Source organism: Crinia signifera, chromosome 4 (assembly GCF_055691185.1).
Source record: "Crinia signifera chromosome 4, ASM5569118v1, whole genome shotgun sequence".
Taxonomy (NCBI): domain Eukaryota; kingdom Metazoa; phylum Chordata; class Amphibia; order Anura; family Myobatrachidae; genus Crinia; species Crinia signifera.
Window position 1 is genome coordinate 330,389,229 of NC_139220.1, and position 72,089 is coordinate 330,461,317.

Sequence of the window (72,089 nt, forward strand, 5' to 3'; positions counted from 1 at the left end):
GGGCTACAGGCTGGAGTTCGACAGACCGCCTCCCAGAAGGTTCTTCAAGTTGGCCTTCCCCGCAGCAGCGGAGGACCAGATTCTCCTACAAGGGGCAATCCAGGGACTGCTCCAGTCCAGGGTAGTCCTGCCGACTCAAGAGCAGGGGCAGGGTTACTACTCTAACCTCTTCCTGGTGCCCAAGCCAGATGGGTCAGTGAGGCCCATTCTGAACCTGAAGAATTTGAACCCGTACCTGTGGGTGTTCAAATTCAGAATGGAGTCCCTCCATTCGGTCATCGCCAGTCTCGAGCCAGGGGAGTTCCTGGCTTCCATAGACGTCAAGGACGCCTATCTACACGTCCCCATTTGGCCCCCACACCAAATGTTTCTGAGGTTTGCGCTGGAAAGGGAACATTATCAGTTCCAGACATTGCCCTTCGGCCTGTCCACGGCTCTGCGCATCTTCTCGAAGATCATGGTGGAGATGATGTCCCTTCTACGGCAGCATCGGGTGAATTTCATCCCGTACCTCGACGACCTGCTGATCAAGGCAGGAGCCTGTTGCAGTGCTATTCAGCTGACCAGGAGGATCCTCTCGGACCACGGCTGGATTTTGAACCTGAAGAAATCATCCCTGGTCCCAAGTCAAAGGATGCTGTTCCTGGGCATGATCCTGGACACAGCAGAACAGAAGGTATTCCTTCCACCGGAGAAGGTGGCTGCAATCCAGCAACTGGTGGTAGAGGTGTTGGCGGGCCCACAGGTGTCGGTTCACCTCTGCTTGAGGCTGATGGGCAAGATGGTGGCCTCCTTCGAGGCCATACAGTATGCCAGACTTCACTCAAGGACATTCCAGCTGGATATCCTGACGAAGTGGTCGGGTTGCCCCAGCCAGATGCGCAGGCTGATAACACTCTCTGCAACCACAAGGCTGTCGCTCCAATGGTGGTTGGAGTCGACAAATCTACTGGCCGGCTGTTCCTTTCAAATCCAGGATTGGCTTCTATTGACCACGGATGCCAGCCTGAGAGGATGGGGGGCCGTGGTTCAGGGTGTCCATATTCAGGACAGATGGTCCCTGTTGGAAGCCAAGCTCCATATCAAAAGGCTGGAATTGAAGGCGGTTTACTACGCCCTGTTGAAGGCTGCTCCAGGGCAGGGCTGTGCAGGTGCAGTCCGACAATGCGACCACGGTTGCCTACATAAACAGGCAAGGTGGAACGAGGAGCATGCCGTGCATGAGATAAGCTGCCAGGATCATCTCTTGGGCGGAGCAAAACATTCTGGCATTGTCCGCCATATTCATACTGGGAGTGGACAACTGGGAGGCGGAGTTTCTCAGCCGCCACGATTTCCATCCCGGGGAATGGGAATTACACCAGGAGGTGTTCACTGCCATTGCGGATCTGTGGGGGACTCCACAAATAGACCTCATGGCCTCGCGAAGAAACCACAAGGTATCAGGTACTGCTCTCGGACAAGGGATCCTTGTGCAGAGGCAGTGGATGCACTAACTTGGCCTTGGGAATACCGGCTGGTATATCTCTTTCCTCCGTTACCACTACTGGCAAAAGTGTTTAAAAAGAATAAGACACCAAGGAGCAGAGGCAATCCTGGTGGCACCAGATTGGCCTCGGCGAGCCTGGATCGGGGATCTTCAGGCCATGCTGGTGGAAGACCCTTGGCGTCTGCCCCTCAGAGAAGACCTTCTTCAAGGGCCGTTCGGTTACCAGGACTTGCCTCGGCTTCGTTTAACGGCCTGGAGGTTGAGCGGCAGATCCTGAGGCGCAAGGGTTTGGATTCCTCGGTCATAACAACCATGGCCCAAGCCAGAAAACCGGTAACAGCCTCCCATTATCACCACATTTGCAGGAGATATGTGGCCTGGTGTGAGGGAAATGCCCTACCACCTGCGGATTTTAAACTGGGTAACTTCTTGCGGTTCCTTCAAGCAGGTTTGAACTTGGGGCTCCGGCTGGGGTCCATAAAGGTCCAGGTATCGGCCCTGTCTGGGTTTTTTTTTCAGAGAAAACTGGCATCCTTACCTGAGGTCCAGGCTTTTCTTCAGGGGGTGTTAAGAATTCAACCCCCTTTTGTGCCGTTCAACCTGCGCCATGGGACTTGGATGTAGTCTTATCTTTTTTGCAGACATCCTGGTTCGATCCATTAGATCAGGCAGATTTGCGGTTTCTGATACAATATGGAAATAATTAAGCGCTTGAAATATGTATTTTAAAGGTGAAAAAAATATATATAGATTAAGGATAAAATAATAAAAACATGTGTCATGCCGTTTTCAACCAAATAAAAACATGTTCATTTGACAATCTGTCCCTAACTATTACCTTATCGCAGCGATAAGGTAATAGTTAGGGACAGATAGTAACAACGGACTGCCTCAATATTACCTTACGCAGTAACTTCAGAGAAACGGAAAATCTAATTACCATCATTGCTAACGGCACCTTCCAAAAAACTCCAAAAGGAGTTGTAAACATTAAAACTGTCAAATTTACATGTTTTTATTTGGTTGAAAACGGCATGACACATGTTTTTATTATTTTATCCTTAATCTATATATATTTTTTTCACCTTTAAAATACATATTTCAAGCGCTTAATTATTTCCATATTGTATCAAAAACCATCCAATTGAGCAGCTCTTTAAGCGCAGTATATACTCTTTTTTCCCCATACTAGATTTGCGGTTTCTGACATAGAAGACTGTGGTCCTGCTGGCCTTGGCTTCGGCCAGGAGAGTGTCCGAACTTGGGGCCCTTTCTTGCAAGAGCCCTTACTTGATTTTTCAGTGACAGGGCGGAACTGAGGACTAGGCCGCAATTCTTGCCTAAGGTTGTGTCGGCTTTCCATCTAAACCAACCGATTGTGGTCCCGTCCAGTTTGGCTCATCCAGGGATTCCTGCATCCCTGGATGTTGTTCAGGCCCTGAGGGTCTATGTGAGGCGAACCTGTAGGTTCAGGAAGACGGATGGTCTGTTTGTGCTTTACGATGCACAGAAGAAGGGTGCTCCTGCATCAAAGCAGACTATTGCCCGTTTGATACGTACCACGATCCAACAAGCCTATGGGATGGCTGGATTGACTATTCCATCCTCATTGAAGGCTCATTCGACAAGGTCTGTAGGGACTTCCTGGGCGGCTGCTCGAGGAGTCTCGGCCTTACAGCTTTGCAGAGCTGCTACTTGGTCGGGGCAGCATACGTTTGTAACGTTCTACAAATTTGATGCCCTGGCCAGGGAGGATTCCCAGTTCAGGCAAGCGGTGTTACAGCAGTCTCCGCACGTTCCCGCCCGTTCTGATGGCTTTGGGACCTCCCCATAGTATTGAACCCCAGTATTCCATAATGGACGTTAGAGAAAATAGGATTTTAATATACCTACCGGTAAATCCTTTTCTCATAGTCCATATGGAATACTGGGCGCCCGCCTCTGCTGCATTTTCTGCTGCAGGTAATACCTTGCTTTCTTGGGCTTGTTGCCTTGTTGAAGGTTAACGTTCTTGTATTGGCTGGTTGCCTTTTTGAATGAGTGACGTTCTAATATTGGCTTGTTGCCATATATGTGTATATATATATACAGATATATATTTATTAAATATTTCAGTTATGGTGTTCACCATAGGTTATTATAGGTTTCTTCACCTATTTTGTTATTTTTATGACGGTGTGCTGGTATGAATCTCACCACATTTACTCGCTTACTCCTCATATACTTTGCTCTCCTTCGGCACAGTTTTTCATTAACTAACTAGTGGAGGGAGGATAGAGGGGAGGAGCCAGTGCACCCACACTGAAAGATCTTATGTGCCAGTCTCTCCTACGGAGGATCTATATCACCATAGTATTGAACCCCAGTATTCCATATGGACTACGAGAAAAGGATTTACCGGTAGGTATATTAAAATCCTATTTTTTTTTTTAAAGATTGTAGTGGGGCTGCCTTTGAGGCCTCCCAAAGCAGCCGGGTCCCATAGCAACTGCATCCTCTATAGTTACACCACTGATTATAGGAACCCTGTATGTGGCTTTGTACCACCCTACAGGTCTCCTCTGGTCTCTCTCCTTTCCCTCATGCCTCTATATTGCTGCCTTACCTCACTCTCTCTGAATACTATGTACTACCTGTATCACATAGTAACCCATCAGTATTACATGGATTTCTAGTTGCTATGGGTTACAGCACATCCTTGCTTCTCACATGTTATTAACCAGGTCTGATGGAGAGCACATTGTGTAATAGGCTGTGTTAAAACAGAAATAACGCATCAATAATTCTATGCTTTTGTTATACTCTGTTTTCTCAAATATTGTTATTTATTGCTGCAGGTGGCGTTAGCTTGTTGCACAAGGTACTAGCCACGGCGTATGAGGCCTACCCTTTGCACTAAGCAGCAGGTGTTTGTCAGAAGCAGAAACCATCTTCTCAGTTATGGCTTGCATAATGTGTTACAAAATGGCGTAAGGAGCCAGAATACTGCTGACAGAAGTAATTTCTTATGAATAAATGTTTTGGTTTTCTGGGTCTAAGAATGCGATATTGATAGAACAGAAGATGAGGGCAGACAGTCAGTCTGCACAGTTTTGTCTACAAGTAATGAGAACTAACCAGGTAATGGGGTATGCATGGGTAGACCCCAAGGCCTCCAGGTCAAAGAGACCTCGACATTTCTCTTCCTAGTTACCAGTTCCCAAATGATGTGACTGATTATAATATCATTAATATAATTAATTTAATACTGACGTGTCCAATCACATTTTAGCCCATATGAATAATGAAGTAACTGAGCTGAATAAAGTATAAATATTGGGCATAAAGAGGGGGTAGCTAAGCGATTGAGGAAGCAGTTCAGGGCACACGTGATTGGAGCTGGGGATGCAGGTAATTATCCCTGAGGTATTGGCGGGTTCTGTCCCCTGTCTTCTGTTCTTGGGTTAAGGTTTTTTATTAAGGAATTAGTTCATTAATATTATATCTTTTAGTGTGTTAAGTTTGCTTTGGCCTTTGCAATACATATAATCAAGTTATCTTTTATTATCTTTCATTATTCTTCAAGTAAAGCATTTTTCTATATTTTGGTGTTGAGTGAATTCATTTCAGCGTTACATTAAAGGGTTAAATGAAAACTGTGTTATCAATCATATCTAAGGGTTATCAGCTGATACTAACATCCTCCATAATAAATAGCAGCACAGTAAAGGCCCCCATACACTAGGGCGACTTGTCCTTAGGACAAGTCGCCCCCGACTTTCCCCTGAGCTTCCCCGGCTGCTCCCCGGGGGAGCTTGATTAGATTGGCACTTGATTTATTTTTTTATTTATTTATCACATGTAAAAAACCTGGGGAGCAGGGGGGGGGAGGGCTACAGAGCAGGGCTGCTGGTGGGAGCGGGGGGGCTGGGGACGCTGTGGGGGACACAGGCGGCATAAAGCCGGGAGCTGTCAGTGATAGAAAAAAAAGCCTATACAATAAATGGGCAGCCTGTGATTGGCTGAGCGCTCTCTCAGCCAAATGCTGACTGGCTGAGAGAGCGCTCAGCTAATCACAGGCCGCCCATTCATTGTATGGGCTTTTTTTTTATTCCGTACTGACAGCTCCCGCCGGCTCCCCCTGCCCGGCTCTATGCCGCCTGTGTCCCCCGCAGCGTCCCCAGACCCCCTGCTCCCTATACCGCCGCGCCGCCCCACTAGGTCCCAAGTCGGGTGGTCGGACGTGCAGCAGGTCCGACCACCCGACGCAGATCCGATGCGCACGGGACCGCGCATCGGATCTGAGGGGACATCAAAACTAGCCGATTTTGGTCCGATTTCGGCCAGATCCGACTGATCTGGCTGAAATCTGACCAAAATCGGCTAGTGTATGGGGGCCTATACAGTATACACGTTACTATGACACAGTATATAGTGATATAATCTGCATGTAGACTGAAGGACGATGATCTAACAATATCTGTAATAACCATGTATATTACTAGTAGCTGTCCCCAGAACAGGGGAATAAAAGCTGATCTGGATAAATGGGATTCTGTTACCGATTGTATAACTATAGACTTTGTTTCTCTATAATACTTTGTACATTCTTCTACAAGTTACAGATAGTTAGGTGGTCCTGTAATGATGACCATCTGGTAACCTATGATAACAACCTAAATAAACTAATGATCCTTCAGTAAATGGATTATTGATGTCTTTATTCCTGGTGCTGACATATAACCACAGCGTCTACCTGCCAATCGGGGATTGCTCAGTACAAGGAGAGATGCATTATATTCCCTGCTTGCTGTGGTCCTTTCTTGTCTGCTGTCCTCCAGATGGAACTCTCAGACTAGATCAGTTGCTGTGACACATAACAGCTTGGCCATCTTATGTCCCTGGGCCTGATTCAGAGATGATCACTAATCTGAGAAAATGGCAGGTGACTGCGAGTAGAAAGCTGCCGCTCAGACAGAAAGCGAAAACACCTTGGGTGACATTTAATGGGATGCGATTTTTAGTAAGGTTCTGAAATCGCACATTATCACATTTTCCAAAATCTGGAATTTTTTGAGAAAATCAACTATTTGAATTAGATGTGAACTTGTGGCAAAAAATGTGATATGGTGCGATTTTTAGTCATGAAAATGTGCGAATTAATGCAAATGTGTGGTTTGTGTAAAATAAATGTATATGTTCCCCCTCCTGAGCAAAACCAGCCCCGTGCTGGTTTCTGAAATTCAGGGGAGTAAAAACATAGGGGATCCCCAGGATTTCTAAAACCAGCACCAGGCTCAAGAGCCGGTCCTGGTTCCCAAAATACGGGGGACAAAATGACTAGGGATCCCCCATATTTTGGCAACCAGCACTGGGCCCAAACAGCCATTAAAGGACCCACTGGGTCTTGTAGTTCTACAACATTACAAATAGTGAAATAAAACACACAAACACATGAACAGTATAGCATTATTACATACTACATGCATTTACACATACATCACCTATGGATTCCCTCATAGGCTTGTCCATGTAGAATCCCCATGGAGAACCTGCGGAGGGAAAATATACTCACCAGATGCCTCCCTGCTCGGTCGCTGTCTTCTCCGGCTGGCAGCACCCCTGTGAGATCAGTCCAAATGTTTGTTTACATTCGTGGCTCCTTCCACATGTCTCTCCTACCAGCGAATAAGGAGCGGCCATTGGCTGGTGGGCGGGACTAACCCCGGCATGTGGGAGAAGCTCCAAATGTAAACAACTATTTAGCAGCCCGATGCCCACCACCCTTCCTTTATTGGGGGATCCCCACTCCTCCAAGGTCCCTGCCACAGGAATCAATGCTTTGGCCAGGCTGTGGTCACCCGTATTTTAAGAACCAGGACCGGCCCTTGAGCCTGGTGCTGGTTTTGGGAATCCCCTATGTTTTTGCTCCCCTGAATGTCTAAAACCAGGACCGGTTCTTTGAGCCCTGTGCTGGTTGTGCTCAGGAGGTGGAACCAACACATTGTTTTACATTACCATGCACAGATCGCACTGGTCTGTGCATGGTTCTGTCAAACTCGACATGTTCCAATAGGTCTATTTGTTGCTATTTTTGGTAATGTTTTCCAATATTCGCACCCCAGTATACTTTACAATGGGAAAACATCTGGATGCGAATTGAAGTGTGACAAAATTTCTACAGGTCAGAATGGGTGATTTTTGCAGCAAAAAGTGCAATTTTCACTGCAATTCGCATCCTATTAAGTTGGAGATTTTGGGAAACCGTACGAATTTCAGCCGTTTTTTTTACATAAATTTTCCAAAGTCCAAATACTTCATCCCAGTAAATGTCACCCCTTGTGTCCATTAGCGAATGTATTGCAACACTATCACAGATCGCTATCCACTCACAAATCCATATGCAATTCCTGATGCATTGAAAGGACTTTGCTGTCTGTGACATTGGCCCTTATTCTGCTTGGTGCGGCCGGAGCCGCATATGCGGCTCCGACCGTGCAGGCGAATCCCCGCCTTCAATACGGATCGCCGCGGACATGTGGCGGTCCGCATGAAAGTGGCGGGGGATACGCCTCCACCATCTTGGAGCAGCCCCCTGCATTCGATGGTCGCCGACCATCGAAGGCAGGGCCGCACGCTCCACCAGCTCCCGCAACCATAGACCTCACGGACACTTGTCCGTGTGAAAGCATGTATGGGGGCGGGCAGCTGACATCCGGCGATGTCAGATGCCCGCCCCGTACCCACGCGTCACGGCCTCATTACCATGCATACGCCCCGCGTTTGCATGGGAACGCCCATGAAACGCGGGGCGTATGCATAGGGAAATTAGGCTAAGTAGCCCCTCACGCCCCTATCCGGCGGTAAAAAAATTTGTGCGGCGATTTAGCCTGCACATGCGCAGAGTGCCCTCTGCACATGCGCAGAGCGAAAACATCGGCGGAACGGCCGCATGCGGCCGTTACCGCTTAGATCAGAATAAGGGCCAATGAGAGGTAGGTCTGAGGCTTCCACTAATCTGCGACTGAGATGGGCAGAACGATGCCAGCGCAGACATCAAAGATCCTCTATTATAAGGCCTAAGAAATTGTGAGGTTCCCACTCCCACACGCTGGCGTCCTGTCAGACAACCTCTGGCCATTTTGTGTACCTATTGTGACAAGGAAGCACGTACACTGGAACCGATGAAGTTGTGGTCTTTATTTTTGTAACAGGGACACAGCATACCAGGTAATCACAGCAAGAATGGTTACTTATCCTCTGACATCTCCACCATCATCATCAATATCACTAAGGACAGTCCACATTCTCCGCATGCTTTCCAACTCCTCTCTCTAACCTCCTCTCTGCCTTTCCCAGTGGTCTGACTCCTCTACTCATGAGGAAGGCCACTGTCTGGACCGTGTTTTCACCAGGCTGTGCTCAGTCTCTGATTTTACTAACACTCCCTTCACTCTCTCTGATCACAATCTCATCACCATCTCACTGTCCTCCATTACGCCAAGCTCACTGACACACTGAAATTATGCAAGCCTACACCAGGGTTGCCTACCTGACCCTCTACTTCAGGGAGAAAATGCTCTGTTCCTGGACTTCCCTGGTAATGTATGATTGCCAGCACCTGTGGGAAGCTAGGTAATTGATAAGAAAGGTGTCACCACAGGTGATGGCAATCATACATTACCAATAAGGAGCGGCCATTGGCTGGTGAGCAGGACTAACCCCCGGCATGTGGGAGAAGCTGCAAATGTAAACAACCATTTATCAGCCCGATGCCCACCACCCTTCCTTTATTGAGGGGTCCCCACTCCTCCAAGGTCCCTGCCACAGGAATCAATGCTTTGGCCAGGGGAACTTATGTAAAAAGTTTACCCTGGCTGTGGCCACCCGTATTTTAGGAACCAGGACCGGCCCTTGAGCCTGGTGCTGGTTTTGGAAATCCTGGCGCTCCCTTATGTTTTTGCTCCCCTGAATGTCTAAAACCAGGACCGGATCTTTGAGCCCGGGGCTGGTTATGCTCAGGAGGTGGAACCAACACATTGTTTTACATTACCATGCACAGATCGCACTGGTCTGTGCATGGTTCTGTCAAACTCGACATGTTCCAATAGGTCTATTTGTTGCTATTTTTGGTAATGTTTTCCAATATTCGCACCCCAGTATACTTTATAATGGGAAAACATCTGGATGCCAATTGAAGTGTGACAAAATTTCTACAGGTCAGAATGTGTGATTTTTGCAGCAAAAAGTGCAATTTTCACTGCAATTCGCATCCTATTAAGTTGGAGATTTTGGGAAACCGTACGAATTTCAGCCGTTTTTTTTACATAAATTTTCCAAAGTCCAAATACTTCATCCCAGTAAATGTCACCCCTTGTGTCCATTAGCGAATGTATTGCAACACTATCACAGATCGCTATCCACTCACAAATCCATATGCAATTCCTGATGCATTGAAAGGACTTTGCTGTCTGTGACGATGAGAGGTAGGTCTGAGGCTTCCACTAATCTGCGACTGAGATGGGCAGAACGATGCCAGCGCAGACATCAAAGGTCCTCTATTATAAGGCCTAAGAAATTGTCAGGTTCCCACTCCCACACGCTGGCTTCCTGTCAGACAACCTCTGGCCACTTTGTGTACCTATTGTGACAAGGAAGCACGTACACTGGAACCGATGAAGTTGTGGTCTTTATTTTTGTAACAGGTACACAGCATACCAGGTAATCACAGCAAGAATGGTTACTTATCCTCTGACATCTCCACCATCATCATCAATATCACTAAGGACAGTCCACATTCTCCGCATGCTTTCCAACTCCTCTCTCTAACCTCCTCTCTGCCTTTCCCAGTGGTCTGACTCTACTCATGAGGAAGGCCACTGTCTGGACCTTGTTTTCACCAGGCTGTGCTCAGTCTCTGATTTTACAAAAACTCCCTTCACTCTCTCTCATCACAATCTCATCACCATCTCACTGTCCTCCATTACGCCAAGCTCACTGGCACACTGAAATTATGCAAGCCTACACCAGGGTTGCCTACCTGACCCTCTACTTCAGGGAGAAAATGCTCTGCCCCTGGACTTCCCTGGTAATGTATGACTGCCAGCACCTGTGGGGAGCTAGGTAATTGATAAGAAAGGTGTCACCACAGGTGATGGAAATCATACATTACCAATAAGGAGCGGCCATTGGCTGGTGAGCGGGACTAACCCCCGGCATGTGGGAGAAGCTGCAAATGTAAACAACCATTTAGCTGCCCGATGCCCACCACCCTTCCTTTATTGAGGGGTCCCCACTTCTCCAAGGTCCCTGCCACAGGAATCAATGCTTTGGCCAGGGGAACTTATGTAAAAAGTTTACCCTGGCTGTGGCATTACCCTGTTGGCTTTTTAGGAACCAGGACCGGCCGCTCCTTATTACCAGGGAACCCTGGTTGAACAGGATTGGTGTAGCGCTCGAATTATCTCTGAGCGAAGGGGCTGCAGACCTAGAGTGGTTCAGGCTCTGGTTACAGATTGTTTGCAGGTGGGGAGGTACTGCGCTCACCTTCTGGGTGTCTATACAGTGTGAGCTGAAGACTGTACGTGCCCTTAGAATAGTAAACTATGTCACTGGAGGTGACTTGTGGTGTGACAATTGGTTGTAGCTAATGACCCCTATGTTCAATGATGAGAGGAAAAATCAGATGGGTGCAAAATACATTTATTGGTGTGAAAGCAAAGGGAAGTGGGGCTGGGGCTGACCGCCTTGCAACTTCCACTCGGTGAGTGGTGTCCGTTGCAGGCGGATATTGGGGCCACAGGTAGGGCAATCACTGTCCTGTGGTGGGTGGGCAGGTGGATAGATGCAGCAAATAGTCCCGAAAAAAGAGTCCAGAAACAATAAGGTATGTTGATGTCACCCGAGGTTGGCGTCCCAAGACACCCCAGTGGTGCATCCAGACATACCTTGAATCTGCCGCTGTACGGGAAGTGTTGGAGTAGCCGTTGATGCCGATTAAGTTGTTGCCGCTGGCGTCCTGCAGTCCCGGATAGGGGACGCCAGTTGTTGACCACGCTGCTACAACAGTGCGCCGGCGACTGCCGGATGGTGCGGGCCTGCGTCACCAGAAGCGCGACGCACTGGAGTGACGTGCGCTCGACTCACTTTGAAGGAGACTTTGATGAATGTGGGATGCTTGATGCAGTGGGTGGGCGTGTATGTCCCAACGCATTTCAGCCGAGGTCCGGCCTTTTTCAAGGGTGTCAGTGTTGTGTTACAGTCCCGAATATAAGAGGAGGTTGGCTCCACCCCTCTTGTTCTGATTGGTCAACATTAAAATCAGTCTCTATGCAGTTGTGAACGTCTTGGGGTTACTGTGTTAACTATCCTGACTGTGTCGACTGTTGTACATGAGGACGTATGTACAAAGATAATGGGTTGAATAGTGATTGGTATACGGGATACAGTTAATGGAGGTGCATCCGAATATGATGAGAAGGTACTTGTTTCCTAGCACGGCCACAACGATCATGATCGTGGGCATTGTGAGTAAAAATCAGGGGCATCGCAGCCATCGCATGCACTAAAAAATCGGGTGCGATGGTACCGATGCGATGCCCGCGATTTCCCATAGGAAACAATGTTAAATGCCTCAATTTACCCGCGATGCCCCCGATTTCCCATAGGAAACAATGTTAAATGGCTCAAATTACCCAAATCATCATAGGGAACAATGGTAAATGGGCCAGAAACCCCCAAAAACACCCCTGAACAGTCCCCCCAAAAGTAGTTTACGCCACCCCATGATCAACGCGAACCCGAAGCGTGGCGAGCGGCAGCGGTACGCGTCCTCCAACCTTTTCATACCCCCACTATCCACGTTGGCGTGGAGTTGAGAATAGAATAGTGTGGCGAGCCCGAAGCGTGGCGAGCGGACGTGGATACCTGTGAAGCCCGCGAAGGGACGCGTTTACCTGTGAAGGTATCCGCGTCCCCTCGCGGGGCTCGCTGCGCTCGCCACGCTTCGGGCTCGGTGGCTCGCTACGCTCGCCACACTATTCTATTCTCAACTCCACACCATCGTGGATAGTGGGGGTATGAAAAGGTCGGAGGACGCGTACCGCCACCCCTCACGGGCTCGCTTACGCTCGCCACGCTTGCGCTCGCCACGCTTCGGGTTCGCGTTGATTGTGGGGTGGTGTAAACTACTTTTAGGGGGACATTTCACTGTTATGGGGTGTTTTGGGGGGTTTCTGGCCCATTTACCATTGTTCCCTATGATGAATTGGTGAAATTGAGGCATTTAACATTGTTTCCTATGGGAAATCGGGGGCATCGCGGGTAAATTGAGGCATTTAACATTGTTTCCTATGGGAAATCGGGGGCATCGCGTCTGGACCATTTAAGCCTTTTTTAGCCGCATACGACGCGACCAACGCGATTTTTACTTTTTTCAATGCATTTCAATGGGAAAATCGGGGGCATCGCGTCGGTCGCGTCGCAGACCACTAAAAATTACACCCGATGCCCGCGATTGTGGCCGTGCTAGGAAACAAGTACCGATGAGAATAAATTCATTGAAGATATATGTGTAAATAAATGAATATAATTAATAAAATTAAGTGAGATAATATAGTAACCATAAAATAAAATAAATGAAATGAAATATAATATAATAGAATGAAGTAAAATAAAGAATATAAAATAATATAAAATTAAATGGATAGCAATAAATCAAAATGAATGGGTAGTAATAATGCAAGTAGTAGATGGTGGAATCAGGCATATATATTGATGGATTGCCTGAGGATGGTATTATTATGGGCGCCTATTGCGTGTCCGTGGATGGGTGTGTACGTCATCTGAGGTGTTACGGGTGCTCATAGTGCTACCTTGATTAATAAGGGCGCGGAGTCATGGGTATTCCTAATGTAATGGGTGACCCCATATTTGCATGCAATGATACGTCATATTGAGACAGTTACAGATGTCCATTATGGAAGTCAATGTTTAAGCCCCCAGGGTGTAGAGTTTTCAGATTGAAAATCCAAAAGAGCTCTCTTTTGTTCAGTAACTCGATGTAGTCACCCCCTCTCCAATTTCTTGAGGGTGATTCAATGGCTGTGAACATGAGTCCCGCAGGATTGGAACCATGTGCCTGTTTAAAGTGCATGGATACGCTATGTTTTTGTAACCTATTTTTATGTTGCGTATGTGTTCATACATTCTAACTTTTAATGCTCTAATAGTCCTCCCTACGTACTCCAATCCGCAGGGGCACTTTAACAAGTAAATCACCCCTTTGGATTCGCAGGAGAGGTGTTGTCTGTATTGGAAGGTGCTGTTGGTGGTCACTGATGTCCAGGTGTGGTGACTTTTGGTTGTCTTAGTGGTGAGGTTATTGCAGCCTGTGCATCTACCACATTGGAAGAAGCCTTTTGTGTCTGTGAGTCTTGTTTGTGTAGTTTGTTTGGGTTTTATGTGGTTTTCACTAGTCGCTGTCTCAAGTCTGGCGCTTTTCTGAATACAAGTGTTGGTTTCTCTGATAAGTGATGCTGTAGATCTTGGTCCTGTCTTAGTATGTGCCAATGTTTTTGGAGTATCCGTCGGAGTTGTTGAGAAGACTGGTTGAATTGTGATAAATGAGACATCTTGTGGGCCCTGTTTATTGCGGGTATTGGTCTTAATTAATGTTTTGTCCCTGTCTAGTGTGGCTATCTCGTGGTAAGTGTCATTCACCAATTCCTCATCATAATGTTTGACTAGGAATTGGTCCCTCATGTCACTTGCTTTTTTCTCAAAATCTTGTGTCTTGGAGCAGTTTCGTTTCAGACGACAGAACTGCCCTTTGGGTATCCCAGCCAAGGATCCGATACGTAATCCCGGCGGTCGGAATCCTGACACTGGAATCCCGACCGCCGAAATCCCGACATGGGGGGGGGACGTGGATCGCCCCCCCCCCCTTGCGGGCTCGCTGCGCTCGCCACGCAGCGGGCCCGGTGCCTCGCTACGCTCGGCACGCTATTTTATTCTCCCTCTATGGGTGTCGTGGAAACCCCAGGAGGGAGAAAGTTTTGGGATTTCGGCGGTCGGGATTCCAGTGTCGGGATTCTGAACGCCGGGATCCCGACCGTCGGCAAATTGACTGCATACCTCCATCCAAACAGGGTTTGTAATGACCACTGGTGTACAAAATATAACTGTTTACGTCTATGGCCTTTCTATATGTTTTTGTATGTATGGTGTTATCCTCTACTGTATCTTCATTTGGAAGGGCTTGCAGGATTGCAGGTTGAATTGTGATAAATGAGACATCTTGTGGGCCCTGTTTATTGCGGGTATTGGTCTTAATTAATGTTTTGTCCCTGTCTAGTGTGGCTATCTCGTGGTAAGCGTCATTCACCAATTCCTCATCATAATGTTTGACTAGGAATTGGTCCCTCATGTCACTTGCTTGTTTCTCAAAATCTTGTGTCTTGGAACAGTTTCGTTTCAGACGACGGAACTGCCCTTTGGGTATCCCATCCAAGGATCCGATACGTAATCCCGGCGGTCGGGATCCCGGCGGTCGGGATCCCGGCGGTCGGAATCCCGACACTGGAATCCCGACCGCCGAAATCCCGACATGGGGGAAGACGTGGATCGCCCCCCCTTGCGGGCTCGCTGCGCTCGCCACGCAGCGGGCCCAGTGCCTCGCTACGCTCGGCACGCTATTTTATTCTCCCTCTATGGGTGTCGTGGAAACCCCAGGAGGGAGAAAGTTTCGGGATTTCGGCGGTCGGGATTCCGGCGGTCGGGATTCCAGTGTCGGGATTCTGAACGCCGGGATCCCGACCGCCGGCAAATTGACCGCATCCCCCATCCAAACAGGGTTTGTAATGACCACTGGTGTACAAAATATAACTGTTTACATCTATGGCCTTTCTATATGTTTTTGTATGTATGGTGTTATCCTCTACTGTATCTTCAAGTGGAAGGGCTTGCAGGATTCACTCACACAATTCATGGACTACCTCAATAGAAATGACAGAAATCTACAATTTACAACTCAAATCAGCCAACAATCAGTACAATTTCTAGACCTAGAAATCTTCATAGAGGATAACACCATACATACAAAAACAGAACATTGCACTCAGGTCCAGTCCTCATCACCATGTACTGTGCTATCTGCAGATCATTGCACTGTGCCCCAGTCCTCCTCACCATGTATATTGCCGACTCTCCCGGAATCATGGGACATCTTACGGACTCCCGGAAGAGGGCCCCATTCTCCTGCAGCTGCTGGTGCTTACTGCTTCCCTTGTGCGATCTGCACCTGGGTCATACACCGGCACCTGGTCCCCGCAGCGGCTTTATACTGCAGCGGATGCCGCCGCTGGCTGGTGGTGCGTGGACCAGGCTGACAAGTAGAGTGCAGCACAGCCCACAGGTGGTGGTGACCCTATATTAAGAGGAAAGTCCAGAAATAGAGCTTTGTGTCCCTCCTGGAGAGGTTCATGTTGGGAGGTATGCTACCACAGGGCTATTACCACAGGGTTATTACCACAGGGATATTACCACAGGGCTACCACAGGGTTATTACCACAGGGATATTACCACAGGGCTACCACAGCATACCTCCCAACAGTCCCGATTTTATCGGGACAGTCCCGATTGTCAGGGCCTGTCCCGCTGTCCCACCCACGGGCAGCAGTGTCCCGCGGTGTGGGGGGGCTGTTGGGAGTCCCCCCTGTCAGCTGCTAAGCAGCGGGGAATAAACGCTGTGCGCATGCGCACAGCGTCTATTCCCGCAGCCAGGGGCATGGCTAGAGGCTCACAGAGCCTCTGGGTCATGCCCCCATAGCGGCAAAATGGGGGCGTGGCCTCTCGGGGGAGCCGCGAGTATAGGCCATGCCTCCAAATCAGGCCACCCCCCCTCCGAAAAATTCGGCGCGCAGCAGCAGTGTCCCGCCTGCTGAACTGCGGAAGTTGGGAGGTATGTATCTTGTCCCAACCTCCCGGGGAGTCCGGGCTTGAGTGCCACTATGATGTGTATATATCAGGACGGGGATTTGCTATAACGTGTTATTTATATATTACACCTATCTATATTTTATTATTATTATTATAATTTTATTTATAAGGTGCCACAAGTGTTTTGCAGCACCGTACAAAGGAACAGTACTACATACCTCCCAACTGTCACGATTACAGCGGGACAGTCCTGATTTTCGGGTCCTGTCCCGCTGTCCTACCCGCGGCAGGCATTGTCCCGCTGCGGGGGGTGGCAGTTGGGAGACCCCCCAATCTAATAGAATAGACGCGTTCCACTGAAGGGGTGCAGCACGTGCAAAGTCCTGAACTCTATCGTGGGAAGCAGTGATCAGGGTGGCGGAGAGACGACATTTTATTCCACACACCGTATATATAAATACCTTTAAAAACAATTTAATATGCTTAAGTAAAACGCACACAAATTAGATTATGGACATTGTGTATATATGTTGTTGTACATTTAATTTGTGTGGTTTTTGTTAAGCATATTACATTGGTTTTAAACTTGTTGATCTATTCATTATTTTTAAGGAGAAAACACTCAGCAGTTGTCCCCCCGTCCGTCTGTCCCCCACCCACCGCTCAGCAGTTGTCCTCCACCCCATCCAACCCTTCCCTGGCTGTTTTGGCATGTACCCCATCCCTTTCCTGTAGCTGGCTGCTGCTGCCAGTGTGCGCTCACACAGGCATCGCAAAGCACAGTCCAATTCCTGGTGCGGATACCACTGTGGGGGTGCGGGTGTGCAGGTGCAAGGGTGGCTGGTGTCCTCTGTGGCTGCCTGGGGTGAGAAGATTCTGCCAGCAGTGGTGCGGCGCTGTGGGTGAATGGGACGGAGGACGATGACAATGTGCAAGCAGGCTGGGGTGAATAGACGCTGCCAGTGGGAGTGTAGTGCGGCGGGTGCTGACACCTGAGTGTAGTGCGGGAGGCTCTTTTTGGTGACACCCGGGTGCGGAGTCGCACTGCACCCCTTTAGTGATGCCACTGGCAGGGAGAGCGCCTCTTCAGTACGGTGCCTCCCTGCACCGCAGGAGCTGCTGAGTGGCTAGCGCCAGCCCTGTGCTATGGTGAGCAAGCAGGGGGACTCCCAACAACTGTCCTCCCCCCCACCGCAGGACACTGCCGGCCCCGGGTGAAGTACTGGACACTCCTGAAAAAACTGGACTATCCCGTGAAAATCAGGACAGTTGGGAGGTTTGTTTTTGACACACACCACTTACTGACAGACTCCCCTTACACACAAATTTACTGACCCAGATCAGTGATAACAATAGCACTGCGGCCCAGATGGTGGCTAGGGGGAGCCGGCGCTGAGGGGTGCATGATCTCCGCATATTGTAATGGGTCTGGCTGTCTGTCTGCTGAAAATGTCCTTTCAAAAATGGCCACCGCTTTAGAGGAGACATATTCTAGAGGTATACAGGACAAATGGATAGATGCTAGAGGTCCTACTGGGTAGTGTTTATCAGCAGAAGTTGCAGATTCTGGGTAGGGATATATATATATATATAATCTCCAGTGGGAGCAGCACTACCGGCAATATTATTCAAATTTCAAGGGTGCCATCCAGGGATCCCAATGCATGTACCAGGACCGCAGCATAAACCTTGGTGTGGAGGCACTCCAAATAAACAACACACTGCACAGCGTGGACGGTAACGTTTCGAGGTTTATTACCTCTTCATCAGACCCCATCTGATGAAGAGGTAATAAACCTCGAAACGTTACCGTCCACGCTGTGCAGTGTGTTGTTTATTTGGAGTGCCTCCACACCAAGGTCTATATATATATATATATATATATATATATATATATTGCCAATGGAAATTTGCATGTAAACCCCTGGCAACAAGCAAAAAACTACTGCCAATAAATGAAAAATAAAGGTAAAAAGATAATAAATGTATGGGGGGGGGGGGGGGGGGCACCAGAATTTGTTTGACAAAATTTCTAGTTACGCCACCATACCTCCCAACTGTCACGATTACAGCGGGACAGTCCCGATTTTCGGGTCCTGTCCCGCTGTCTCACCCGCGGCAGGTATTGTCCCGCTGCGGGGGTGGCAGTTGGCAGACCCCCCAATCTAATAAAATAGAAGCTGTGCGCTTGCGCACAGCATCTATTCTCGTATGAAAATAAGGTTGTGGCTAATTAGCATAAACCGCACCCTCATTTGCATACGCCCCGCCACCTTTTTGGACGCTCGCGCGAGTGTCCCTATTTCATCAGCACAGACGTTGGGAGGTATGCCACAGGGTCACCACAGGGTTATTACCACAGGGCTACCACATAGCTATTACCACAGGGATATTACCACAGGGTTATTACCACAGGGCTATTACCACAGGGTTATTACCACAGGGATATTACCACAGGGCTATTACCACAGGGCTATTACCACAGGGCGATTACCACAGGGCGATTACCACAGGGCGATTACCACAGGGCTATTACCACAGGGATATTACCACAGGGCTACTACAGGGTCACCACAGGGTTATTACCACAGGGTTATTACCACAGGGCTACCACATAGCTATTACCACAGGGCTATTACCACAGGGATATTACCACAGGGCTATTACCACAGGGTTATTACCACAGGGTTATTACCACAGGGTTATTACCACAGGGATATTACCACAGGGTTATTACCACAGGGCTATTACCACAGGGTTATTACCACAGGGTTATTACCACAGGGCTATTACCACAGGGATATTACCACAGGGTTATTACCACAGGGTTATTACCACAGGGTTGTTACCACAGGGTTATTACCACAGGGATATTACCACAGGGGCACCACAGGGTTATTAACACAGGGCTATCACAGGGTTATTACCACAGGGCTACCACAGGGTTATTACCACAGGGATATTACCACAGGGTTATTACCACAGGGATATTACCACAGGGTTATTACCACAGGGCTATTACCACAGGGATATTACCACAGGGTTATTACCACAGGGTTATTACCACAGGGTTGTTACCACAGGGTTATTACCACAGGGATATTACCACAGGGGCACCACAGGGTTATTAACACAGGGCTATCACAGGGTTATTACCACAGGGCTACAACATATATATTATAATACAATACTATATACAATATAATAAACTATAATATAAAATACATTATATTAACCTGCGGACAATTGCTTAATCTGCAAAATTAATATAATAAATGCATCTAATTCTAAGACCTAGCAATATATTATGTAATGTGCCCTTTGTGCGTTTATTTGTAGTACACAATGAGTTAAATATTAACCTGCAAACTGTCATTACCGTCCGTAGTATGAGACTGAACTGTGGGCATAAAGTATATAGCCAGTTGGGATTTGCCCTTAGTTAAAATGGCCACCGGAGCATCGCCGTATACACACCTCTCTAAGAATAGAAAGGGGGTGGGGACTGACACAAACAGGAAGTACAATGATAGCAGCGACGCGCCCAGCCTGACCCGGAAGTGGAGGACCAGCAAATAGTGCACACACTGACCCGGAAGTAGGGGGTGTAAGTAGGAGACAGAAGCAGCACTGATTCCTCCTGTACTTACACATTGGTACCAGCAGCTGGGAGACCCGGATTACTGTGGTCCTGAGGGGTCTGTAATACCCAGCAAGGTATGTGATTAGTCTGACCATGCCGAGTATTGTGTTATATATGTCTGTTCTACTAACAGCACTAACCACACTGACTACCCTCTGTAAGGGAACCAGTATATATATATATATATATATATATATATATATATATATATATATAGCATTGCACTAACCACGCTGACTGCCCTCTATATGGGAACCAGTGTATGTATATAGCACTGCACTAACCACACTGACTGCTCTCTATATGGGAACCAGTGTATGTATATAGCACTGCACTAACCACACTGACTGCCCTCTATATGGGGACCAGTGTGTGTGTATATATTATATATATATATATACTTCGCTATTTGTGAAACCAACAGATAGAAACATGCTTTTATCTCCAGCAAGCTTTCACCCAGCCTCAGTAACCAAAGGGTAACCTTACTCACAGATGCTGCGGGTCCGCAGGATCTGTAGCAATGAGGAAGGTCTCATCATGCAACTTGATGGGATGATTAAAAAATTCCTAGACAGAGGGTGCGATTATAAACAACTTGTGGCCACCAAAAACAGGGTTTTAAGTTTACCTCGAGCTAAAACACTGACGATTAAGAACAAAAATAGAAAAAGGAATGATAACAGAATCTGTTGGGCCAATAGATTTAATACCAGGAGTGGTCTGGCACATAGGGCTGTGAAGTCATATTTGCCGATTGTCTCCTCTGATCGAGATTTACCTGGCCTGTTGGGTAAAATACTGGTCACCAGTTACTCACGGCGACGCAATCTCCGAGACTTTCTAGTCCACAGCAACATCACTAATTTTGATAAACAACCAGCCAAGACTTTCTTTGGTACGGCCAAGTTAGGCTGTGTAACATGTACTGGATGTGTCGCATGTGGACTGGTGACAGCATTAAACATCCTTTTGATAATACAATGTTTCCCATTAGGCACAGACTCGCATGTTCTACTAAATATGTAATATATGTTTTGGTTTGCCCATGCGGCAAATATTACGTCGGTAAAACCGACTGCCAATTCAATATACGGATGGCACAGCACAGGCAAGCCGTACCTGCAGCTGTGCTTGCGGGCAGCAGCGAACAGCCTGTTGCCCGTCATAATGCTTTAATGGGTCATTCACCAACCTCATTGAAACACAAGATTATAGACCATATACCTCCCCTTGATAGAGGTGGCAATAGGCCCCAGATTTTATTGCAGAGAGAGGCACTCGCGCAATGCATTCCTGGGACCGCTGGAGGCCGAGAAGATGCCGGAGGCCTGCTGTGGATGCCGGGGGACTTGGTAAGTATGAAAAGAGGGTTAGGGGGGTAAAAAAAAAAAAAAAAAAATTGAATGATTCCAAAAACCACGGTTTTTGGAATAATTCGGATAATGGATACAGGATACTCAACCTGTAATACTTTGTACATTCTTCTACATGTTACAGATAGTTAGGTGGTCCTGTAGTGATGACCATCTGGTAACCTACAATAACACCCTAAATAAACTAATGATCCTTCAGCAAAGGGATTATTGATGTCTTTATTACTGGTGCTGACATATAACCACAGCGACTACCTGCCAATCGGGGATTGCTCAGTACAAGGAGAGATGCATTATATTCCCTGCTTGCTGTGGTCCTTTCTTGTCTGCTGTCCTCCAGATGGAACTCTCAGACTAGATCAGTTGCTATGACACATAACAGCTTACTTACCTGTCCCCCGATGGTGTCCGGTGGTCCATCGGCGTCCACACAGGCCCCGGGCATCCACAGCAGGCCTCCGGCATCTTCTCTGGGTCTCCAGCGGTCCCAGGAATGCATTGCGCGGGTATGCGCCTGCACTGGTGACGTCACCGGCGCTCGCGCACTGCATTCCTGGGACCGCTGGAGGCCCTGGAGAAGATGCTGTGGACGCCCTGGGACTTGGTAAGTATGAAAAGAGGGTTAGGGGGGTAAAAAAAATAATATTCGAATGATTCCAAAAACCACGGTTTTTGGAATAATTCGGATAATGGATGCACGGATACAGGATACTCAACCTGTATTGTTATTTTCTACTAGTCTCTGGTGCAGTACAATATTATCAGATAATGAGATTTTGTATCATTTATATATTGTTACTATTTTGACAGTCACATAAAGTTTTGAAAGTGGTGACGGGCACTGGGTGACCTCATCAGGGAGGGCCGCGTCGGAAGTGCAGCCTCGCGGCTCTGAGAACCAACGTGGTGATGGCATCACATAAAATGGTGAGTTATGTTTGTAATCTTTGCCCTGATGAAAATGAGTAAACCTCATTGAAACGTTGGCAATTCATGCAAAGTTGGTGAGTGTATTTATTTCTCTGAGTGCCGCCGTGAACTACCCTGCTATTGAGGGTATACATGCTCCTTGGATCATGGAAGGCAACGGACACAGCGTTTGTTTGTTTAGCGACTGCCAGAACCTATCCATGCTATATATATATATTTCTCTTTCAATGGTCCTGGTGACACAGCTTCCTATTGGGATGTAGGAGGGTCCGCAGGAGCCAGGCACCTATCCTAAAGCTTTTAGAGAGGTAGGCTCCTCCCATCGCATCCCAGACTCTTCATTTCGTGTTAGGTGCCCACCGGAGTGGGTGCTATACTGAAGAAGCTGCTGCGCAGCCGAAGATTAGAGATAGATAGGTGTTTTTTATTTTATTAATTTTACACTTATTTAGGTAGGACACAGTGTGGAGGATTCTCATAGAATCATCACACTGCCACTGCATGATTCCTATTGGAAGGGAAGGCACAAGGAATAGGAGAATCTACAGTGGGAGTGGCTACAGGGGGTAGTTGGCAAAGATCCACAGACCTCGCTGTGGCAGGGACAGATGGTCCCTTCCCTCACTCTGCTTGGTGCCATTTTGGAGAAACGCTGGCTGTGGAGCTGAAATGCTGTATCTGGCCGAGTGATTGATTCTCCTGGGCTACGCTACCCCCTACGTTCTGGAGAAGGCTTCTGGAACTCACAGACAGATAAGTACTACATTATATTGATTTTGGTACTTTCGCCTGACATGTTATACCGTGATTTATCATCATGACAGATGAGCAGTCTGTGTTCATGGGGGAGGGAGCCCTTAACTCTTTCAGTGCATGCAGTATTTGTGCAATACACTTAACCTCTGACAGTAATGACACAGGAGGATTTATGCTCTGCTTGTGAAGCTGGTGTTGAAACTCAAGGGACACAGCAGACAGAACTTGTGAGAGTTATAGCCATTGGCAGGTCGGTTAGTGCATTAGTGCAGTTGTTGGGCAAGCAGAAAGATGGTTGGGTCACTTCTCAGTCACCTAGATCGTCTTCCCAACATTTCCCTGGCTCTTTCCTTTAACTAAAAAAGACAGAGAGCCAGGCTTACTGCGGGTAATGCAGGATACTGCTAATATCAACAGATGAATGCACTGCTGGATAAGTTGGATAGTGATGTATCACCAAAACAGTCTTTTTCGTGTACTTCTAGGCCTGTAGATTCAGGTTTGGAAGGTGAGTGCAGTCATGATGTGCCCTGGGTTCAGGGTGACAATGATGATGATATATCGGTCCCCGGGGTGGAGGACTTAATCATTGCAGTAAAACAAGCTTTAAGCTTGTCTGATGTAGTGTTCACTCTAGAAATTTTTTAGGGCAGGGTGCTGACCACGGGAAGGGCACATTTTTCACTAACGTCCTTTATGGGATACTGGGAATGGTCTTAAGACATTGGGGTATTAGCGGGTATCCGCAGGAGACAGGCACATCTATAACTTTGAAGCTGGGTGTACTGGCTCCTCCCCTCTGATTCCCCACCCAGGAACCAGTTTAGAAAAATGTGCCCTCAGGAGAGGATGCACACTGCTGGAGCTCCAGAGAGTTTGTCTTCAGTTTTATTTCTTTTATTATTTTGGGGTTACTGTGTTGGACTTCACAGTATCCCTGCTTCGAGGGAGTCAGTTGAGGAAGGTTCAGCTGCAGGCCTCTTAAGGTACCGAGCTGTCCCTGCTGCAGGACCACTGTCCTGAGAGGGTGTTTGTACTCACGGGCATTGCGCTGCAGTGATACTCACCCCCAGCATGCCGCACACTCCTGACACAGTCCGAAGATGTCTGTGGTGAGTAGAAACCGGGGTCCCCACAGTGGGGTTCCCCGGCTCATCGTGCGGCAAGATGGCGGCGGCGGCAGACGCGGTACCCTGCACAGGGGCTGCGCAGACCCCCCATCACAGACTGGCTGCGGGTGACAGTCCCTGGGCTACCAGGGCAGATCCCACTATAAAACGCTGTTCAGTGTAAGGGCGCCATTAAAAACTGACAGCCAGCGCCAGTATAAAGATCAGTGAAGCCCCTGCGCCATCACAGGGGGCGGGGCTTCAGCGGAGCGAGGCCAGAGCTCTGAGCGCGCATACACTACTTCCTGCTTCTCCCTGGGCGCCATTACTGCCTCCAGATCACTCCTCAGCGGTGAGGTGTGGGACAGAGGAAATCTGCAGAAAACAGCAAGTGTATTTAGCGCTGAGATCGCTTAATTGATCACACTGTTCTGTGTTTATGCGTGTTACCAACTCCTAAATAGGAGTTCAGGTTGTACAGGGTGTGCTGGTCTCCTCAGTGTAATCTGAGCGCTCCCCCACGTGCTTGTTAAGCTACACACTTCCAGTGATAGAGCTCACACATATATAGCTGCTATACACTGCACATTGATTTTATATATTTTATTTCATTGTGATTGTGGTGTGTTTGTGGAAGAAAGGTTACTTATTACACCAACATGGTGAGGAAGTTAACCTGTCTCATTTGCAGCAGCAAGTTTGTGCCTAAGTCCACCTCACAGATTACCTGTGAGGAATGCATGTCCACTCAGACAGGGGTCTCACCCCTGATCAGTGGTACTCCTCAATCAGACTCACAAGAGCCTGAGTGGGCGGCAGGCATTAAAACCATGCTGCAGGCAGTGTCAACTCAATTGGCTGCAAATTCAGTGCAGACCAAACAGGTGCCGCAGGACTTGTCAGTTCTAGCCGCACGGGTGGATAATATAAACACCACCACGGGCCAGTCACGGAAGCGTGCTGCGGCCGCCATGTTGCCTGATTCAGATAATGATCTGCAGGCGGGTGACGACACAGATAACGTGGACGACGGGGCTCTGATCCCTGATTCACAGTCATCTCTTAGAGGCCCAGAACCTCTTATTACAGCAATAAGAGAAGTGTTAGACCTTCCCTTAGCAGACATGCAGGAGGGTGACCCGTTTTTTGGGTCCCAAAGGAAACAGCAAATTGTTTATCCTGAACAAGTTGACCTTGATGAGACGTTTAAGGAGGCTTGGAAACAACCTGAAAAGCGTTTCCAACTTTCTAAAAGGTTTAAGTCCAACTTTCCCTTTGATCCCTCCACTAGAGCGGTGTGGGAAGAGCCTCCGGTTGTTCCAGGGGCAGCAACACTAAAGGATAGTACAGACAAAAAACTGGATACTACCCTTAAGTCCATGTACACAGCGAGTGGGGCGTCTCAGAGACCTGTCCTCGCCAGTTGTTGGATGGCTAAGTCCATTTATACATGGGCTTCTCAAATCCAGGAAGGCATGCTGGCCGATATGTCAATGGCGCAGGTCGGAGAGAGACTTCGCCATATCCAGGATACTGCAAAGATCCTGTGTGACACTCAAAAGGAGCTTGGAGCTATAAATGCTCGCTCTTCCGCAATGGTGGTTTCGGGCCGCAGGGCACTCTGGTTAAGACAATGGGTAGCTGATCCAGAGTCAAAGCGTAGTGTGGAGAGTTTGCCTTTTAAGGGAGAAAAGTTGTTTGGTAGCGAACTTGACGACCTGATATCCAAGGCTACAGCCGGCAAGTCGACTTTTCTGCCGACAGCTTCCACTCACGCAAAACGTCCCTTTCAGGGGCATGCTTCCCAGTCCTTTCAGGCGTCTCAGTCCTTTTGGCCTTCCAGGCCCAGGCAGAGGGCAAGAGGCTCCAGCTCGGCCGCCAGAGGGGGCCGCGGTAGGTTCAGAAAGCCCGCCAGCACAGGATCTCAGGATCGTGCCGCTAATGCCACCGCCTCTAAGCCTGCGGCATGACTCGGGTTCCGACCCTGGAGTCACATGCGAGGTGGGGGGTCGCCTGTCAGCTTTCAGCCACATGTGGTCAGTCTCTCTCCTGGATTCCTGGGTGAGAGATCTTATTACCAACGGCTACAGGTTGGAATTCGAAAGACCTCCTCCTCACAGGTTCTTCAAATCAGGTCTGCCGGCCCTACAGGCAGATCGAGTGAACCTACAACAGGCAATGCAACGCCTGCTAACGTCACAGGTCATCACACCTGTCCCATTGGAGGAACAGGGAAGGGGTTACTACTCCAATATGTTCCTCGTGCCGAAGCCGGACGGCTCGGTACGCCCCATTTTAAATTTAAAGTCACTAAACCCTTTCTTAAGGGTTTACAAATTCAAGATGGAGTCCCTCCGGGCAGTAATAGCAACCCTGGAGGGGGGAGAGTTCTTAGCATCGCTGGATGTGAAGGACGCCTACCTCCACATACCAATTTGGGGTCCACACCAGGCTTTCCTGAGGTTTGCGCTAAAAGATCTGCACTTTCAATTCAGAGCGCTGCCATTCGGCCTGTCATCAGCGCCGCGTGTGTTCACGAAGGTGGTGGCAGAAATGATGGTACTGCTCAGGAGGTCGGGTGTCAACATTATCCCCTACCTGGACGACTTGCTGATCAAAGCAAGGTCGGAACAGGTCCTGCTGCAGGATATAGCAAAAACCAGGCAGGTTTTATCCGAGCATGGGTGGATCCTAAATATCCCCAAGTCCTCCCTGACGCCGACGCGTCGTATCCTCTTTCTAGGAATGTTCCTGGACACAGAGTTGAAACGGATTTTCCTCCCTCGGGAGAAGATGGAAGCCATACAATCCCTGGTGATGGTGATTTTGGCAAAGCCTCAGGTGTCGGTTTACCAATGCATCCAGCTATTGGGCAGGAGGGTGGCCACCTTCGAGGCCATTCAGTTCGGACACTTTCACACCAGGGTGTTCCAACTGGATCTGTTGGCAAAATGGTCGGGCTCCCATCTCCTGATGTACAAGAGGATTTCTCTGTCGCATCAGTCCCGGCAGTCCCTTCTATGGTGGACCCAGGAGTCGAACCTGCTTGCAGGTCGGAGATTTGGCATCCAGGATTGGGTGCGACTCACAACAGATGCGAGTCTGCAAGGATGGGGTGCTGTGACCATGGACAGAACCTTTCAAGGTCAGTGGACTCGGTGGGAAGCGAGACTCCACATCAATATACTGGAGCTGAGAGCTGTATACTATGCAGTGTTACAAGCCCAGGATCTCCTCCAAGGTCGGGCGCTCCAGATACAGTCCGACAATGCCACAACTGTGGCCTACATAAATCGCCAGGGAGGCACGAAAAGCAGGACTTGCATGAAGGAAGCTTCCAAGATCCTGGCTTGGGCGGAAATGTACGTGGTGGCTCTGTCGGCCATCTTTATCCCGGGTGTGGACAATTGGGAGGCGGACTTTCTGAGCCGTCACGCCCTCCACCCCGGGGAATGGAGCCTGAATTCACAGGTGTTTGCAGCAATTGTGGACCGTTGGGGCCAGCCATCGATAGATCTGATGGCATCCCGGTTAAACCACAAGGTCCCCATGTATTGCACAAGAACCAGGGATCCCTGCGCAGTGGCAATAGACGCCCTTACAATTCCATGGGTGTTTCCCTTGGTGTACCTGTTTCCACCCATACCACTGCTGACAAGAGTTCTAAAAAGGGTTCGAAGTCAGGGAGTGGAAGCCATTCTTGTGGCTCCGGACTGGCCAAGAAGGGCTTGGTTCTCGGACCTACAGAGCCTGCTGATCGAGGATCCTTGGCCTCTGCCTCTAAGGAGAGATCTTCTCACACAGGGCCCTTGCGTCTTCCAAGATTTAGGGCGGCTACGTTTGTCGGCGTGGAGGCTGAGCGGAAAAACTTAGCTCAGAAGGGTCTGCATTCATCAGTTATCACCACGATGATTCAGGCCAGAAAGCCGGTGACAAACACCCACTACTACAAGATCTGGAGAAAGTACGTGGGTTGGTGTGAGGAACAGAAGGTCCCCCCTGCGAAATTTAACCTGAACAGGTTATTGTGCTTCTTACAAGCGGGATTGGATTTGGGTCTCCGTCTGGGCTCACTAAAAGTACAGATTTCGGCCCTGTCCATATTCTTCCAAAGAAAATTGGCTGTCATCCCGGAAGTACAAACTTTCCTTCAGGGAGTGCTTTACATCCAGCCTCCCTTTGTACCTCCTACACCTCCTTGGAGTTTGGACGTTGTTCTAAACTTCCTTCAATCCTCCTGGTTTGAACCGTTGGAGTCGATTTGAATTGAGGTATATCACCTGGAAGGCGGTGGTCCTTTTGGCCCTAGCCTCGGCTAGGAGAGTGTCTGAATTGGGAGCCCTTTCCTGTAAGAGTCCCTATCTAATTTTCCACTCAGACAGAGCGGAGTTGAGAACAAACCCGCGTTTTCTCCCTAAGGTGATTTCTTCCTTTCACCTAAATCAGCCAATTGTAGTCCCGTCTGCATCTAGTTCGCCGGATATTCCGGTATCCCTGGATGTGGTGCGTGTCTTGCGTGTGTATGTCCAGAGGACGTTAAGAATCAGGAAGACAGATTGTCTATTCATTCTGTATGACGCACAAAAGAAAGGACACCCTGCATCTAAGCAATCCATTGCTAGATGGATTAGGACTACAATCCAGCAAGCCTATGTGACGGCAGGCATGCCGACACCTCCGGTTTTAAAGGCTCATTCCACCAGATCGGTGGGCGCATCCTGGGCGGCTGCTCGGGGTGTGTCAGCTCTGCAACTCTGTAGAGCTGCTACATGGTCGGGGCAACACACCTTTGTAAAATTTTACAAGTTTGATGCCTTGGCCAAAGAGGATACCCAGTTTGGGCAGGCAGTACTGCAGCAGTCTCCGCACGTACCCTCCCTTTCTGGAAGCTTTGGGACATCCCCAATGTCTTAAGACCATTCCCAGTATCCCATCAAGGACGTTAGTGAAAATAGGAATTTAACCCCTTCATGACAGAGCCAGTTTGTGCCTTCATGACAGAGCCCTTTTTTTCAAATCTGACATGTCTCACTTAAGTGGGGATAACTTTTTTTTGCTTTTACTTATCCCAGTGATTTTGAGATTGTTTTCTCGTGACACATTGTACTTCAAGTTAGTGGTAAATTTTCGTCGATACAGTCTGTGTTTTTTTGTGAAAAATACCAAAATATCGTGAAAAAATGGAAAATTTAGCGATTTGCAAAATGTTAAATTTTCTGCTTGTGAGACAAATAATCTTACCACTCAAAATAGTGAATAACTAACATAGACCATATGTCTACTTTATGTTGACATCATTATTTCAACTTCCTTTTAATTTTTTGGGACACTAGGAGGCTTACAATATGAATAGCAAATTCTCAAATTTTCAAGAAAATTTCAAACACTGATTTTTTTAGGGACCAGTTCAGTTCTGATGTGACTTTGAGGGACTTGTATGTGAGACACCCCCATAAATGATGCCATTTCAAAAACTGCACCCCTCACAGTATTCAAAACAGCATTTTGGAAGTTTGTTAACCCTTTAGGTGTTTCACAGGAATTAAAACAAAGTGTAGGTGAAATTTCAAAATTTCTTTTTTTTTGCAGAGTTTCAATTTTAATACATTTTTCTAAGGAACACAGTACATTTTACTAGAGAAATGTGACTAAAAATTGATTCCCCCAATTCTTTTGTTTTCATAAATATCCTATATGTGGCCCTAGTGTGCACGGTGACCAAACCACAGGCTTCATAATAGAAGGAGCACCTACTTGATTTTGGAGCCTCCTTTTTATGAGATTATTTTTTAGGCACCATGTAGGTTTCTAGGCACCATAAGTGCTAAAAGTTAGGAACCTCCCCCACAAGTCACCCCATTTTGCAATCTACACCCCTCAGGGAATTCATCTAGGGGTATAGTGTACATTTCAAACCCCCAGGGGTTTCACCAATTTTGGTACAACTGGGATGTGAAAATGGAAAATTACATTTTTTTACACAAACATGCAGTTCTGGCTCAAAATTTTTCATTTTCACAAGGAATGAAGGAGACAAAGCACCCCAAAATCTGTGCCCCAATTTCTCCCGAGTACGGCAATGCCTCACATGTGACCAAAAAATACCAGTTGGGTGCATGGCAGGACTTAGAAGGGAAGGAGTGATTTTTGGATTTTGCAGCAAAGATTTTGGTGGAATGAATGGTGGGTGCTATGTTGCATTAGCAAGACTCCCAAAGCACCAATACAGTGGAACCCCCCCACAAGTCACCCCATTTTGCAAAGTACACCCCTCAGGGAATTCATCTAGGGGTATAGTGTACATTTCAAACCCCCAGGGGTTTCACCAATTTTGGTACAACTGGGATGTGAAAATGGAAAATTACATTTTTTTACACAAACATGCAGTTCTGGCTCAAAATTTTTCATTTTCACAAGGAATGAAGGAGACAAAGCACCCCAAAATCTGTGCCCCAATTTCTCCCGAGTACGGCAATGCCTCACATGTGACCAAAAAATACCAGTTGGGTGCATGGCAGGACTTAGAAGGGAAGGAGTGATTTTTGGATTTTGCAGCAAAGATTTTGGTGGAATGAATGGTGGGTGCTATGTTGCATTAGCAAGACTCCCAAAGCACCAATACAGTGGAACCCCCCCACAAGTCACCCCATTTTGCAAAGTACACCCCTCAGGGAATTCATCTAGGGGTATAGTGTACATTTCAAACCCCCAGGGGTTTCACCAATTTTGGTACAACTGGGATGTGAAAATGGAAAATTACATTTTTTTACACAAACATGCAGTTCTGGCTCAAAATTTTTCATTTTCACAAGGAATGAAGGAGACAAAGCACCCCAAAATCTGTGCCCCAATTTCTCCCGAGTACGGCAATGCCTCACGTGTGACCAAAAAATACCAGTTGGGTGCATGGCAGGACTTAGAAGGGAAGGAGTGATTTTTGGATTTTGCAGCAAAGATTTTGGTGGAATGAATGGTGGGTGCTATGTTGCATTAGCAAGACTCCCAAAGCACCAATACAGTGGAACCCCCCCACAAGTCACCCCATTTTGCAAAGTACACCCCTCAGGGAATTCATCTAGGGGTATAGTGTACATTTCAAACCCCCAGGGGTTTCACCAATTTTGGTACAACTGGGATGTGAAAATGGAAAATTACATTTTTTTACACAAACATACAGTTCTGGCTCAAAATTTTTCATTTTCACAAGGAATGACGGAGACAAAGCACCCCAAAATCTGTGCCCCAATTTCTCCCGAGTACGGCAATGCCTCACATGTGACCAAAAAATACCAGTTGGGTGCATGGCAGGACTTAGAAGGGAAGGAGTGATTTTTGGATTTTGCAGCAAAGATTTTGGTGGAATGAATGGTGGGTGCTATGTTGCATTAGCAAGACTCCCAAAGCACCAATACAGTGGAACCCCCCCACAAGTCACCCCATTTTGCAAAGTACACCCCTCAGGGAATTCATCTAGGGGTATAGTGTACATTTCAAACCCCCAGGGGTTTCACCAATTTTGGTACAACTGGGATGTGAAAATGGAAAATTACATTTTTTTACACAAACATGCAGTTCTGGCTCAAAATTTTTCATTTTCACAAGGAATGAAGGAGACAAAGCACCCCAAAATCTGTGCCCCAATTTCTCCCGAGTACGGCAATGCCTCACATGTGACCAAAAAATACCAGTTGGGTGCATGGCAGGACTTAGAAGGGAAGGAGTGATTTTTGGATTTTGCAGCAAAGATTTTGGTGGAATGAATGGTGGGTGCTATGTTGCATTAGCAAGACTCCCAAAGCACCAATACAGTGGAACCCCCCCACAAGTCACCCCATTTTGCAAAGTACACCCCTCAGGGAATTCATCTAGGGGTATAGTGTACATTTCAAACCCCCAGGGGTTTCACCAATTTTGGTACAACTGGGATGTGAAAATGGAAAATTACATTTTTTTACACAAACATGCAGTTCTGGCTCAAAATTTTTCATTTTCACAAGGAATGAAGGAGACAAAGCACCCCAAAATCTGTGCCCCAATTTCTCCCGAGTACGGCAATGCCTCACGTGTGACCAAAAAATACCAGTTGGGTGCATGGCAGGACTCAGAAGGGAAGGAGTGATTTTTGGATTTTGCAGCAAAGATTTTGGTGGAATGAATGGTGGGTGCTATGTTGCATTAGCAAGACTCCCAAAGCACCAATACAGTGGAACCCCCCCACAAGTCACCCCATTTTGCAAAGTACACCCCTCAGGGAATTCATCTAGGGGTATAGTGTACATTTCAAACCCCCAGGGGTTTCACCAATTTTGGTACAACTGGGATGTGAAAATGGAAAATTACATTTTTTTACACAAACATGCAGTTCTGGCTCAAAATTTTTCATTTTCACAAGGAATGAAGGAGACAAAGCACCCCAAAATCTGTGCCCCAATTTCTCCCGAGTACGGCAATGCCTCACGTGTGACCAAAAAATACCAGTTGGGTGCATGGCAGGACTCAGAAGGGAAGGAGTGATTTTTGGATTTTGCAGCACAGATTTTGGTGGAATGAATGGTGGGTGCTATGTTGCATTACCAATACAGTGGAACCCCCCCACAAGTGACCCCATTTTGCAAACTACACCCCTCAGGGAATTCATCTAGGGGTATAGTGTACATTTCAAACCCCCAGGGGTTTCATCAATTTTGGTACAACTGGGCAGTGAAAATGAAAAAAATACATTTTTTTACACAAAAATGTACTTCTGGCTCAAAATTTTTCATTTTCACAAGGAATGAAGGAGACAAAGCACCCCAAAATCTGTGCCCCCATTTCTCCAGAGTACGGCAATGCCTCACATGTGACCAAAAAATACCAGTTGGGTGCATGGCAGGACTCAGAAGGGAAGGAGTGATTTTTGGATTTTGCAGCACAGATTTTGGTGGAATGAATGGTGGGTGCTATGTTGCATTACCAATACAGTGGAACCCCCCCACAAGTGACCCCATTTTGCAAACTACACCCCTCAGGGAATTCATCTAGGGGTATAGTGTACATTTCAAACCCCCAGGGGTTTCATCAATTTTGGTACAACTGGGCAGTGAAAATGAAAAAAATACATTTTTTTACACAAAAATGTACTTCTGGCTCAAAATTTTTCATTTTCACAAGGAATGAAGGAGACAAAGCACCCCAACATCTGTGCCCCAATTTCTCCCGAGTACGGCAATGCCTCACGTGTGACCAAAAAATACCAGTTGGGTGCATGGCAGGACTCAGAAGGGAAGGAGTGATTTTTGGATTTAGCAGCACAGATTTTGGTGGAATGAATGGTGGGTGCTATGTTGCATTACCAATACAGTGGAACCCCCCCACAAGTGACCCCATTTTGCAAACTACACCCCTCAGGGAATTCATCTAGGGGTATAGTGTACATTTCAAACCCCCAGGGGTTTCATCAATTTTGGTACAACTGGGCAGTGAAAATGAAAAAAATACATTTTTTTACACAAAAATGTACTTCTGGCTCAAAATTTTTCATTTTCACAAGGAATGAAGGAGACAAAGCACCCCAAAATCTGTGCCCCCATTTCTCCAGAGTACGGCAATGCCTCACATGTGACCAAAAAATACCAGTTGGGTGCATGGCAGGACTCAGAAGGGAAGGAGTGATTTTTGGTTTTTGCAGCTCAGATTCTGGTGGAATGAATGGTGGGTGCTATGTGGCATTAGCAAGACCCCCGAAGCACGGTGAAATGATGAACCTAATTGTTAAGTCTGTAACTTATATTATATCAAACCTTCATGAAGGAGGACACAGGAAGTTCAGCATGCTTCTTTACTCATAAACTGCAGGGCAGGAACTACATACATTACAGGTATTCATACGCCAACTTATACACAAGAAAATAAGATCTGTTATATCCTTCCACGGGATACTTACACAGCAATAGGAACTATATACACCACACTCCTCCCAACTTAGATAAAAGCAGACAATTTGTAAATGTAGCACTACACAAGGTATATGTTACCCCAGAAGGCTACAAATCAAGCCTTTGGGGTGCCTTACGAACTCTGTCTGGGTAACGATGTTTAAATTCCCTAGCGACAGTCTGTTCCACTGAAGTCACACCAGAAGGTTCAGGGTCAGTTGTTGTCACTAGGGGAACCTCTTGTTCAGGTGACTCCATTCTAGGCATAGGAACAGTCTCCGTAGTCAACCCAGAGGGGTATACATTTTCCTCAGTGTCAGGAACAGTCTCTGTACCAGACCCATGGGGGTAAACATAAACCCCTACATCACTAGCTTGGCTGTGTCCAGATTCCGACTCACAAGTCATCTGCCTCCTGGCCTCAATTATTTGATCAATGTGTCGACGCCACAATTCCCCTCCAACTTCAATCACATACATCAGTGGGCCAGATTTTGAAGAAACTATGCCCGGTTGCCATTTGTCTCCTCTGTAGTCACGGACAAGCACCTCTTGACCAATGTCGAAGGATCGTGTAGGTTTCTGGTAAACAGTTTGAAACTGTTTGTTTTGTACCTTTCTTCTCACATCTGGTTTTATCAAGTCCCATTGAGACCGCAAGTTTCGCTGCATAAACAGCACAGCAGGCGGTTGACCAGTAGTAGAGTGCTCAGTTCTACGATATATGAAAAGGAAGTTGTCAATCTTATGTTGTAAAGGCAGATGTTCCTGGTGTGCGGACTTGATAGCCTTTTTGAATGTTTGTACAAATCTTTCAGCCAAACCATTAGTGGCTGGATGGTGTGGAGCTGATGTGAAATGTCTAATGCCATTATCTCGCATGAACTTTTTGAATTCATTTGACACGAATTGTGGTCCATTGTCGCTGACTACTTGCTCTGGTAGACCATTTCTGGCAAAGATGGTTCGCAGAACAGCAATTGTTTTCTCAGATGTAGTGGATTTCATATTTATTACCTCTGGCCATTTTGAATGAGCGTCCACTGCAATAAGAAACATACAATTCATGAATGGACCAGCAAAGTCGATATGTACCCGCTGCCATGGAGATGATGGCCATTCCCAGGGGTGCAGCGGGGCTGTGGATGGTGAATTTTGAACTCCTTGACACCCTTCACATCCTTTTGTCAATGTTTCGATTTGCCCATCGATTCCTGGCCACCACACATAGCTTCTAGCAAGACTCTTCATTTTTACTGTGCCCAGATGCCCCTCATGTAAATTTTCCAACACTCTTTTTCTCAGTTTGGGCGGTATTACCACTCTGGAACCACACAGCAGAGTTCCTTGACAGACAGAAAGTTGATCCCTCCTGGCTGAAAAACCATAATATTGAGCATTGCCATGTTTAGGCCAACCTTTGAGAGTTAATTCCATTACTTTAGATAAGACTGGGTCTTTCCTTGTTTCCCGATTGATCATGTCATTGGTTATAGGTAGCTGTTCTATTAACATATTGTGATAAATGTCCAGGTCATCTTGGTCACTGGCTTCATTGCCTTGGGGCAAGGGAGAACGTGATAGACCATCAGCATTGCCATGTAGTTTTGTTCCTTTAAACTCAATGTCATATGAGTGTGCACCCAGGAATAATGACCAACGTTGAAGACGAGCAGCAGTCATGACTGGAACTCCCTTTTGGGGGTTAAAAATTGACACCAATGGTTGATGATCAGTTACTAATGTGAACCTTTGTCCGTACAAAAATTGATGAAATTTCTTCACTCCCCATACTAGACTTAAGGCCTCTCGATCAATTTGAGCATAATTCTTTTCTGCTGCAGTCAAGGACCGTGAGGCGAATGCAATTGGTTTCTCACTTCCATCTCTTAGTTGATGTGACAACACTGCTCCAATGCCATATGGTGAGGCATCACATGCCAGTCTGATCGGCAGTGTTGGATCAAAATGAGTAAGGACTTTATCAGATGTAATCAATCTTTTTGTTTCTGCAAAAGCTTCCTCACAGTCTTTTGTCCACTTCCAACGAGCACTTTTCTGTAATAAGGCATTTAGTGGGTGTAGGACTGTGGAGATGTCTGGTAAGAACTTGTGATAATAATTGACTAGACCCAAGTAAGATCTTAGCTGCGACACAGACTGGGGCCGGGGTGCTTGCAGTACTGCTTCAATTTTGTCAGCCGACTTGTGTAGACCCTCTCTATCGATTACATGTCCACAGTAGGAAATGCTTTCTTGGAAAAATGCACATTTGTTTTTATTTACTCTGAGTCCATACTCCTGTAGTCGATTTAATACTTTCTCCAAATTATTTAGATGGTCCACGTCATCTTTGCCTGTTACAATTATGTCATCCAGGTAACATTGTGTTCCTGGTATTCCTTGTAGGACTATATCCATTGATCTCTGCCATAGTGCTGGGGCTGAAGATAGTCCAAACACAAGACGGTTATATTGTAATAAGCCTTTGTGTGTGTTGATGGTAAGATATTTCTTGGACGCTTCCTCAATTTCCATCTGTAAGTACGCTTGAGCTAGATCAATTTTGGAAAAGCGGTCACCCCCTGAAAGAGATGCAAAGATGTCCTCTATTTTGGGCAAAGGATACTGTACGGTTCGTAGCACTGGATTTATTGTCATCTTGAAATCGCCACAAATTCGGATACTTCCCATTTCATCCTTCTTTACTACTGGAACTATAGGCGTAGCCCATTCACTCCATTCCACGGGGGAGAGTATACCAGTGTCTTCTAATCTCTGTAATTCCTTCTCAACCCTTGGTCGAATAGCATATGGTACTGTACGAGCTTTATGAAACTTTGGAACTGCCTGTGGATCCACCTCTATATTCGCCTTGATGCCCTTTAATGTGCCAATTCCTTCTTGGAAAATGGATTGTACAGCATCCAACAGTTTGGAGAGCCCTTTAGTAGCTGCATCACTGCTAGATACATTGGAGGTGGTAGACTGTAACTTATATTATATCAAACCTTCATGAAGGAGGACACAGGAAGTTCAGCATGCTTCTTTACTCATAAACTGCAGGACAGGAACTACATACATTACAGGTATTCATACGCCAACTTATACACAAGAAAATAAGATCTGTTATATCCTTCCACGGGATACTTACACAGCAATAGGAACTATATACACCACACTAATAATCCATAGATGTGTGGTATATTTTGAAACACTCCTTTATACATAGGCCGGGTTTGTCGGGGCAAGTTTCACAGTGGAAAATAGTTTCCTTTCTTATTCCCTTTTTATAGCAAACTTTGCACCTTTTTTGTGTCCTGCCCTTTCTTGCAGTGGAGGGGATTTCGTTGGGAAAATGCTGCCCTGGTACAATACGGGGGCCAGTACTAGAAGTACTGGGGCCCTCTGCCTGCTGATTCCCAAATGTTAGGCTCTTTATGACTTCCTCTTGAAAGTGCATAAATGTCCCCCTCTGGCCGGTAGAACGGAATAGCACGTAAGCGTTATACAGTGCCATCTGGATGATATACACGGCCAGCTTCTTGTACCAGATATTTGTTTTCCGCAGGGCACTGTACGGCTTCAGTACCTGATCTGAAAGATCCACTCCACCCATGTACTTATTGTAATCTAGGATACAATTTGGTTTTGAGGTGTGGGTACTGGTACCTCGTACAGGGATGGAGGTGGTACTGTCTCCATGAATTGTTGTCAGTATAAGGACATCCCTCTTGTCCTTATATTTGACCAACAACATATTTTCGGTGCATATTCCCCTGCTTTCACCCCTTCTCATTACTTGGGCAATGTGCGTTTTGGGGAGGCCTCTTTGGTTCTTGCGCACAGTACCGCAAGCTGCTGTACCTCTTGAACCAAGGGCCTTAAACAGGGGGATGCTGGTGTAAAAGTTATCCACATAGAGGTGATAACCCTTATCCAGGAAGGGGTGCATTAAATCCCAGACAATTTTTCCACTAACACCTATGAGGGAGGGGGGGCATTCTGGTGGTTCAATTCTTGAATCCTTCCCTTCATATACCCTAAACTTGTGGGTGTACCCTGTGGTGCTTATACATTTTTATCCCATACCTTGCCCTCTTACTGGGAAGGTACTGGCGGAATTTAACCCTTCCTTTAAAATGTATAAGGGACTCGTCGATACTAATACATTTATCAGGGATGTATAGCTCTGCAAATTTGGCACTGAAATGATCAATGACCGGCCTGACTTTGAATAGCCTGTCAAAGGTGGGATCATCTCTGGGTGGGCACTGTGCATTATCGGTGTAATGTATAAATTTATGGATTGCCTCAAAACGAGCCCGGGGCATGGCCATACGGTGAAATGGGGTGCTGTACAGAACATCTGTACTCCAATATTGCCTAATTTGTGGCTTTTTTACTATGCCCATATGTAACACCAGACCCCAAAACGTCATCATCTCTACTGCATCTACAGGGGTCCACCTAGCAAATGATGACGTGGGGTTTTGAGCAATAAACTGCTGGGCATATAAATTAGTTTGGTCCACCATTAAATTTATAAAATCATCAGAGAAAAATAATTTAAAAATGTCAATTTCTCTGAGACCTGTTGAATCAAATTGGATTCCTGGGATGGCCAAAAACTCAGGAACCTGGGGCTCAAAATTGTCTGGTGGTGGGGTCCATACGAGATCAATTATTGGGGGGGGGGTCTCAGCTGCTCTACGGGGGCGTCTTTGAGGGGGTCCCTCATCATCAGAGGAGGAAGAGGAGCTTAAGACAAATCCTTCAAATTCCCCGCTTGCCTCACTGGCTGTGTCAGAGTCAGAGGCAAGCATGGCATATGCCTCCTCCACCGAATACATTCTCCTGGATGACTGGGACGACATTTGGGATGACATTTGGGATGCCATTTATATTTTTGTGTTACTGGTAGTGAAATGTTTCAACACGTGTATAGTGTAGGGGGGGGTACAAACTTTATTTCAACCCGGGGGGTATGTAGTGTGTAGTGTGTATGTATGTAGTGCAGAAAAAAAAAATGCAAAAATAAAAAAATTGAAGGGTTCAAAAAAAAAAAAATGGAAGGGGTTAAAAAAAAAATGGAAGGGGTTAAAAAAAAAATGGAAGGGGTTAAAAAAAAAAATGGAAGGGGTTAAAAAAAAAAAAGGTCCTGCGCCAAAAATTGAGCACAGATGTTGGTCAGTAACGTCTGTCACTGAACAGCGCTCAAAGGCAACAGGAATTTGATAAAAAAAAAAAAAAAATAGATCAACCCTGTGCCGAAAAAGCTGATCAGTGATGTACGTCACTGATCAGCGCACAGTGGCCACAGGACACACACAAAATCACAGTGTGTGTAAAAAAAAAAATGTAAAAAAGACCCCACAGCACTCACAAAAAATAAAAAAAGGTGATCAGTGATGCGACACTGATTACCAGTGAGGGGCAGCAGGTGCACAACCTTTGGTGGTACTGACAGGTATATATATAAAAAAAAAAACCTCTGCACCCCTAAAAAGTTGCTGATCACCTCAGATATAGTGATCAGCACAAAAGGCGGGGGCAGCAGACACAAAATTTTGCACTCTCTATCACTCTCTGTCACTATCTCTCTCTATCTCTCACTATCTATCACTCTATGACACTGCAGCAGCAGCACTGACAGGTATATCTATATATAAAAAAAAACCTGCGCCCCCAAAAAGTTGCTGATCAGTTAATTTATACTGATCAGCACAAAAGGGGGGGCAGCAGTCAGTTATAAAAAAAATATATAGCACAATCTGTCACTATCTCTCTATCTCTCTCTCTCTATCTCTCTCTATCTATCTATAGCTCTATCACACTGCAGCAGCACAAAATATAGCACTAGGCCTCTCTATCTCTCTCTATCTCTTTCAGTTATATAAAAAATATATAGCACAATCTGTCACTATCTCTCTCTATCTCTCTCTCTCTATCTCTCTCTATCTCTCTATCTATAGCTCTATCACACTGCAGCAGCACAAAATATAGCACTAGGCCTCTCTATCTCTAACTCTCTCTCTATCTAATAAATTGCAGCAGCACAAGATGTCACAGGATGTCACAAGATGTCACAAGCATAAGCAATATCAATGATCAGGTAAGTATTTTGGATGGGTTCTGGTCAGTATAGGCGGCAGCTGGGCACGGTGACCGCACTGCACGCTATTCCAGACCGGAATGGCGTCTGCAGTGCAGTCACCGTTAGTTTAAACCCCCCTCCATGGCTGTGATTGGTCCGTCGGTCCGACGAACCAATCACGGCCTTTGGGGGCGGGAGGGGTGAGGTGGGGTGACACCAGTGTCACCCTTACACCCCGCGGTGATTGGTGCTGTACTTTACAGCACCAATCACCTCCGATCCCGTGTCACCGGCGAACGTTATTCGCCGGTGACACAGAAAACGCTGTGAATGGCTGTTCACAATGAACAGCCAATCACAGCGATCGCCGACGGGGGGGCGGCATCGCAGCCCCCCCTGGGCATGCACGGACATGTCTGCTGTCAGGGACAGCAGACATCGTCCCTCTGTCACTGCGTCTCTAGACGCAGTGACAGTTTTAAGCCATGACGTATATATACGTCAACGGTCGGGAAGTACTTCCCGGCCATGACGTATATATACGTCAAATGTCGTGAAGGGGTTAATACCTACCGGTAATTCCTTTTCACGTAGTCCTTATGGGATACTGGGCGCCCGCCCTGTGCGGGGGTCTGGCTGCAGTTTTCTTTTTTCTGCTGATAAAGTTCAGAAGCTAACTTATTGTCTTCTGGTTCTAAGGTCTAGTTCAGTGACCTTTGTTAAAGAAAATCCACCCAGTTGGTGGTATTATAGTTGTTTTCTGTTTTTGATGAATGCGGGTGTGCTGGAGTGAATCTCACCACACTATTCACACTTATGTTTACATAGGTGACATATAAGTTATTCCTCTCATATGTACATTCTCCTTCGGGCACAGTTTTTCCATTAACTGGTTCCTGGGAGGGGAATCAGAGGGGAGGAGCCAGTACACCCAGCTTCAAATTATAGATGTGCCTGTCTCCTGCGGATACCCTCTAATACCCAATGTCTTAAGACCATTCCCAGTATCCCATAAGGACTACGTGAAAAGGAATTACCGGTAGGTATTAAATTCCTAATTTTTTTGCCCACTCATCTAGAATTGCAAGATCATTTTGAAGCATGGTGACATCTTCTGATGATTTAATGACTTTGCTAAGTTTTGTATCGTCCGCAAAGATGGATAGATTGCTGAGTAACCCTATCCCAATATCGTTAATAAAAATGTTAAACAAAATGGGCCCCAAAACCGAACACTGGGGCACTCCACTTAGTACCGGTATCATATCTGATACGGCACCATTCACAACCACTCTTTGTTCTCTATTACATAGCCAATTCCCTACCCATCTGCAGATATTTTCACCCAATCCTAGGTTCTCCATTTTATTAATCAATCTCTTGTGTGGGACAGTATCAAATGCTTTAGCGAAATCTAGGAAAATCACATCTATAGCATTTCCATTATCGAGGTTTTTGCTAACCTCTTCATAGAATCCTAGTAGATTAGTTTGGCATGAACGATTTTTCACGAACCCATGTTGGTTAGTACTGAGTAGACGGTGATGGTCTAAATATTCCTGGATACCATCCCTTAAAAATCCTTCAAATAGTTTACCCACAATTGATGTTAAACTAACGGGTCTGTAATTAGCGGGATCTTCCTTTTTTCCTTTTTTGAATATTGGCACTACCTCTGCTATTCTCCAATCTTTTGGTACTATACCTGACGATAGTGACTTGCTAAAGATATAATGTAGGGGGGTAGCTAGTTCATCCCTTAATTCCATTAATACCCTCGGATGAATCCCATCTGGCCCTGGTGATTTATTTGTTTTAAGTTTGCTTAGCTACAGTCCAACTATGGAATGAAGCAACTGGAAGGACTGTTTAACACACAAGGAGGCTGGATGTATGTGGACACATCAGTACACAAATGTAGCATCATTGTCAGTGTCTGTGATATTTGATGTTGTGTATAAATATACATCTTATACAATATAAGTAGTGTTATCCTGGTAACCATTATGCTTTTACATATTAACTTTCTTACAGGACATATAAGGAGCAGGATTCAAATTAAGAGGATTTTGAAAAAGGAAATTGTTCTCCGCTCAAGCCAACTAAATACATCATATCTCCTTACACCTCAGGAGGAGGAACAAACACTATTTTATTTTCTGGATAGAAGAAACATTTAGCAACTAATTTGTTTCTCACCTCATACATGATGAGTCTCACAGGAGAGAAACCACATGTGTGCTCTGAGTGTGACAAAGGCTTTACATATATATCACAGCTTCTCGTACATCAGAGGAGTCACACAGGAGAAAAACCACATGTGTGCTCTGAGTGTGACAAAGGCTTTACATATATATCACAGCTTCTCATACATCAGAGGAGTCACACAGGAGAGAAGCCATATAAATGTTCTGAATGCAGCAAATGTTTTTCCCAGAAGCCACATCTTCTCATACATCAGAGGAGTCACACAGGAGAGAAGCCATATAAATGCTCTGAATGCAACAAATCTTTTTCCCATAAGTCAAATCTTGTCAAACATCAGATGAGTCACACAGGAGAGAAGCCATATAAATGTTCTGAATGCAGCAAATGTTTTTACCAGAAGTCACTTCTTGTCCAACATCAGAGGAGTCACACAGGAGAGAAACCATATAAATGTTCTGAATGCAGCAAATGTTTTTCCCAGAAGCCACATCTTCTCATACATCAGAGGAGTCACACAGGAGAGAAGCCATATAAATGCTCTGAATGCAACAAATCTTTTTCCCATAAGTCAAATCTTGTCAAACATCAGATGAGTCACACAGGAGAGAAGCCATATAAATGTTCTGAATGCAGCAAATGTTTTTACCAGAAGTCACTTCTTGTCCAACATCAGAGGAGTCACACAGGAGAGAAACCATATAAATGTTCTGAATGCAGCAAATGTTTTTACCAGAAGTCAGATCTTGTCCTACATCAGAGGAGTCACACAGGAGAGAAGCCATATAAATGTTCTGAATGCAGCAAATGTTTTTACAAGAAGTCAGCTCTTGTCCTACATCAGAGGAGTCACACAGGAGAGAAGCCATATAAATGTTCTGAATGCAGCAAATGTTTTTCCAGGAAGTCAGATCTTGTTGTACATCAGAGGAATCACACAGGAGAGAAGCCATATAAATGTTCTGAATGCTTCAAATGTTTTTCCCAGAAGTCACATCTGGTCAAACATCAGAGGAGTCACACAGGAGAGAAGCCATATAAATGTTCTGAATGCAGCAAATGTTTTTCCCAGAAGTCAGATCTTGTTATACATCAGAGGAGTCACACAGGAGAGAAACCATATAAATGTTCTGAATGCAGCAAATGTTTTTCCCAGAAGTCACATCTTGTCCAACATCAGAGGAGTCACACAAGAGAGAAGCCATATAAATGTTCTGAATGCAGCAAATGTTTTTCCAAGAAGTCAAATCTTGTCCTACATCAGAGGATTCACACAGGAGAGAAGCCATATAAATGTTCTGAATGCAGCAAATGTTTTTCCCATAAGTCACATCTGGTCAAACATCAGAGGAGTCACACAGGAGAGAAGCCATATAAATGTTCTGAATGCAGCAAATGTTTTTCCCAGAAGTCAAATCTTGTCCAACATCAGAGGAGTCACACAAGATAAACTAAAAATGCTGTGTTGGCGGTATTGATGGACAGACAACACTATGGGCCTTATTTTGGTTCACTCTTTCTGACAAAATACTTCTTAGATGGACAAAACCATGTGCACTGCAGGGGGGCAGATGTAACATGTGCATAGAGAATTAGATTTGGGTGAGTAATTTTGTTTCTGTGCAGGGAAAATACTGGCTGCTTTATTTTTACACTTCAATATAGATCTCACTTTGAAGTAAAACCCCACCCAAATCTAACTCTCTCTGCACATTTTGCATATGCTCCCCTGCAGTGCACATGGTTTTGTCCATCTAAGAAGGATTTTGTCAGAAAGAGTGAACCAAAATAAGGCCCCCAATGCGGTAAAGAGAAACAGAGCATCATATAGAGGTATAGACAGATTGGAGGTGGTATACACAGACAAATGTATGGATAGAACACCATAAGGGGGTATAGAAGGATGGACAGGTGACTAGGAGGACAGACCGAGAACCATATGGGGATTAGCTTGCCAGGAAGGGGCATACAGACATGGCTGGATCCTCTAACAATACAGGTACATGGGGTGCAGCTGTTATGGGACTTGGTGGCATGTGGGGGCCCTGAAGGCAATCCCACTGCACCCGCTATGTTTTTTATTTTTTTTATGTGTAATCACTGCTGCTAGTCTGGGGCCTGGTATTGTACTTATTGGGTGTGAGGCGGCAGGTGACTTTACAGTGTATGTACCCAATTGTGCTGTACAGTGCCACATCCATCAGCTGCACAGTACCATCACCACTACTGCAGGCACAGCCATACTTCCGGATTCTGCACTACAACAGCTCTGCCTCCCTCCCTGTACATGCACTGCTGGGCTCTACCTCCCTCCCTGTGTATGTACAGTGCTGTGCACTGCCTCCCTCCCTGTGCATGCACTGCTGGGCTCTACCTCCCTCCCTGTGTATACACTGCTGGGCTCTGCCTCCCTCCCTGTATATACACTGCTGGGCTCTACCTCCCTCCCTGTATATACACTGCTGGGCTCTACCTCCCTCCCTGTATATATACTGCTGGGCTCTACCTCTCTCCCTGTACATACACTGCTGGGCTCTACCTCCCTTCCTGTGTATACACTGCTGGGCTCTGCCTCCCTCCCTGTATATACACTGCTGGGCTCTACCTCCCTCCCTGTATATACACTGCTGGGCTCTACCTCCCTCCCTGTATATACACTGCTGTGCACTGCCTCCCTCCCTGTGCATGCACTGCTGGGCTCTACCTCCCTCCCTGTACATACACTGCTGGGCTCTACCTCCCTCCCTGTGTATACACTGCTGGGCTCTGCCTCCCTCCCTGTATATACACTGCTGGGCTCTGCCTCCCTCCCTGTATATACACTGCTGGGCTCTACCTCTCTCCCTGTACATACACTGCTGGGCTCTACCTCCCTCCCTGTACATACACTGCTGGGCTCTACCTCTCTCCCTGTATATACACTGCTGGGCTCTACCTCCCTCCCTGTATGTACACTGCTGGGCTCTGTCTCCCTCCCTGTACGTACACTGCTGGACTCTACCACCCTCCCTGTACATACACAGCTGGGCTCTACCTCTCTCCCTGTATATACACTGTTGGGCTCTACATCCTTCCCTGTACATACACTGCTGGGCTCTACCACCCTCCCTGTACATACACTGCTGGGGGCTGCCTCCCTCCCTGTGTATGTACACTGCTGTGCACTGCCTCCCTGTACATACACTGCTGGGCTCTACATCCTTCCCTGTATATACACTGCTGGGCTCTACATCCTTCCCTGTACATACACTGCTGGGCTCTACCTCCCTCCCTGTACATACACTGCTGGGCTCTACCTCCCTCCCTGTACATACACTGCTGGGCTCTACCTCCCTCCCTGTGTACATGCACTGATGAGCTCTTCCTCCCTCCCTGTGTACATGCACTTCTGGGCTCTGCCTCCCTCCCTGTGTACATACAATGCTGGGCTCTGTCTCCCTCCCTGTGTACATACACTGCTGGGCCCTGCCTCCCTCCTTGTGTACATACACTGCCATGCTCAGCCTCGCTCCCTGTGTACGTACACTGCCGGGCTCTGCCTCGCTCCCTGTGTACGTACACTGCCGGGCTCTGCCTCGCTCCCTGTGTACGTACACTGCCGGGCTCTGCCTCGCTCCCTGTGTACGTACACTGCCATGCTCAGCCTCGCTCCCTGTACACTGCCGGGCTCTGCCTCCCTCCCTGTGTATGTACACTGCTGTGCTATGCCTCCCTCCCTGTGTATGTGCAGTGCTGGGCAATGCCTCCCTCCCTGTGTACGTACACTGCTGGGCTCTGCCTCCCTCCCTGTTCCTGTGCACTGCTGGGCTCTGCCTTCCTCCCTGTGTACATACACTGCTGGGCTCTGCCTCCCTCCCTGTGTACATACACTGCTGTGCTCTGCCTCCTTCCCTGTGTACATAAACTGCTGGGCTCTGCCTCCCTCCCTGTGTACATACACTACTGGGCTCTGCCTTCCTCCCTGTATGTACACTGCTGGGCTCTGCCTCCCTCCCTCCCTGTGTACGTACACTGCCGGGCTCTGCCTCCATCCCTGTGTACGTACACTGCTGGGCTTTGCCTCCATCCCTGTGTACATACACTGCTGGGCTCTGCCTCCCTCCCTGTGTACGTGCACTGCTGGGCTCTGCCTTCCTCACTGTGTACATACACTGCTGGGCCCTGCCTCCCTCCCTGTACATGTGCACTGCTGGGCCCTGCCTCCCTCACTGTGTACATACACTGCTGGGCCCTGTCTCCCTCCCTGTGTACTTGAACTGCTGGGCCCTGCCTCCCTCCCTGTGTACTTGCACTGCTGGGCTCTGCCTCCCTCCCTGTGTACTTGCACTGCTGGGCTCTGCCTCCCTCCCTGTGTACTTGCACTGCTGGGCTCTGCCTCCCTCCCTGTGTACTTGCACTGCTGGGCTCTGCCTCCCTCCCTGTGTACTTGCACTGCTGGGCTCTGCCTCCCTCCCTGTGTACTTGAACTGCTGGGCTCTGCCTCCCTCCCTGTGTACTTGCACTGCTGGGCCCTGCCTCCCTCCCTGTGTACTTGCACTGCTGGGCCCTGCCTCCCTCCCTGTGTACATACACTGCTGGGCCCTGCCTCCCTCCCTGTGTACATACACTGCTGGGCCCTGCCTCCCTCCCTGTGTACATACACTGCTGGGCCCTGCCTCCCTCCCTGAATGTACACTGCTGGGCCCTGCCTCCCTCCCTGAATGTACACTGATGGGCTCTGCCTCCCTCCCTGTGTACGTACACTGCTGTGCTATGCCTCCCTCCCTGTGTATGTGCAGTGCTGGGCTATGCCTCCCTCCCTGTGTACATATACTGCTGGGCTCTGCCTCCCTCCCTGTTCATGTGCACTGCTGGGCTCTGCCTTCCTCCCTGTGTACATACACTGCTGGGCTCTCCCTCCCTGTGTACATACACTGCTGTGCTCTGCCTCCTTCCCTGTGTACATACACTGCTGGGCTCTGCCTTAATCCCTGTATGTACACTGCTGGGCTCTGCCTCCCTCCCTCCCTGTGTTCGTACACTGCCGGGCTCTGCCTCTCTCCCTGTTCATGTGCGCTGCTCGGCTCTGCCTCCCTCCCTGTTCATGTGCACTGCTCTGCCTCCCTCCCTGTGTACGTACACTGCTGGGCTTTGCCTCCATCCCTGTGTACATACACTGCTGGGCTCTGCCTCCCTCCCTGTGTACGTGCACTGCTGGGCTCTGCCTTCCTCACTGTGTACATACACTGCTGGGCCCTGCCTCCCTCCCTGTACATGTGCACTGCTGGGCCCTGCCTCCCTCACTGTGTACATACACTGCTGGGCCCTGCCTCCCTCACTGTGTACATACACTGCTGGGCCCTGCCTCCCTCCCTGTGTACTTGCACTGCTGGGCTCTGCCTTCCTCCCTGTGTACTTGCACTGCTGGGCTCTGCCTCCCTCCCTGTGTACTTGCACTGCTGGGCCCTGCCTCCCTCCCTGTGTACTTGCACTGCTGGGCCCTGCCTCCCTCCCTGTGTACTTGCACTGCTGGGCCCTGCCTCCCTCCCTGTGTACATGCACTGCTGGGCCCTGCCTCCCTCCCTGTGTACATACACTGCTGGGCCCTGCCTCCCTCCCTGTGTACATACACTGCTGGGCCCTGCCTCCCTCCCTGTGTACATACACTGCTGGGCCCTGCCTCCCTCCCTGTGTATGTGAACTGCTGGGCTCTGAATCGGTGATTACAGATTAAAAAAGTCTCTTATGGAATACTGGGGTTCAATACTATGGGGATAGAGATCCTCTGCAGGAGAGACAGGCACATAAGATCTTTCAGTGTGGGTGCACTGGCTCCTCCCCTCTCTCCTCCCTCCACCAGTAAGTTTTGAAAAATGTGCCTCAGGAGAGGCTGCACTTCTGAGAGCTCCAGAGAGATTTTTCAACATTTTGTTTTAGTTTGTTATTTTGGGGCGCTGCTTTTAGACCTAGGCAGCAGTCCTGCTTCGAGGGTGCCAGGGGAATGGTCAGTCCCCGGCCTCTTCAGGCGCAGAGCTGCCCTGCTGCAGGACTTTGTCCTGAGAGAGGTTTCTGTCACCGCACAGCATTGCACTGGGGCGAGCAGACCTCCCAGCTGCCACACACCCCTGGCAGGGTCTGAAGACTACAAGTGGTGAGTACTGGTCGGGGTACCCTGACTTTGTGCGGCAAGATGGCGGTGACAGTAGCGGCGGACCTCCCGCAGGTACCGCGCGAACCCCCATCTTTTATATATTTGCTGGCAGGTACAGATAGCCACTGGACCACCAGGGCTATGGCAATGTCTGGTTTTTGCATAAAGCAGATAAGCCTAAAAATGCCAGCTTTTTAATGCTAAAAGCACCAGCTCCGTTTTGGGGGCGGGGTTTAGCTCAGAGTGGGGCCAGGCTCTGCTAGGCAAGACTTCCTGCATGCTGAGGTAGCCATTAACAGCTCCTCATCGGTGGGGTGGATCTGGTATCTTTCTGCCTGCTGAGACAGCAAGTTATAGCACTAATTAACACTTACATTGTGTTTGCCTAGCATATGAATATTGCATAGCACTGTTTTTCTGAAGAATTACTGTGTGTTTTACTGTGAACCAGCTCTCTCCAATCTGTGAGCTCAGGTTACAGGGTGCCCTGGATTCCCAAGTAGCTCTGTTTACCCCACACTGGCTAGTTAAGATATTAGTCTTTAACACATAGCCAAAGAACTTACAAATCAGTGTGTGTGTGGTGTGGCTGAGTGTCCAGCTTCACAATGGTGAAGAAACTGACCTGCACGGTGTGCAGCACCAAGTTTATCCCTGCCTCACAGTCACAGCTTACCTGTGAACCCTGTATGTCTCCACAGCCTAGTGGGACTACCCCTCTGGCTAGTGGTGTGCCCCCACAATATAGTGGGGTGTCACAGGGAGATAATGGGCCAGCAGCATTAAAACGCTGTTAGACTCAGTCTCATCCCAGCTAGCTGCTAATACACAGCAGACTCAGGGTGCAGAAGGATTTAGCCATCCTGTCAGCTAGGGTGGATATCATCACTCCTTTTCCCAGCCTGTCTAATCAGCCTCAGAAAAGGCCCTTGTCGGCTGTGGCCCCTGATATAGAGAGGATGATATCCTTGATGAGGGGGAGGAGTTGCAGGATCAGGAGCCTGTACAAGAACAGGCACCAGTACATGGCCCTGAGCCTCTTATCGGAGCTATTAGGGTGGTCTTAGAGCTCCCTCTGGAGGAAGTCACGGAGGGTGACTCTTTCTTTATGACACAGAAAAAGCAGTCTGTGTTTCCCAGAGCAGGCGGATCTAGAGGGTGTTTTCAAAAACGCCTGGAAAAACTATGAGAAGAGGTTTCAGCCCACAAAGAGGTTCGCAAATGTGTACCCTTTTGAACCTGCAGGTAGAACATTGTGGGAGGAGCCTCCCATTGTGGACTCCTCAGTTTCACGCCTTTCTAAAAAGATGTTACTACCGGTCCCGGGTGTTTCCACCCTTAAGGATGGGGCTGACAGGAGACTGGAGACCACTCTCAAGTCGATGTATATGGCTAGTGGGGCCTCTCAACGTCCCGTACTGGCCTGTTGTTGGATGGCTAAGGCCATTCACACGTGGTCCACCCAGATCCAGGAAGGTTTGCTGGGGGACATGTCGGTGGTGCAGATAGGTGAAAATCTGCGTCACATTCAGGACACAACAATGGTCCTATGCGAGGCCCAGAAGGAATTGGGGGCCATAAATGCCCGCAACTCTGCAATGGCGGTCTCAGCCCGGAGAGCCCTGTGGCTGTGACAGTGGGTGGCGGACATGGACTCCAAACGCAGCGTGGAAAGTATCCCCTTCTCAGGGGAGATGCTTTTTGGGAGTGAGCTGGATGAGTGGATCTCCAAGGCTACGGCTGGTAAGCCCACTTTTCTTCCATCAGCCCCTCATGCGCCAAAACATCCATTTACCTTGCCTACCCAGCAGTCCTTTCGCGGGACTCGGTTCCGCTCCAGGGCCAGAGGTGCATCCAATGCCAACAGTGGTGGACGAGGTAAGTTCAGGAAACCTAACCCCTCTGGCACACAGGACCGTGCTGCCACTGCAGCTGCCTCCAAGCCGTCATCATGACGGGATCTCCCCACCACGGGATCCTCTCGAGGTGGGGGGTCATCTGTCGTACTTCAGCCAGGTGTGGGATGCCTCGTGCCTAGATTCGTGGGCCAGGACTCTTATTTCGCAGGGCTACAGGCTGGAGTTCGACAGACCGCCTCCCAGAAGGTTCTTCAAGTCGGCCTTCCCCGCAGCAGCGGAGGACCGGATTCTCCTACAAGGGGCAATCCAGGGACTGCTCCAGTCCAGGGTAGTCCTGCCGACTCAAGGGCAGGGTTACTACTCTAACCTCTTCCTGGTGCCCAAGCCAGATGGGTCAGTGAGGCCCATTCTGAACCTGAAGGATTTGAACCCGTACCTGTGGGTGTTCAAATTCAGAATGGAGTCCCTCCATTCGGTCATCGCCAGTCTCGAGCCAGGGGAGTTCCTGGCTTCCATAGACGTCAAGGACGCCTATCTACACGTCCCCATTTGGCGCCCACACCAAATGTTTCTGAGGTTTGCGCTGGAAAGGGAACATTATCAGTTCCAGACATTGCCCTTCGGCCTGTCCACGGCTCTGCGCATCTTCTCGAAGATCATGGTGGAGATGATGTCCCTTCTACGGCAGCATCGGGTGAATTTCATCCCGTACCTCGACGACCTGCTGATCAAGGCAGGAGCCTGTTGCAGTGTGTGACCGGACGCCTGCCCTTAGCTCTGGCTACGCCCTTCGGGTCCACAGATAGCGGTTCCTGGTCTCACGGGACCTGGCCAATAGGGGATTCCCTGTTACCGTCAGTAACCGCCTGTTACTGACTCCGCCCACTACGCAGTGGGCGGGGTTATCGCTGCCACCACCAGACTCCTCCTACGTGGCATCTGGAACCACGGATACCTCCTCAGGTCCAATCGTTGGCACCTGAGTACTACCTGCGTCGACACGCTGCTGGTGTCGACTGGTCCCCCACTGGTCACGGACCAGACCTCTGCTTTGGTAGCTGGCAGAGCGGAGACTCGGAGACGCTGGATGCTATACCCAGAACAGCCGGAGAACGGAATTATTGCATTAATTCTGTTGGTCGCAGATGAAGCAGACTTCTTGGGCAAAAGATGGTTTATTGCCAATGGATCTGAAAAGATCCCTTCTCCTTTCAGAGGTATACAGCATACAGATGTTGTTACAGCATTCAGATACAGGCAGAAGTACAACTTTGGGCTCACAGAGCCCTGCTTATATAGGCAGAAAACTCTTTGACATTGTCAGATCCTCCCCCATACATTTACAATTTGCATCTCAATCTGATACGTTACTTCCCGTGCATAACGAACCAAGATTACATACTACAAAGGATAAATCCAATTTCCTTAGAATATATAACTTTCAGGAACAGGGGAGATATTTATCTCCTGGTAGCATGTTTACATAACGAAACACAAATGTCTGTGCCTCATCAACACCTCACACACAGGATGTCCTGGGCTCAGGGACCCATCACAACAGTACATAAGTTTGTTTCCTTATCACCTTTTACACAGGGCTTCAGACACAGAGCCTACTCCCTGCTGTGTTTTGGACACTCACAGACCTTCTGACAAGAGGGGCCGATTAGCATTTAATTTCCTCATCACCAAGATTTGCTAAATTCCTTCCCCCCAGAAATGTACAAAGTGCATTGTAAGTCCAGAATGCATTCCTCAATATTCAATACAATATACACAATATATGATGCAGTCCTAGCTCAGTGCCAAACATATATTTCATAAGTACATATAATCTGTGCCTGGTGCTCAGCAGCAGGCTACAACTTACATAAGCACTGCAGAAGGGGTCCTGTCCCAGCTCAGTGCTACTCATACAGTCTAAAACATGTCAAGTGCCTTTTTCTGAATAACGGCAAAGCACGGAGAGTTAACCCCTTCAGTGCTGTAGCCGCCATTAACCCCGTGTGCCGGGCTCTCCGGCCACACTTCTTCCCCCCCGTTCAAGCGGGAAACCAGAGGGCCATGTCCCAACGATTTGGCTCCTGGTCCCGCAGCCCATTTGGGGGTTACTGGGAGTGCCTGGGGGTGTTGGCCCCCAGCCTAGACAGTTTCTCCAGACTGCAGTGGGCCATATCCGGTTGGTGCTGAAAGTCCACACAGTCACCACAGTGTCCAAGTCCAAGGCCCCACAACAACAGTCTGTCTGTTTCCCCCAATGAAGGGGGCAAACCTTCATCAGGTGGGTGTTCCTTCACCCCAGTGGGGTGCCAGTGGCACCATCTGTGCCAAAGCTGGTCTGCTGCATACACAATTGCCACCCAGTGTGTCCAAATTGTGGCATACCCCACCACCCACCATAGCAGTATTCTGCTCACACAAGCCACAGGGTGCTCCTGCCCACATGGCTCCTCCTGGCTCAGTACGGCTCCCAGTCCGTGCAGTGACGCAATAGTCCGTACCACAATGTCCTGGTAATAAATATGCGTCATCAGCACTGGAGCTGGTACCAGAGCCTCCTTCAGCGACTGGAATGCCAACTCACAAGCAGGTGTACAGTCCACTGTCTTGGGAAGACCCTTCCTAGTCACTACTGTAAGGGACGTCACTACCAAACTAGAGTCAGGGACAACTTGTCTGTAGGGCCTTACAGTTTTTAAGGTCAGTACCTGTCTGGGGGTTGTGGGCTGGGGACAGCCTCTGGTCGCCTCTACCTTCACTTGTCTGGGCCTACCCCTGCCTCCTCCCACACTATCCTCCAGGCTCTGCACCCCTGTCACTTCTCCCGGGCACCCGTCTGCAACAACTGTCAGACCTGCCCTCCTGTCCTCCTCAAAGGACCTACGTCTTGGGGAACCCAATCTCTCTGGTGTATCCCCTTCTACCTTCCTGACTACCCTGGGCCTGAACCCTTCCTGCCCGGGTACACTCCCTACCCCCACCCCATCAAGGCCGCTGCGAGCTTGGCACCGTATGCCTGTCAGGGATGGGTCAGAGAGTGGAGCCTCCTGAACCCCCTGCCAGTGCCCCTCACTTTCTCCTAAAGGGGGACACTCTACAGGGGCATCTAGGTTGGGATGTCTAGGGTCATTCTGGTTTGGGTCAGTCATGTCAAGGTCAGTGTGGTCACTCATACTCACCGCCGGAGTTGGCAAACCACTAGGAACCGGAGCATCGCTGGGCACCCTCACAGGATACAACAAGCTGGCACACACATCCTCTGCGTTGCTAGGGGACGTAGGCACACCAGAGGCAAAAGGCATGCCGGGGAGATGCGCTGATCTAGCCGCTGTAGTCTTTTCCTCTGGGCTGGTTGATGCTGTGGTTGGCTGTGCTGGCAGTTGTCTGGCCGCTGTGGTCTTTTCCTCTGGGCTGGGCTGTGCTGGTGTCGATGGTAAGGACTGTAGTCTGGCAGCTTGACTCCAGGCGATGGCGTTAGCAAATGTAGTAACGATTCCACCCCCAAGATCATTCCCCAGGACTACATCTGTTGGGAGGCCATCCATGACGGCAACATCTCGCAACTCTGGTCCAGCCCCCCAATCCAGGTAGACTCTGGCCATGGGCACCTCTCGCTCCGCTCCATCTGCCATTGTAACTTTGGCAGTGCGACCCTGCAATACTGCAGCAGGATCAATCAGTCTGGGGCTCACCACAGTGATTGAGGCCCCAGAGTCTCTCAGGCCTTCCCCCTGCAGGGGCCCCACTTGGACCGACTGCAGGTGCCGCCACATATTCTGTAGAGGCCGCGTGGCCATGCAGGTGACTCTATCAGCAGAGTCTGCCTGCTTCTCACCACACTCCATCGGACTGACTGGAGGGGGTACAGTCTCTGTGGGCTCATCTCCACGGGTCAAGCAAGCAAGCCGGGATCCAGCATTCGGATTGGTAGCGCGAATCTGGGGTGCCGGCAGTGTGGGACAGTTCATCCTCAGATGTCCGATTTTTCCACAGCTGTAGCATTTCTTGACCAGGTGGGGCTCCGATGATCCCTGATTACTCGCAGGGACGCTGCGGGGCGATTGCTGGCCAAGAGCACCCGGGTTGGAAGATGCTTGCTTTGGGGGGCGATGAGCTGAAGAGGGGTGTCCCCCTGGTGGTAAAGTCCTTTGTAGTGGGCTGCTACTTGGGCGTTTCAGCCCCTGTGACCGAATTGCCACATACTTGTCCGCTAGCTGGGCAGCCATCTTTACGCTCGGTGGCTCTCGATCTAGCACCCACTCCTTCACTTCCTGGGCACACCTGCGGTAGAACTGCTCCCTGCAGATCACATCAATCAGGGTGTCCCAGGTTGTGGCCTTTGATTCCTGCACCCACTTCACCAAATACTGCCGCAGCTGGGTGGCAAACTGCTCATGGGTGCTGCCAGGATTCTTTGGCAAGTCCCGAAACTTTTTCCTGTAGGACTCAGGAGTTACAAAAAATCGTTGGAGGAGGGCCTTGGCGACAACATCATAGTCCCCGCAGTCCTCATTGGCCACTCCTCGATAGGCCTCCAAAGCCTCTCCATGCAGGGTGGGCACAAGGTGTCTTACCCACTCCTGTTTGGGCAAATCATGGAGTTTACAAGTCCTCTCAAAAACTTGCAAATGTCCATCAATGTCCCCATTGCTGTCAGCAAACTTAGCAAACTGAATCCGTCCCACCCGGTGGGTAGCAGCTGACAACGGCGCCCGGGGTACCACAGCCTGTGGTGCCCGCTCCGCATGCCACATCCGAATGATGAGCATGCGTTCTTGTTCCGTTGCCCTCTCCCCTAATTCCGCTAGCCGATCCGCTAGGCTATCCGCGCCGTCCACCCTGGGACGCGGGGATCCTGGCCCTGCTAGGGAATGTTGGGACACGTGGCTGCTGCTAGAGGGGGCGGGGCTTGTGAGTCTCACCGGGTCCAGATGAAGGTCCTCTGTGTGGCTGTCCTCCTGGACACGGTCACCATCAGCGTGCTGCACCTCCTCCCGACTCGACTCCTCCAAGCGCTTGAGCGCCGCCCTCATTTCGTTTACAGTTGCTTTGGAAGGGATCTCCACACCCTTCCCCCGACACACGATCTCGAGGTCATCCTTCGACATTCCGCTGAAGTCCGCCATCTTGCGCGTTCTCCTGGCTGCAGTTACTCCTCCCTGAGTAACTCGGCTTCTCCAATCGGGTGACTGAAGAGCCGCCTGGGTTATCCCACCGGCTTGCCACCAATTTCTGTGACCGGACGCCTGCCCTTAGCTCTGGCTACGCCCTTCGGGTCCACAGATAGCGGTTCCTGGTCTCACGGGACCTGGCCAATAGGGGATTCCCTGTTACCGTCAGTAACCGCCTGTTACTGACTCCGCCCACTACGCAGTGGGCGGGGTTATCGCTGCCACCACCAGACTCCTCCTACGTGGCATCTGGAACCACGGATACCTCCTCAGGTCCAATCGTTGGCACCTGAGTACTACCTGCGTCGACACGCTGCTGGTGTCGACTGGTCCCCCACTGGTCACGGACCAGACCTCTGCTTTGGTAGCTGGCAGAGCGGAGACTCGGAGACGCTGGATGCTATACCCAGAACAGCCGGAGAACGGAATTATTGCATTAATTCTGTTGGTCGCAGATGAAGCAGACTTCTTGGGCAAAAGATGGTTTATTGCCAATGGATCTGAAAAGATCCCTTCTCCTTTCAGAGGTATACAGCATACAGATGTTGTTACAGCATTCAGATACAGGCAGAAGTACAACTTTGGGCTCACAGAGCCCTGCTTATATAGGCAGAAAACTCTTTGACATTGTCAGATCCTCCCCCATACATTTACAATTTGCATCTCAATCTGATACGTTACTTCCCGTGCATAACGAACCAAGATTACATACTACAAAGGATAAATCCAATTTCCTTAGAATATATAACTTTCAGGAACAGGGGAGATATTTATCTCCTGGTAGCATGTTTACATAATGAAACACAAATGTCTGTGCCTCATCAACACCTCACACACAGGATGTCCTGGGCTCAGGGACCCATCACAACAGTACATAAGTTTGTTTCCTTATCACCTTTTACACAGGGCTTCAGACACAGAGCCTACTCCCTGCTGTGTTTTGGACACTCACAGACCTTCTGACAAGAGGGGCCGATTAGCATTTAATTTCCTCATCACCAAGATTTGCTAAATTCCTTCCCCCCAGAAATGTACAAAGTGCATTGTAAGTCCAGAATGCATTCCTCAATATTCAATACAATATACACAATATATGATGCAGTCCTAGCTCAGTGCCAAACATATATTTCATAAGTACATATAATCTGTGCCTGGTGCTCAGCAGCAGGCTACAACTTACATAAGCACTGCAGAAGGGGTCCTGTCCCAGCTCAGTGCTACTCATACAGTCTAAAACATGTCAAGTGCCTTTTTCTGAATAACGGCAAAGCACGGAGAGTTAACCCCTTCAGTGCTGTAGCCGCCATTAACCCCGTGTGCCGGGCTCTCCGGCCACACAGTGCTATTCAGCTGACCAGGAGGATCCTCTCGGACCACGGGTGGATTTTGAACCTGAAGAAATCATCCCTGGTCCCAAGTCAAAGGATGCTGTTCCTGGGCATGATCCTAGACACAGCAGAACAGAAGGTATTCCTTCCACCGGAGAAGGTGGCTGCAATCCAGCAACTGGTGGTAGAGGTGTTGGCGGGCCCACAGGTGTCGGTTCACCTCTGCTTGAGGCTGATGGGCAAGATGGTGGCCTCCTTCGAGGCCATACAGTATGCCAGACTTCACTCAAAGACATTCCAGCTGGATATCCTGACGAAGTGGTCGGGTTGCCCCAGCCAGATGCGCAGGCTGATAACACTCTCTGCAACCACAAGGCTGTCGCTCCAATGGTGGTTGGAGTCGACAAATCTATTGGTCGGCCGTTCCTTTCAAATCCAGGATTGGCTTCTATTGACCACGGATGCCAGCCTGAGAGGATGGGGGGCCGTGGTTCAGGGTGTCCATATTCAGGACAGATGGTCCCTGTTGGAAGCCAAGCTCCATATCAAAAGGCTGGAATTGAAGGCGGTTTACTACGCCCAGTTGAAGGCTGCTCCTCTGCTCCAGGGCAGGGCTGTGCAGGTGCAGTCCGACAATGCGACCACGGTTGCCTACATAAACAGGCAAGGTGGAACGAGGAGCATGCCGTGCATGAGATAAGCTGCCAGGATCATCTCTTGGGCGGAGCAAAACGTTCTGGCATTGTCCGCCATATTCATACTGGGAGTGGACAACTGGGAGGCGGAGTTTCTCAGCCGCCACGATTTCCATCCCGGGGAATGGGAATTACACCAGGAGGTGTTCACTGCCATTGCAGATCTGTGGGGGACTCCACAAATAGACCTCATGGCCTCTCGAAGAAACCACAAGGTATCAGGTACTGCTCTCGGACAAGGGATCCTTGTGCGGAGGCAGTGGATGCACTAACTTGGCCTTGGGAATACCGGCTGGTAAATCTCTTTCCTCCGTTACCACTACTGGCAAAAGTGTTTAAAAAGAATAAGACACCAAGGAGCAGAGGCAATCCTGGTGGCACCAGATTGGCCTTGGCGAGCCTGGTTCAGGGATCTTCAGGCCATGCTGGTGGAAGACCCTTGGCGTCTGCCCCTCAGAGAAGACCTTCTTCTTCAAGGGCCGTTCGGTTACCAGGACTTGCCTCGGCTTCGTTTAACGGCCTGGAGGTTGAGCGGCAGATCCTGAGGCGCAAGGGTTTGGATTCCTCGGTCATAACAACCATGGCCCAAGCCAGAAAACCGGTAACAGCCTCCCATTATCACCACATTTGGAGGAGATATGTGGCCTGGTGTGAGGGAAATGCCCTACCACCTGCGGATTTTAAACTGGGTAAATTCTTGCGGTTCCTTCAAGCAGGTTTGAACTTGGGGCTCCGGCTGGGGTCCATAAAGGTCCAGGTATCGGCCCTGTCTGGGTTTTTTTTCAGAGAAAACTGGCATCCTTACCTGAGGTCCAGGCTTTTCTTCAGAGGGTGTTAAGAATTCAACCCCCTTTTGTGCCGTTCAACCTGCGCCATGGGACTTGGATGTAGTCTTATCTTTTTTGCAGACATCCTGGTTCGATCCATTAGATCAGGCAGATTTGCGGTTTCTGATACAATATGGAAATAATTAAGTGCTTGAAATATGTATTTTAAAAGGTGAAAAAAATATATATAGATTAAGGATAAAATAATAAAATCATGTGTCATGCCGTTTTCAACCAAATAAAAACATGTAAATTTGACAGTTTTAATGTTTACAACTCCTTTTGGAGTTTTTTGGAAGGTGCCGTTAGCAATGATGGTAATTAGATTTTCCGTTTCTCTGAAGTTAATATTGAGGCAGTCCGTTGTTACTATCTGTCCCTAACTATTACCTTATCGCTGCGATTATTTCCATATTGTATCAAAAACCATCCAATTGAGCAGCTCTTTAAGCGCAGTATATACTCTTTTTTCCCCATACTAGATTTGCGGTTTCTGACATGGAAGACTGTGGTCCTGCTGGCCTTGGCTTCGGCCAGGAGAGTGTCCGAACTTGGGGCCCTTTCTTGCAAGAGCCCTTACTTGATTTTTCACAGTGACAGGGCGGAACTGAGGACTAGGCCGCAATTCTTGCCTAAGGTTGTGTCGGCTTTCCATCTAAACCAACCGATTGTGGTCCCGTCCAGTTTGGCTCATCCAGGGATTCCTGCATCCCTGGATGTTGTTCAGGCCCTGAGGGTCTATGTGAGGCGAACCTGTAGGTTCAGGAAGACGGATGGTCTGTTTGTGCTTTACGATGCACAGAAGAAGGGTGCTCCTGCATCAAAGCAGACTATTGCCCGTTTGATACGTACCACGATCCAACAAGCCTATGGGATGGCTGGATTGACTATTCCATCCTCATTGAAGGCTCATTCGACAAGGTCTGTAGGGACTTCCTGGGCGGCTGCTCGAGGAGTCTCGGCCTTACAGCTTTGCAGAGCTGCTACTTGGTCGGGCAGCATACGTTTGTAAAGTTCTACAAATTTGATGCCCTGGCCAGGGAGGATTCCCAGTTCAGGCAAGCGGTGTTACAGCAGTCTCCGCACGTTCCCGCCCGTTCTGATGGCTTTGGGACCTCCCCATAGTATTGAACCCCAGTATTCCATAATGGACGTTAGAGAAAATAGAATTTTAATATACCTACCGGTAAATCCTTTTCTCATAGTCCATATGGAATACTGGGCGCCCGCCTCTGCTGCATTTTCTGCTGCAGGTAATACCTTGCTTTCTTGGGCTTGTTGCCTTGTTGAAGGTTAACGTTCTTGTATTGGCTTGTTGCCTTTTTGAATGAGTGACGTTCTAATATTGGCTTGTTGCCATATATGTTTGTGTGTATGTGTGTATGTATGTATGTGTATATATATATACATATATATATATATATATATATATATATATATATATATATATATATATATATATATCTATGCACAAGGACCGGCACACCGTTTCCAAAAAGGCAGTTACCGGGGTGCATCCGCCGGGAGGGAAATGGATAGACAGGAGGTAGCGGCACTCGCACGGATTCCACAATGAAATTCACAACCAGTCAGGTTTGGAGTTTAAGATAACGTTTCGGAGTATCAGTCCTTTATCAAATCAGAAACAACATGGAGTGACAGAGAAATAAGCTTACCTAAATAGAAGAACCAGCACCAGATCCGCCTGCGTGTGCAGCTGGGCGGGCGTCCACTGAGCCTCAACGTGCTTCCGGGTGTCGTGACGTTCACAGTGAACGTCCTCAGCGTGAAAGCTTCGTTGGTTGCCTGGCAACCCCCGCTCTGCCTCGCCGCCGGCTAATCCTGTGTGTACAAAACAGACAGTGTCAAAAACATTACATCACGCGTGTAAGTGGACATTTCCATATGTCAGGACCAGCAGAGTCCAATCACCATACTTTTCAATAGTAAATATAACGCATGGCATCTGTCAATAAAGATTACTAAATCACGAAAATAGACAAAAGAAAGACAAATGCAATATATGTAAAACTACAGAGAGCGGGTCAGAGAAACATGTTAAGGGACCACTGTTCATTGAGACCTCTTGGCCACATTGTATCAAGGTTGTATATCCAGCGGCTCTCTAATTGGAGAAGTCTCTTGGCCCGATCACCTCCTCTCAAACTATCGGGCACCTGATCGATAATGGTATATCTCAGACTAGAGAGAGGATGTTTGGCCAACATGAAATGGCGCGCCACTGGTTGGTCATGTTCTTGTTTCTTGATGGCTGCTCTAATTGCTGTCCTGTGATTGGCAATCCTTTCCCGTAAGGTCCTTACAGTTTTGCCAACATAACATTTGCCACATGGGCATTTGATAAGGTAGACAATGAAGGTGCTGGTGCACGTCAAGGGGTATTTAATGGAGAATTTAGTCCCTAAGAAGGGGTGATAAAAAACCTTGGTGTTGGAGAGACCGCTGCAGGTAGTGCATCCTGTGCACCTGTAGCACCCACCCACCCTGCTTTTGGTGTTGGGGGCGTTTCGGGTAGACAGATCTGTACGTACAACCCATTCGCGGATATTGCGCCCTCTTTTGTAGCACGGCATGAGATTTTTGTTCTTCAAGGATGTAAGGCTTCTGTCCTGTTGTACCACAGGCCACAGGGACCGGGATTCAGACAAGACAATCTGGTCAGCATCGGTAAAGTCCCTAACCCACCCTATTCTATTGTCTTTGGAGGGATCTTTTTTAACCCTGCGAGAGAGAAGGTCTTCTCTAGCCATTGACTCCACTTTGGATCTGGCACATTCCAGAATTCTTGGGGAGTAATTTCTCTTAAGAAATTTGTCTGTCATTTTGTCCATGTGGGTAGCCAATTTATCAGCATCACTGGTAATGCGCTTTACCCTGATGTATTGGGATAAAGGTAAGCCTCTTTTTAAGGCAGGTGGATGATGGCTACGGGCATCGAGCAGGGTATTCCTGTCGGTGGGTTTGGAATAGATAGAGCTCACTAAGGAGTCGCCAGAAATCTCAATTAGCACGTCAAGGTATTGAATCATCGATTGACTCATGTTGTAAGTGAATTTAATTGGATGATCAAGGGCATTGATCTTTTGCATCATATCCTCAAAATCATCTCTAGAGCCTGTCCAGAACAGCAGGATATCATCGATGTACCTTGTGTACAAGGCGATGTTGTCCATCGATGGAGTCTCTAGAAACAACATTTTTTCTGTCTCATACATGTAGGCATTTGCGAAGGACGGTGCGACCGGGGAACCCATCGCACACCCGGTTTTTTGTAACACAAATCTTTTCTCGAAGATAAAGAAATTGCGTGTAAGTGTTAGTCGAAGCAATTGGGCAAAAAATTCGATGGGTGGTCCAGTGTATAGGGTATCATGGGTCAGGATGGCTTTGGTCGCAGCAATCCCCTCTTCGTGGGGGATGCTGGTATACAAACTTGTAATGTCAAGAGAGCACAGCCACATATTGGGGATCGTGGGGCCAAAATCTCTAAGCTTGATGAGTAAAGAGGTAGTATCTTGTAGATACGTCGGTAACCGCTGGATGCAAGGTTGCAGTAGGTGGTCTAAGAACGTGGATACTGGGCTGAATAATGAGTCTCTCGCCGAGATTATGGGTCTTCCCGGGGGTTTGAGGAGGTTCTTATGTACTTTTGGAAGACAGTACATCAGGGGTACTTTCGGGTATTCTGTCGTCAGAAATTCTCTGGTGGTCTCCTTGATCCAGCCTGCAGTAGCTGCCTGTTGGAGCAGAAGGTCCAATTCTTTTTTATATAGGGTCGTGGGGTCACCATATAGGGTTTCATACACATGTGGGTTGGCAAGTTGGGAATAAATTTCAGCCTTGTACATGTCAATATCCCAGACTACTATCCCCCCACCCTTGTCGGCGGGGAGGATCATGACATCATCATACTTGTTGAGCTGTTTGAGGGCAAGCCACTCATCTTTCGGAAGATTGGACTGGACGGTGGTGTTCTTATTGGCATTTTTGTGTTTATTCGCCATGTTCACATTAACATCAAGGACTTTGATAAAGCTTTGAATGGAGAGATTAGACGATGGTGGGTCCCATTTAGATTTACGTTTAAATGGGTCAGGGGTGTGGGTAGACAGTTGGTTGGTGTTTTCATTCTTGAAGAAATCTTTCAACTTCAAGTTTCTGTTGAGTCTATTCAGATCCACCTTCCATTGGAAGTCGTCAAACTTGTGTGTCGGCACATATGACAACCCCCGGTTTAAAACCTTGATCTCTGCTTCTGTTAAGGTGCGATGTGATATATTGAAGATTAAGGTTTCTTCGGGCGATTCTTTGACTTGGCACCTCCGTCCTTTTCCTCCTCTACGAGAGGGTCGGAATCTCTTTCTCGCCCCGCTCTGGTCCGAACTCCAGAGGGGGGGCGCTGCCCGTTTTTTTGGGTCTGACGTTTGTTGCGATTGTCAGTAGTCGAGGAGGCAGAGTCGTTGCTGGACTCAGTGTCTTGGCCACCCTTGTTGTATCTTCTCCTTGGTCTGGTGTTCCTCCTAAAGGCTCTGGTAGACCCCGACGTCCACTGGTATACCGCATGTTCAGTATAGTCGCGGTTCACCCGGTCAAATTTGTTCCTCTTAAAGGCCACCAGTTCTTTTTTGAAAACTGCAATATCAGTTGTCAACTTCTGGAACCAGTTGGTGGTTGTGTCGGCATTGAGTTGATCTTTATGCAATGTCTCGTATTCCTCAATTTTCTTCCTGGCTTCCTCCATTTCCCGGGCAGATCCCCAATATGTGGCTGTGCTCTCTTGACATTACAAGTTTGTATACCAGAATCCCCCACGAAGAGGGGATTGCTGCGACCAAAGCCATCCTGACCCATGATACCCTATACACTGGACCACCCATCGAATTTTTTGCCCAATTGCTTCGACTAACACTTACACGCAATTTCTTTATCTTCGAGAAAAGATTTGTGTTACAAAAAACCGGGTGTGCGATGGGTTCCCCGGTCGCACCGTCCTTCGCAAATGCCTACATGTATGAGACAGAAAAAATGTTGTTTCTAGAGACTCCATCGATGGACAACATCGCCTTGTACACAAGGTACATCGATGATATCCTGCTGTTCTGGACAGGCTCTAGAGATGATTTTGAGGATATGATGCAAAAGATCAATGCCCTTGATCATCCAATTAAATTCACTTACAACATGAGTCAATCGATGATTCAATACCTTGACGTGCTAATTGAGATTTCTGGCGACTCCTTAGTGAGCTCTATCTATTCCAAACCCACCGACAGGAATACCCTGCTCGATGCCCGTAGCCATCATCCACCTGCCTTAAAAAGAGGCTTACCTTTATCCCAATACATCAGGGTAAAGCGCATTACCAGTGATGCTGATAAATTGGCTACCCACATGGACAAAATGACAGACAAATTTCTTAAGAGAAATTACTCCCCAAGAATTCTGGAATGTGCCAGATCCAAAGTGGAGTCAATGGCTAGAGAAGACCTTCTCTCTCGCAGGGTTAAAAAAGATCCCTCCAAAGACAATAGAATAGGGTGGGTTAGGGACTTTACCGATGCTGACCAGATTGTCTTGTCTGAATCCCGGTCCCTGTGGCCTGTGGTACAACAGGACAGAAGCCTTACATCCTTGAAGTACAAAAATCTCATGCCGTGCTACAAAAGAGGGCGCAATATCCGCGAATGGGTTGTACGTACAGATCTGTCTACCCGAAACGCCCCCAACACCAAAAGCAGGGTGGGTGGGTGCTACAGGTGCACAGGATGCACTACCTGCAGCGGTCTCTCCAACACCAAGGTTTTTTATCACCCCTTCTTAGGGACTAAATTCTCCATTAAATACCCCTTGACGTGCACCAGCACCTTCATTGTCTACCTTATCAAATGCCCATGTGGCAAATGTTATGTTGGCAAAACTGTAAGGACCTTACGGGAAAGGATTGCCAATCACAGGACAGCAATTAGAGCAGCCATCAAGAAACAAGAACATGACCAACCAGTGGCGCGCCATTTCATGTTGGCCAAACATCCTCTCTCTAGTCTGAGATATACCATTATCGATCAGGTGCCCGATAGTTTGAGAGGAGGTGATCGGGCCAAGAGACTTCTCCAATTAGAGAGCCGCTGGATATACAACCTTGATACAATGTGGCCAAGAGGTCTCAATGAACAGTGGTCCCTTAACATGTTTCTCTGACCCGCTCTCTGTAGTTTTACATATATTGCATTTGTCTTTCTTTTGTCTATTTTCGTGATTTAGTAATCTTTATTGACAGATGCCATGCGTTATATTTACTATTGAAAAGTATGGTGATTGGACTCTGCTGGTCCTGACATATGGAAATGTCCACTTACACGCGTGATGTAATGTTTTTGACACTGTCTGTTTTGTACACACAGGATTAGCCGGCGGCGAGGCAGAGCGGGGGTTGCCAGGCAACCAACGAAGCTTTCACGCTGAGGACGTTCACTGTGAACGTCACGACACCCGGAAGCACGTTGAGGCTCAGTGGACGCCCGCCCAGCTGCACACGCAGGCGGATCTGGTGCTGGTTCTTCTATTTAGGTAAGCTTATTTCTCTGTCACTCCATGTTGTTTCTGATTTGATAAAGGACTGATACTCCGAAACGTTATCTTAAACTCCAAACCTGACTGGTTGTGAATTTCATTGTGGAATCCGTGCGAGTGCCGCTACCTCCTGTCTATATATATATATATATATATATATATATATATATATATATATATATATATATATATATATATATATATATATATATATATATATATATATATATATATATATATATATATATATATATATATATATATATATATATATATATATATATATATATATATATATATATATATATATATATATATACAGATATATATTTATTAAATATTTCAGTTATGGTGTTCATAGGTTATTATTTACTCGCTTACTCCTCATATACTTTGCTCTCCTTCGGCACAGTTTTTCATTAACTGACTAGTGGAGGGAGGATAGAGGGGAGGAGCCAGTGCACCCACACTGAAAGATCTTATGTGCCAGTCTCTCCTACGGAGGATCTATATCACCATAGTATTGAACCCCAGTATTCCATATGGACTACGAGAAAAGGATTTACCGGTAGGTATATTAAAATCCTATTTTTTTTTTTTAAAGATTGTAGTGGGGCTGCCTTTGAGGCCTCCCTAAGCAGCCGGGTCCCATAGCAACTGCATCCTCTATAGTTACACCACTGATTATAGGAACCCTGTATGTGGCTTTGTACCACCCTACAGGTCTCCTCTGGTCTCTCTCCTTTCCCTCATGCCTCTATATTGCTGCCTTACCTCACTCTCTCTGAATACTATGTACTACCTGTATCACATAGTATCCCATCAGTATTACATGGATTTCTAGTTGCTATGGGTTACAGCACATCCTTGCTTCTCACATGTTATTAACCAGGTCTGATGGAGAGCACATTGTGTAATAGGCTGTGTTAAAACAGAAATAACGCATCAATAATTCTATGCTTTTGTTATACTCTGTTTTCTCAAATATTGTTATTTATTGCTGCAGGTGGCGTTAGCTTGTTGCACAAGGTACTAGCCACGGCGTATGAGGCCTACCCTTTGCGCTAAGCAGCAGGTGTTTGTCAGAAGCAGAAACCATCTTCTCAGTTATGGCTTGCATAATGTATTACAAAATGGCGTAAGGAGACAGAATACTGCTGAAAGAAGTAATTTCTTATGAATAAATGTTTTGGTTTTCTGGGTCTAAGAATGCAATATTGATAGAACAGAAGATGAGGGCAGACAGTCAGTCTGCACAGTTTTGTCTACAAGTAATGAGAACTAACCAGGTAATGGGGTATGCATGGGTAGACCCCAAGGCCTCCAGGTCAAAGAGACCTCAACATTTCTCTTCATAGTTACCAGTTCCAAAATGACGTGACTGATTATAATATCATTAATATAATTAATTTAATACTGACGTGTCCAATCACATTTTAGCCCATATGAATAATGAAGTAACTGAGCTGAATAAAGTATTAATATTGGGCATAAAGAGGGGGTAGCTAAGCGATTGAGGAAGCAGTTCAGGGCACACGTGATTGGAGCTGGAATTGCAGGTAATTATCCCTGAGGTACTGGCGGGTTCTGTCCCCTGTCTTCTGTTCTTGGGTTAAGGTTTTTTATTAAGGAATTAGTTCATTAATATTATATCTTTTAGTGTGTTAAGTTTGCTTTGGCCTTTGCAATACATATAATCAAGTTATCTTTTATTATCTTTCATTATTCTTCAAGTAAAGCATTTTTCTATATTTTGGTGTTGAGTGAATTCATTTCAGCGTTACATTAAAGGGTTAAATGAAAACTGTGTTATCAATCATATCTAAGCGTTATCAGCTGATACTAACATCCTCCATAATAAATAGCAGCACAGTAAAGGCCCCCATACACTAGGGCGACTTGTCCTTAGGACAAGTCGCCCCCGACTTTCCCCTGAGCTTCCCCGGCTGCTCCCCGGGGGAGCTTGATTAGATTGGCGCTTGATGTGCCATTTTTTACATGTGATAAATCGTCTCGATTTATCACATGTAAAAAAACCCGGGGAGCGGGGGGGGGGGGGGGCTACAGAGCAGGGCTGCTGGTGGGAGCGGGGGGCTGGGGGGGCTGTGGGGGACACAGGCGGCATAGAGCCGGGAGCTGTCAGTGATAGAAAAAAAAGCCTATACAATGAATGGGCAGCCTGTGATTGGCTGAGCGCTCTCTCAGCCAATTGCTGACTGGCTGAGAGAGCGCTCAGCTAATCACAGGCCGCCCATTCATTGTATGGGCTTTTTTTTTATTCCGTACTGACAGCTCCCGCCGGCTCCCCCTGCCCGACTCTATGCCGCCTGTGTCCCCCGCAGCGTCCCCAGACCCCCTGCTCCCTATACCGCCGCGCCGCCCCACTAGGTCCCAAGTCGGGTGGTTGGACGTGCAGCAGGTCCGACCACCCGCGCAGATCCGATGCGCACGGGACCGCGCATCGGATCTGAGGGGACATCAAAACTAGCCGATTTTGGTCCGATTTCGGCCAGATCCGACTGATCTGGATGAAATCTGACCAAAATCGGCTAGTGTATGGGGGCCTATACAGTATACACGTTACTATGACACAGTATATAGTGATATAATCTGCATGTAGACTGAAGGACGATGATCTAACAATATCTGTAATAACCATGTATATTACTAGTAGCTGTCCCCTGAACAGGGGAATAAAAGCTGATCTGGATAAATGGGATTCTGTTACCAATTGTATAACTATAGACTTTGTTTCTCTATAATACTTTGTACATTCTTCTACATGTTACAGATAGTTAGGTGGTCCTGTAATGATGACCATCTGGTAACCTATAATAACAACCTAAATAAACTAATGATCCTTCAGCAAATGGATTATTGATGTCTTTATTACTGGTGCTGAAACATAACCACAGCGACTACCTGCCAATCGGGGATTGCTCAGTACAAGGAGAGATGCATTATATTCCCTGCTTGCTGTGGTCCTTTCTTGTCTGCTGTCCTCCAGATGGAACTCTCAGACTAGATCAGTTGCTGTGACACATAACAGCTTGGCCGTCTTATGTCCCTGGGCCTGATTCAGAGATGATCAGTAATCTGAGAAAATGGCAGGGGACTGCGAGTAGAAAGCTGCCGCTCAGACAGAAAGCAAAAACACCTTGGGTGACATTTAATGTTTTTTTTTTTTTTTTTTTTTTAGTAAGGTTCTGAAATCGCACATTATCGCATTTTGGAATTTGGAATTTTTTGAGAAAATCAACTATGTGAACTTGCGGCAAAAAATGTGATATGGTGCGATTTTTAGTCATGAAAATGTGCGAATTAATGCACGTGTGGTTTGTGTAAAAAAAATGCATAGGTTCCCCCTCCTGAGCAAAAGCAGCCCTGTGCTGGTTTCAGAAATGTATAGGAGTTAAAACATAGGGGATCCCCCCGAATTTCTAAAACCAGCACCAGGCTCAAGGGCCGGTCCTGGTTCCCAAAATACAGGGGACAAAATGACTAGGGCCCCCCGTATTTTGGCATCCAGCACTGGGCCCAAACAGCCATTAAAGGGCCCACTGGGTCTTGTAGTTCTACAAAATTACAAATAGTGAAATAAAACACACTAACACATGAACAGTATAGCATTATTACATACTACATGCATTTACACATACGTCCCCTATGGATTCCCTCGTAGGCTTGTCCATGCAGAATCCCCAAGGAGAACCTGCAGAGGGAAAATATACTCACCAGATGCCTCCCTGCTCGGTCGCTGTCTTCTCCGGCTGGCAGCATCCCTGTGAGAGCAGTCCAAATGTTTGTTTACATTCGTGGCTCCTTCCACATGTCCCTCCCACCAGCCAATAAGGAGCGGCCATTGGCTGGTGGGCGGGACTAACCCCCGGAATGTGGGAGAAGCTGCAAATGTAAACAACCATTTATCAGCCCGATGCCCACCACCCTTCCTTTATTGGGGGGTCCCCACTCCTCCAAGGTCCCTGCCACAGGGATCAATGCTTTGGCCAGGGGAACTTATGTAAAAAGTTTTCCCTGTGTGTGGCATTACCCTGTTGGCTTTTTTGGCCCGGTGCTGGTTGCCAAAATATGGGGGACCCCTAGACATTTTGTCACCCGTATTTTAGGAACCAGGACCGGCCCTTGAGCCTGGTGCTGGTTTTGGAAATCCTGGAGCTCCCCTATGTTTTTGCTCCCCTGAATGTCTAAAACCAGGACCGGATCTTTGAGCCCTGGGCTGGTTATGCTCAGGAGGTGGAACCAACACATTGTTTTACATTACCATGCACAGATCACACTGGTCTGTGCATGGTTCTGTCAAACTCGACATGTTCCAATAGGTCTATTTGTTGCTATTTTTGGTAATGTTTTCCAATATTCGCACCCCAGTATACTTTACAATGGGAAAACATCTGGATGCGAATTGAAGTGTGACAATTTCTACAGGTCAGAATGTGCAATTTTCACTGCAATTCGCATCCTATTAAGTTGGAGATTTTGGGAAAACGTACACATTTTTTTTTTTTTACATAAATTTTCCAAATATTTCATCCCAGTAAATGTCACCCCTTGTGTCCATTAGCGAATGTATTGCAACACTATCACAGATCGCTATCCACTCACAAATCCACATGCAATTCCTGATGCATTGAAAGGACTTTGCTGTCTGTGACGATGAGAGGTAGGTCTGAGGCTTCCACTAATCTGCGACTGAGATGGGCAGAACGATGCCAGCGCAGACATCAAAGATCCTCTATTATAAGGCCTAAGAAATTGTCAGGTTCCCACTCCCACACGCTGGCTTCCTGTCAGACAACCTCTGGCCACTTTGTGTACCTATTGCGACAAGGAAGCACGTACACTGGAACCGATGAAGTTGTGGTCTTTATTTTTGTAGCAGGTACACAGCATACCAGGTAATCACAGCAAGAATGGTTACTTACAGTGGTGGGATTCAGCCGGTTCGCACCGGTTCTACAGAACTAATACCTAATGTTCTATCGGTTCTGCAGAACCGTTTGCTGGCCTGCTGAATTCCACCACTGAATTTTACAATCGCGATCACAATAAATCCCATTCAATCATGGCGCCTGTTGTTTTGTCTGCCGCAGCCTGCCCATGATTAATAATATAATGGCTGCGCTGCTGCCTGGCTCTGCTCTTCTTGGCTCAGCAGGGCTGGTCTGGCAGTCAGTCTATAAGCCCTGCCCTGCCTCCCTTGTTGTCAAGGATTGGCTGCTTCCCCCCTGCACACGTGTTCTTCTGAGCTTCTGTGCAGTGCAGGAGAGGAGCGACAGCGGACGGTGCGCCGTGTGCAGAAGACAAGTTTGGGCTTCTTACACTGAATCTGCCCTGCGGCAGATTGACATCAGCGATGGTCTGAGCCTGAGGTGGCTGTGGGTGCCCAGAAGAGCAGAGTGGAGACCAGCATCTCAGTCGTGTCTGGGTGAGTTATTAATTATATGTTGCTGCTGTGCTGTGTGGGGAGATGGAGCGGAGGGGAGAGGCAGCATTGCAATGCAGCAAGGGCAAGGCCATGGCTGACAGTCACTCTGCTGGACTGACACTGTGACTGAATGCTGAATTTAATTTGCCAATGGAGGTGCCTGGCCCTGGCCCGCCGGCCGAATCAGAATGGCGCTGGATGAGTAGCAGCTGGTTTGCTTAACTGTTAACTGCCTGCCAGTGCTCAGCCGGCAACTGTTGGGGAGAAAATGAGGAGCCTGTATGGCGCTGGATACTGTTGCTGGGCTGGCCAGAGGACTGGAGGAGCCATTATTAGCCTGCAGTGGTGGGGGGAGGGAGGGGGCATCAAAATGGCGCAGTATGAAGGAGAGGAGGCTTGCCTGGCCTGCCCTGACTGTGGTGCTGAGTGGAGATGGGGGGCGGGGGGAGTCAGTTGTCAGAGAGGCTGCATTTTGGTAATGGGAGCTCAGCTGCCAGAGTGTGTAGGGGCCCCTGGATGCTAGGGCAGCGAGGGGGTACTGAGGAGCTGGGCAGCCCAGCAATGAGTTTTGAATCAAAATGGCTGCCTCACTGCAGCTGCTGCTAAGGCCGGTAAAGCTGCATAAGAAAACGCACACATTTCTATTATTATTTACTTATCAAGTTATTATATATATATATATATATATATATATCCATATATTGGGGATAGCACTCTCCAAATGTATCAACATCTGCTGTGGTGCCATCATCCAGAAAGTCCCAAAAGTTCAGGTACTTCCATGTATATGTAGAGCAAAATGGAGACACTCACCGGACTTGCTTGAAGCTTATTTTATTCTCACCAGTATATTAGTGCTTTACAGTGGGTACAGGTCGACGTTTCGGTCCAGTGCAGGACCTTTTTCAAGACCCCCTTCCTGCTCTCTCCAGTGTGCAACCTGCTATGGTTTAGGAGGGTAAATGGGAATGCTGATACACTTTTATTTTGCATAGAAATAAGTATTTATATTTCCATCTTTACTTTTGAACTGAAATCGAGACCAGTCTATCAGACCTGTCTGATAACCATCTCTGGAGTGGCTTGGATTGGAAAGAGAGAAAGGTCCCAGAAGAAGCAGAGGTGAGTTGAAATTCCACTTCACAGATATGAGTGTTTTTTGTACTTAGCAGGGGGAGGCTGAGTGTGAAAGGGGAAAACCAGTGGATGACCATTATTTTATTTATTTATCTTATATATATTATATAGAGCAGCATATTCCACTGCGCTTTACAAAGGAGACAGTTATACAACAAACTGGGTATTTACAGACAGTCAAAGGTAGGAGGGCCCTGCTCGCAAGCTTACAATCTATAGACCATGACAGGGTGACAGTTCAGTCCTCCTTAGGCGCCCTGGTGCACTGCACCTGCTGCACCAATGGTAGTTCCGCCTCTGCTAACAAAGGCTGCTTTGATATAATTTCTTCTTAACCCCCGGCTCCAGCCATCCCCAACTGTTAATCCTTGTATGGATGTACTGTACCATTCTGCATGTCGCCATGGATACATGATTTCTGTACTTAGGGTGAGACTGAGATGTATTATTCCTAAGAGTGGTGAGAGTGG